Source organism: Castanea sativa, chromosome 5 (assembly GCF_040712315.1).
Source record: "Castanea sativa cultivar Marrone di Chiusa Pesio chromosome 5, ASM4071231v1".
In the NCBI taxonomy this organism is placed as follows: domain Eukaryota; kingdom Viridiplantae; phylum Streptophyta; class Magnoliopsida; order Fagales; family Fagaceae; genus Castanea; species Castanea sativa.
The window spans coordinates 53,489,706-53,552,397 of record NC_134017.1 but is presented as its reverse complement, the minus strand read 5'-3'; the positions used below and the strand labels follow the sequence as shown (position 1 = coordinate 53,552,397).

Sequence of the window (62,692 nt, the reverse complement as noted above, 5' to 3'; positions counted from 1 at the left end):
AGCCATTCTTTTAAGTTGGAAGCAAAAAACCACCATGATGACCACCACACTAAGAATGTCAAGCAACATGAGTAGTTCCAAGATGCGTTCAAGAGACGCATATTCAATGCATTCTTCTATGTCATACCGAGATTTAAAAAAATTATTTTTACTTTCAATCTTGGTTTTCCTAAATTGAAATTTTAACTCATAAATTGAAATCTTGAGTCTGACATTACAGAGTACAACAACTTAATACTCTCTTCTCCAAAATAATAATGGATTTTAATAATTAAATTAATGATATAATCGATGATGTTACTACTTTGATAGTAGTGAACGATAAAAATAATACCCTAAGAGCATTCGTTAGCATTTTCCTAAATAAATAACTCTTAAAGACCCTATCAACTATATTAAGGTCTTATAAGCTGAACAGGCATGTTATGAACGACATTACACACAATGCATTGGCTTCTAAGATTACAAAATAAGGATCATTTGAAGAAAGAGAAATAAAAATTAAAAGCTAACTGCAACAAGCTAAACTGCATTGGTCGTGTGACGTCTGTGAACTGTGATCCTGATCTAGCAGGAGTAAAAAAAACACATGACAAGTATATATATAGAACAATATAAAGCAAATTAATGTAGCGATGCATTTTTTTTTTTTTTTTTTGATAGGATGTAGCGATGCATTGGACAAGCGAAACCCGCCAAAATTAACCACACCTATACATTGCCTGAACATGTGTGCTACAAAGTCTACAATTAACAACAAAACTTAAAAAAATAAATAAATAAACAGAAAGTATAAATTAAGCAGTACATATGATACGGATCATTGGCCCCCATATCTGCCATTATTTTTTTCTATGCCACAAAGGAAAAAGACACCTAAATTGACCAATCACTGCATGAAAACTCAAAAAGAAAATACAAGACCATGACTGACTGACACATGTCCAATATGCAAACTAGCTAGCTCTCCCCCTCTAAGAAATACTAGAGACACGTGAGGACACATTCTAACCAATCACAACTCACCATATGATAAGTTGTAATCAAAGTTATACAAAAGTGTACATGTGTTCCTAACATTTCTCCTCCAACTCTACACATATTCCACCATGCACCTTATTCTTCTCCACCTCCTCTTCTTCTTTTTCTTCTTCCTCCGCCGCTTCTTTTACACTAAAAGACAAAGACTCCCTCCTTATCAAGAACCTCCCTGTCGGTGGGACCCACAAGTTGAGCAACCCATGGGGCCTACCGGAGGGTCTCCATACCTGCACTGTGATGCACTGTATCGGATTATCCAACGGCTCAGAAGCATCCCCACGTTTCAAAACGTCGCACAACAAAACTCTAGCGCTTCCGGCCCACAGGCTTTTCTCACACGTGGCCATGCGCATATACATCCACGTTCAGCGCCGCCATGATGTCCCTTTCCGGCAAGTCCTCCTTGAACCTCACCTTCACCACCTCGTTCCATGCGGGGTTGGTGCCACCGTGCTCGTCCACATGGGTCTTCGCCACGTGGACGCCCTTCTGGACGTAGACTACAGCATAGGCTCTCATCTTGGTCACGTGCTTCAGGTTCTTGAGGTCCTGGGCTAAGAGTATAGGTACCTCTATCTCTCTCAGTCTCTGATGTGGTGGGTTTCTTTGTTTCAAGTCGGTATTGTAGTCCATTAGAGACATGGAGCTTCAAAGGTTTAGTTTAGTATCCCTCTTTTATTCATAAAGAGAATAAAGTTTCTAAATATTTGTAACTTATATGGCTTTGGTATTTGTTTTGTTTTGTTTTTTTTAAACATAATTCGAGAGGAAAAAAAAGAAAGAAAAATAGTCTGGGGTTAATTGTTGAAGTCCTAATTAACCAGTAAAAGGGTTTTTGTTTTAATATTACTCAAAATTCAATATTGCTTAAGGACAAATATCTTTCCTTAAGCAATAATTAAATTTTAATTATGTGCTATATTGGACCATTCAACCATATGCCAACAAAAAAGTGTTAATTTTTATTGAGATTTTTTTAAGGTCCAATTGAAATTGCTAGCAAATGTATATGGTATAATTTTTTTAACCACTTTTCAGCATGAAATAATATAGTTATATAAAAATGATGAACAAAGGATGTCAATGTCGATATCATATTTTGTCTAATCTTGATTAGCATGCTAAAATAGTGATTTGAAAATGTGAAAATCATGTTTTTGAAAATCAAAAGTTGGGAAATACGTGAAAAATCTCATTTACCCTAATTAGACGACTAAAAAAACCATCCAAGATTTTACAAAATTCAAACTTACAATTTCTGGCAAAGTTTGACCAACGTTAACTAAACCGTAACCTAAATTGGTCAAAACTTGACTTTTTTATCCGACTGTCTGATCGAGGTAAATTTTTAACCATCTTAAAGAACGTGAAATTCTCTTCGAAATGAAAGCTTATGGCTAAAATTAGAGTTAAAACGCATGAAATATCAAGAAAAAAAATTGATTTAATGTATTATTTTTAAGGTAAAATGGCTATTTTTGGGGCCTTTCTGCCAATAAACTGTACCAATCTAATCACAACTGGTGCAATCCACTAGGACTAGATTGAAATATGATAAGTCAACTATTTTCCATAAAAAGGGCTTTGGGAGAAATGACTTTTTCAAGAATTGTGCTATTAAATTTTTCTACACTGCATCACCTCCCTTCTAGACATAATATCTCGACAACCATAGCTCCAAATCATGTGAGATCAAAGCCTATGAAAACTATCTAGAAATTTCTAGGGACAACAAATTTGAAAAAATCAAAGCTTTCAAATACCTCCATAAAGCAGCTCTACAACAAGGTCGAAAAGAGGAAAAAGACAAAAGCCAAATTTGAGTGGGCAAGAAGACAAAATTGGTGAGATGTTTTGGAAACATCTCACCCCAGCAGCCCCTTGAAATGGGAGGCTGGAGGGAGACATTCCCAAAACATTCCCATATATATATATACACACACGTCATCAAGAGTAATCAACTCCATGGGATGGTTGTTTCCTATTCAGTCTGACACTCATGACAATATGAGATATCATAACTTAATGTTAGATTTGTTGGCCAAGTGGCTAAAAGAAAGATATGATTCATTCTACCATTTATACATAGTCTACATTGCACATTTAAATAAAAATATGAATCATTCATATCTTTGAATGATTACAATTACTGTGGATGTTTTTATTGTAAACAAGACCAAATTTATCAGCAAAACACAATGTAACCCTCTAGTGTAGCCCTCAAATAGAACATCGAGAAACACAAGAGCATGAAATCCAAAATACAAAGAAAAAAAAATCCCATGAACATTTCACCACAATCTTGGTTTGTTGCCCAGTTGCTCTATCTTTTCCATAAAGCTGAACCAATTTGTCATAGTTTGGAAATGGTTTGTTCTTTAACTCTTTTGCTTTAAGTTTAGCCTGTTAAAAAAGGACAACAAAATAATTAAGAATTGTCAAAAGTATGAATCCACAACCAAAGTTCTGGTGTACTAATATTATTAGTAAGTTTAAGTGTATAATTTCTATTGTCATTAACAAACTATGAGTCAATAAGGCAGCAAATTTGTGCATTACAAATTTACAAAAAATTTTGAATTCAGAAAATATCACAAAGTCATACATCATGGCTCCCTATTTTTTGTTAAGCAGATGCAAGAATATCATTGCAACCATTCAGACATTCAAAACATCCCAGAAGTTCAGTCATCAAAACCACAAAGAAATTAGAAGTTAGAAATGACAGCACTTCACAATTCTTAAGGGAGTATCAATTGAAATTATTTAGAAGGACCATAGGTTAAAAAAAAAAAAAAAGGTGCCTGCAAAGAACAAAAACATTTCACTCTCAATTTCTTCACTTAAGACTTTAATTTAGAATCAAGTAAACCCTCTTGTTAAGTTCTTAATTGAATATAAGAACAAACACAAAGCACACAGCAAAGCTAAAACTTAAAACTTGGCTTTGTCCTCATACCATTGGAGCTTCCAAAAAATAACAACTCTATCTCTATCTAATAATTATCTGCCCAAACTACCCAGTGTTAGAACTCTTTCCCTCTATCTCAAGCACCCTCCTATAATGTAATCAAGCAAAACAATGTAACATTCAAAGGACTTCTAAGTTGCATGCTTTTAAATGTAATGCAAGGCAATAAAAGAACTATTAACTTAAAATAGAATACAATGCGGCCAAATGATAATTCATACTAGCAGTTAACATATTCTGATATTCTACGCAACTAGGTGCTATTCTTATAAACCACAGGCCATTTACTGAAAGCCAAACATGTCAAGGCTGGCACACCATCTTTTTTAATGAGACAAATCAGTTAATTATGCACAGGTATTATTGAATAGCATGGTTGATAAAATTAATAAATAAGCAGCCATAACTTATATCATTTATGTTAAGAAATTTAAAAATATTCAAACCGTGATATGAAAATGGTCTCTCAGAAGCTGTAGATCGAGAGTAACAACCTATCAACAGGACAAAAATGAAACAAAATTATATATGCTAAGTATATGTTCTTGTCCATGTAGTTTTCCAAAATATTAATTTCAAAATTATAGAAGTATTGTAAAATATATAAATTTTAATTTCAAAATATTAATTTTTAGGCCACTCATACCCCTTGTTCATTCATTTTTAACACACTCATTAATTTCTAACTTTTCAGAAGTGTTATGGTCAAATTAGTTAAAATATTGGGGGTTACAATAAGAAATTAGAACAACATTTAAAAGAAAAATCTCACTCCATTTTTAGTCATGGGCACACCGAAAGAAGTTTAAGTTACATATTATTACTTTATCAATCCTGTTCCGAATTACCGTATGGTCAAATGATTGATAAAGTAACAATTTCTAACTTCGTGGGGTTATGTTTTTTATTTTTGAGAAAGGCCTGAAATGGTGGATTTGTGTTTTAACTTTGGGTTGAAACAGTGCGTTTTAAAATGCCAACTCCTCTCTTAGTTATAACTTAAACGGCTTAGATGGGCTGATTTGGCAAAACAAAAATACACGTTAGCACGTGAGTTGTCACTTAACAGTAGAAACTAACTAGGAGTGTGAATTGCTAACAGAACCAAACTTCAGGGTGTAAAATTAAATTTCTAAAAATTTTTGGTGTAAAATTCAAACAACCTCAAACGTCAAGTGTATAATTTGCAATTTACCTTTTTCTGAAATTAAAAATATAACAAAAAACACTATGAACCTTATTTGCTTAAATATTGTAAATTTTTTTTATGAGAAATAATATATATATATATATATATATATATATATATATATATATATATATATATATATATATGTAACGTAAATTTACTAAGCTAAAGTGCTTTCTCTATGTGCACATGGAAATAACTTATGTTTTAGAGTCCTTTTATGGTAGCTCCATTTTCGGGTCTTGTTTATTGTCTATTGAAAATGATAAAAAGTTTCCAACTAAAAAATAATAATAATAATAAGTAAAAAGTAAAAAGATGAAAAGAATAAGATGATAAAAAATACGACATAAGAAAACCTAAATTAGATTTGATGAAGACATAACCTTATTTAATCCTATCACAGTTTTCTATGAAAAATAAAAGACTTACTCGTTAGTGTGATGTAAGTTACCCACAGATGTGACAAAAATATTGTCGTGTGTAACCCCCGTTACTAGTAGAAAATGATTGGATTTGTACAATTTCTCCCCGTTTTATGGCTATATAGATAAAATATATGTTTATAAAAAAAGATAAAATATATGCAAATTGTTATTATTACTATTATTATTATTATTATTATTATCTATACTATTATTTAAAGGACTTCCTCTGTTTAGATCAGATTTTTTTTGTTCTAAAATACCCCTACATCTCTATGTTTAAGTAAAGACAAAACTAAAGGACAATCCGGTAAAAATACAACCCTGACTTCCACTAAAACACTGCCTAAAAAATAGGGTCATTCTCCTATTGATTTTTAAATTTATTTATCCACTTATAAATTAAATTCTCAAAATAAAAATTATATATATAATACATAGATTTTTTTTTTTTTACTACTGCCATTAAAAAAAAAAAAAAAGTTTGTGTGAATACATACATATGCGCTTGAACTTCTCTTTCAGTTCTGTCTTGTGTTGGCTCTTAGTGATGCTGAAGTAATAATCAGGAAAATCATCTTGGTACGCACAGTTTGGCGGATTGGCCGTACCAATGGCTAGAATTGTGGCTGGACCACAAGCTCCTTGGGCATTTCGTATTTTTTGAACATCTGCCATTGACGCTAGGCTGAAGCAAACAACAAAAGAGTTAAGAGAAGTCACAATTTGACACTTTCTGTCTTGACCCCCAGGTTCAATTTGTTTCTTATAGAGGAATTTGTTCTATAAATAAATAGTATGTTTTCCCTTTAAAACCCCTTCAACCACTACTCCATATTCTAAATTCTGTATGATTGAAGGAGTGATTGAAGAGATCAGTTAAGTTTGATTTGGCCAGTTTCTTTAAGCATACTGAGTTTGGCTTTACCTAGTTGTTAGGGAATTTGAAAAGAAAAAAAAAAAATTCCATCACATGGATCAATTCTCAATACTATACTTTGCTTCTAGAGAGTTGTTCATCCTGATAATTGTTCCGCACTGAGTTCTACTTCTGTTATTGTTGTTTATTATTCAGATTAAACTTCTTTTCTTGAATAAGATTTGTGCATTCATTGAATATATTTCCAAACAATTTTAAAGATTGAGTTTCGTGTATTTTGAGATGGATGAACAAACTCTTCTCTTAAAACTATAACTATTTTGACATCGCAAAGATAGAACATTTTCATGGAAATAATTTTAAAAGGTAGAACAAAAGACTCAAGTTGTTTTGGATCCGTTGACAGTTTAAACCTAATCTCATAGTTATTTTTGAAGCTGAAAGGGTTGAGCCTTTTGCTCTTACTTAATTCTAACTGATTGAAATTTGGAACAGTTAATTCTATTTGTGTTGTAGTAAAGATGTGAGGAAGCTTATATCAAGATGTTAGTAGCAACCAAGACAATTGCAAACCACTTCTCTCTTCTTTTATACCTCTACCAACTTTCCTCGAGGAATGAAATTTTGTCTAATAATATTGCACTAACGTCTACGCGGCAAACCAAGTAAAGGGAGCAACCGCATTAGTGGGTGCATAATAGAAAAAGTTGTGAAATTTACGCAATATTGCTCAAAACTCATCCACATCAGTACTAGCATACCTTTGCATATATCCATACTTGCTACAGCAACGATTACTGTAACTTTGCAAATCATTATTTCATTATACTCTCTCACACCGTCAGACTCTATCCCTTCTTCTTCTCTCTTCTTTTTCTTCTTCATCTCACACGCTATCTCTTCATCTACACAACCGATCAACCATTTGCCCACCACCACTCAACCAACGCAACCCACCACCACCACTTTACAACACATAAAAATCCAACCACAAATTCAATAGGAAATGAAAGCCAAAATCAATGGAAAATCCAAACCCACCCAACAGAAAAGCCAAAATCAACAAAAATCAATAGAAATCAAACTTGAAATCAACCCAAACAATCAAACGAAAAAACCCAAACCCACCTGAAGCCCTCTCCGATGTCACCCTTGTCGAAGCCCTCTCCGAACCCAAGTCGCTCGTCGCTTGCCACTGCCACCTCTGGTGGTTTCACTTCTTCTATTTTTTCTTTGTTTGATCAATGGGTTTTGGGATTTTGATTTGGCTTGCCTGTTAAGATCTGATGTTGCTTGCATGTGTTTGGGATTTTGCTTGATTTCATATGTAGCGTTTCGGGATTTTGCTTTCGATGTTAAGAACATTGGGTTTTGGGATTTTGCTTGATTTTGGGTAGCAATGGGTCTGTGAGAGAGAGAGGGGTAGCGAGCGAGGAAATAATAAAAAATATAAAAGAATGAATATTTTATTGAATAAATGAGTAGAATAAATAAATTGATGTGGGTGTTTTGTAAATATAGGTGTGTAAAATAGAAAAAGTAGATAGAAATTTGGCATTGAGTGATACAAGAAGCCACAACTCTACATCTTTCATATTTTCCATCTTAAGTATGAACACACAAAACACAACACAGATTGATTTTTATCATTTTTACAGCTAGTATATAAGGGTAAGGAAATCAAGGTCCTCTAGTGTTCTTCTACCACATAAAGTTTCTTTATTCTTGACCGTTATTTTATAGTTAGCCTCTGAGCACGCGCTTGCGCGCGTCCTCAGAGATTCTTCTATTTTTTTGGGTACATTTTAATGATTTGTATCAATTATAATTTGAAATTATTACATTTTCTAAACACAAAAAAACTTAGGAGTGTGATAAAAAAAAATTTTGATGTTTTGGCTGAAATATAAAAAAAAATCATCATGAATAAATTGAATCTAATATTAAAGCTCCAAATAATTTAATGAATTTGTTCACTTTTTATAACACTCAAAAGATCATAGTAGGGGGAAAAAAAACCCATGTATTAAATTAAAATTAATATTTAAAACAATTTTTTTTTTAATATACAGATGAGGGTAGTTTTAACAAAAGCAATTGTTAAGGAAGTTTGAAATTTTTTTTTTTTTTTTTTTTAAGGAAACGTGGTAAGCAACTTTTATAGTATTATTTTTTACGGAATATTTATAAACTTTGAAAAACTAATAGATATTTTTTATAAAAAAAAATTAACAGTTATGTTTATCCAAAACTATTTGAACGTATTTGAAAGACCATAGTGGGATTTGTAATTGTAATTGTACGTTGGATTTGATTTTTTTGAGATTGTTTCAGGTTTTTTTTTATCTATTTCTATTTCTTAATGAATGTAATTTAGAAATTACTTGCCTATCAACTCTACCTACCATTTGTTATTAGTATAGGAATGACGATAATATTATCATTCTCACCCTTTAAAAAAGACTCATCATTTAGAAAAAATATTAAACACTCATCAAACTGACCAAATAAAAGAAAAGAAAGAAAAAATAATGATATGAAAAGGATAATGATAACAAAGTAAGGAAACTAAATATAAACTAAATACAAGAAAATAAAATACTTACATTTTTGCCATTGACTACACTTCAAGTCTAAAGTTCAGACTGTCAATTGGAGTTGGAGGAAAGAGCACAGAATTGAAAAAATTGGAGATTTGAAGAAGAGCAATTTGAGTTCGAAAACCAATGTGAGTGTACTAGGAGTGTGATCCTATTTTATAGAAAGTGTTTTACATGGAAGTTAAAAAAATCATTTTTACCAAGCTTTGCCCCCATTTAGTTTTTTTATTTTTTGATATTTAATTTTGTTATTGAATATACGTTGCTAGGTTGTTTAACTTATTTTTATATTAAAAAACAACTATACACGTATAGTTGCTTTGAAAAAGTGGATTAGTAGAAGAGTATTCCTATTTTGTAAACAATGTTTTAGTGCAAGTTAAACATGTATTTTTACCAAACTGTCCTTTAATTTTGTCTCTACTTAAACCTATGAATGTAGGAGTATTTTAGAACCAAAAAAAAAAAATCTGGTCCAAACCGAGAAAGCCTCTTAAATAGTAGTATAGATAAAATGTCCAGATTATGTCGTGAAATCAATCCACTAATAACATTCATAAAGTCATTATTTTTCAAAAGAATAAAGTTTGACTACAAACTTTGATGGGAAGCTTAGGGTAAAACTCACAGTAGCAAGATGACATGTCACCATTTGGTAGTCATATGCATTGCACATGGCTTAGTTAACCACTTCTCTCTTCTTTTCCTTTACATTTTTATTTTATTTTATTTTTTATGACATCTTTCTATGACAGGCCCAGGAAATTTCATCCTGGACAATATAGTAAACTCACTCCTCTGCTCAAAAAAGAACGACATGAACATGCTTTCGATCGAATTTGAGAAGATCATTTAACCTGTGATAGGAAATGCTCCAAAATATATCCCACAGGGACGTTATTCCATCCAAATTGTACACCTGCTATCCTAGGAATCCCTTATGTATCTGCCACCCTAAAGACTCCTACTAAGATATACATAAGAGCTTGTATGCATATACAAAAAGAGTCATAATCGAATTTGTAATATGGGGCCTTGAATTGCTTGACAAACTAGTCATATGGATTTTGCCTAGGTGTAGTAAATTCTAATTCGGGGTTGATTTTGTAAGTCAGGCTTGGAAATGGACACATGTATGTCAAGCGGTGAAACGTGAAACAAATCAGTTCCAGAGATTAGTACAGTTGTGAGTCCAACAATAAGATGTCAATAAAACAGTACAATGTTTAGGATAACAAAGACTACGGATCCAACAGTTGAGAAACAGTAAACGAGAATAATTTCTACCATGACAATTTCAAATCAAACAACCAAAGACCACGGCAAAGAGAGTATAAATCTCCCCTTGAGTCACCCTCCAAGCCATCCTTGACACCTAAGTCATCGCCGAGATTGTTCCACGTCCCCAATTTTGTTAATATTGAACTACAATAAAAGGATTTAACATGAGTTAGAAGGAAAATTTACTAGAAAGACAGCACAATACAACTCTTTAGCTTCTTTTTTTTTGTTGCTTTTTTTTTACTTTTATGGGTAAGTAGGCACAATAGCATAATTCAATAAACAATGTATAACTCTCATACACAGATTGACAAACAACTACCTAAGGTAATACATTTAACAAAATCATAAACCAATCTCATCTCCATTCAACTCAATTTCCTGACATGGTTATCATTGCTAATGAGTATCAAAATATCTATTAACAAAATGACTGACCAATAAAGAACAAACAACCATCATAATATTTATTAAGATTTTATTTCCTGAATCAGAAAGTTTACAGAGTGCCACTTTAGATGACATGGAATAACATGATATTGGGAACGTCAACCACAATATGGAACCATTATAATGCTGCTACTACTGCTATCAAGAGAAACCCACAAACATAACATGACATTTAAAATATTAAAAAATCAGGTTAGGTTTTAAATAGTTCTAGTAAATATATGATAATCAAGACTATGTAACCATTCATATAAATATATACATGTTAAATATCTTAAATGTAATCATTCATATAAATATATACTATAACAAATATCTTAAACTTGGGGAAAATCAACATTTTATATAACTGATTCAAATATCATATTCTCCGACAAGATATTAATAAAACCATGATGTAACCATCGACAATACAACTAAAAAACGCAAGTGAAGTCATATGATACTAGTACCATATCAAAAAATACCCCTAAAGCACTAGTGAACTCATAGCTATACCAGTAATGTAGTAGCAAAGAATGTTCTCATAAGTTTGTATCATGGAAGGTGGCTATGTAACAGATGCTTCAAAAAAAACCATATGAGCAATATAAACAACGCCAACAAAAAGCTAGGAACAAAAGTTACTGATATTAGATAAGCATACATATAACTCCTTAGCCTTGCTATGCCCAACTTTCACCATCCTTATCTAGAATGAACTGGACTAGGCATACTTCCAGTCTTTTTAGAGTGCAAGCATAAATTTTTATTTTAAAAATTAAACAATGCAAACTCTTGTTAAAATTAAAAACTTCATTCATAAACTGTTCAATATACCAACTTAGGGATGTATAAAGGAGAGTCCTGATACAGATCTTCCCACATACTAATAGAAAAAGGAGTTCTGATGCAGCCATGGAAGATTAAGTTGCTACTATCACTCCGTTTGTTTCGCTGTAAAATGTTTTACGGACTGTAAAATGTTTTACAGAAAATCTTTTCAACATTTTACCATGTTTGTTTTGTTGTAAAATCTTAGCCAAACTGAAAACATTTTCAGTCAACAGTAAACCCAGTACGCATATGTAAAACGTTTTACACTTAAAAGATGCCATAAAACATTTTAAATCTCTCTCACGCACAGAACACCCCCCCCCCCAACCCCACCCCACCCCACCCCACTTTCTTCCCTCTTCACCCCACTTTCTTCCCTCTTCCTCACACAAACCCCCCTCTTCTCTCCTCTTCTCTTTGGCAGAGTCTCTTGGAACTCCAACTGGCAAGCGGTGGTAAGGGCGGTCAGCGCTGATGTCTCTGGCATAGATGTCACGGTGCAATCTTTGATGTTGCGGCAGTAAGGGTGGTGCCGATCAACGATCACCACCCTTTCTCAGTGCAGATTGGCGGTAAAGGGCAGTTTTCAGCATGGTTTTTTCATATTGTGGGTTGTGATCTCAGATTGATTTTTGGGATTGTGGGTTGTGGCTTCAGATCTGGTTTTTTCACAATGGTTGAGTAGGTTTGTGGGTTACAATGGTGGCTGTTTTTTTTCCTCTTCCTGATCTGATTTTTGGGAGGTTGGTGGTTGGTGCTGGTTTGTGCTTGCATTTGGTGCTGGCTGGTTTTTGCATGCATTTTCAAGTGTTTAGGTCACACCAAACACTTGAAAATGACTTCACTGAAAATATTTTAATATTTTCAATGTAAAATGTAAAATGTTTTACAACAAAACAAACAGAGCGTACATTACAAATTCATCTATTCAAGATTTTTATTTTGTGGGCTCCACGTGTGGTGGGTTAAGGTTTAGTTATATGGTTGTAAAGGTCTAATTATATTTGTCCTAGGGTTAAAACATTTGGGTTTTTATTTAACAAGTTATGGTTAATTTTGTGTTTAGGGGCAAAATTGTAATTTCTGCTATCCCTGAGAAAGCAAAACTGTAATTTCTGTTATCCCGGCTACTTAAGGGTATTTTGGTAATTTACTTGAGTCTATAATTTTCTAGAAGATATTAACTATCTAAGGTTTTACTATCATTGAATCCAAGTTAGTATTTAATTAGTTATTACGTTTTTAGTTTACTAATCAAACTAGGAGTCCTAATATTACTACTAGTACAAGAAGAGTCTTTTTATATTTATGCTCAATGTAGTGGATGGAGTTATTCAATAAAATATTGAAAGTGTTTTTAGTATAGATGCATGTTGTCCTAATATTTCCTTCTATTTGATATTCTATCACTCTTTACCTGAATTGGTCATAGATTGTGGAGAAAGGCGATTTACATTTCTTGTTACCTCTTTTCAACTAGATCAGGTCTTTTCTCTTCCCTTCAAAACTCAATTCATTCTTATACTCAGAACCTTCTTTTAAAAGTTCTAAACCCTTAATCCACACGTCATCCTAAACCTTAACCCACCACAAGCACACATTGACAAGTTCTCTAATTTGTCCTACATCAGATTTCTAATAAGAATTCAAACAAATAACCTGTAATTCAAACCATCACAAAACTGATATGTAATTCAAACTGTCACCTAACCCCACATCAAAGAGGTTCCCATCATAACTTACATCAAACAACTTATATGCACTGTTTTGATGAACACACATTCAAAAAGTTTATACATTGCCTCATTCAAGGATATCAATCAATTATAAAAAAAGGGTCAGCAAGGTTCATTCTCTTCTTCCAGTTGCTAAAAATAGAATCATGTCATAGTATAATAAAGCACATACCAACCACACAATACTCATGAAATCCAACTCAATCTAATTAACTGAGGTTGAGAATAAAATCCTAAATATATACAATTCCAGTATTTTTAGACCATTTCTAAATTAATTCCCTACAGAGTACCGATCAATGCGAGTACAAAATTTATTTGAGGCTAATTGCCATGACTATTTCAGCACCAATTCATTTTTTCTCATTTATTAAAATTCCCCCACAAGGCAGAAAACTCAATCATGTTCCTGAGTCCCTGACAGATTTAGGGTCCCAAAGGGACAATTACCATTCTATCTAAGTAATCCATTTACTATGAAAATAAGCTATAGATGTTGGCTTTCATTCTAACCATCTTGGCCTTTTAAAATCAATCTACATTATCTATGGGTCCATGGCTCAGTGGCAGAGTATTTGCTGCAATCTATGCAATCTATTATAACTTCTTAACTATAACCAGACCAAAATTACCTGGAGGAGCTCTCTGCATGCCAATTTTATAAATTATTAAAAGAGGGTCCAAAAATATCACCTAGACACAAAATTCAGCATACACATGCTAGACAAGGAGATATATCATATCACAATGATAGAAAAATACTTTTCATATTCATTTATAGATCAATACCAAAAATTTCCACAAACATAGACGTGTACTAGTTAAACGAACAGTCCAGGCAGGTTAGGACCATATAAACGTGCATAATTTATCAATAAGCAAAATTTGTCAATACAATACATAGCACGTCATAGTTACCAGTCAATAATCAAATAACATATAGCATGTCATAGGTACCAGTCAATAATCAAATAACACCCAAGCACAAGCAATTTCAGTTTTTTGCTAAGGCATATACATGCATGATATAGCATGTAACATTATCAAAACAAAAATTAATCAAGTGATCCAACAAGGCTTAAATAGAATAAACCCAATAAAAAGAACAAATCCATCTTACAAACACTAAACATAGAACATATTAGAGTAGGTGAATTCCTCTAACTGAAACCCCAAAACAAGCAAGCTACCTATTACTCAAACTTTTGCATATTTGGAGTCATTTCATTCCTCTACTCCAGTCTCAACCAATGGCTCATGCCCATCCCTGATGCTAAAATTTAAAATGACAAATGCAAAAAGTTACTCATCATTCAAACCATAAATGGATCATGGGCTCCAAAGGGTTCAATCACATTTAAATATTAACATCCATTAACTTTCGAGCATATTGGGGAGGGCAATAACAGTATGTCATTTTTGCCTGTGAATGAGCATAATATTTCAAATCCACTGCTCTAAACTAAACTTCAATTGTTAGACACACTCACACACACACATCACCATTCAATATTTCTTAGCCCACTATCAGCCAAACCACATGAGCACCAGGTCCTATGTGAGTAGGAATCACTTAACAATGCTTCATAATTGGGGGAAAAAAAAAGCACTGTATATATATATATATATATATATATATATCAAATTACTAACCTCTGCCTCATGATTTGCTGCGCTTAAGTGCCTTGATATTCTTCACTATATAACTGATCACCTCCTTTAATGTAGCTTTCCTATCTTCTTTGAAGTTCCAAAGCTCAGGAATGATGTATCGGCCGCTTGGATTATACTCATTCATCTCTTTCAATGCTGTAACAACAGCCGCATATATCTGAACACCCCACTCCTGTTTAAGATTTCGTAATTTCTCATCGTCTTCATCCAATATTTCCTATATAAAATGAATGATTAATCTGGCAACCAATCCTTAACAGTCAAGTAAGCTGGAAAAAGAAAATTTTTTATTCTGGAACTAATGAAAGAGGAGAAACTTCCACCAAAAAAAAGAAAGATGACAACCCAATATGGAGGGCTTTTATTTGTAATTTTGATGCTTAAATGAACACACTCAATATGAGAGAAAGATTGTGTAAGAAATTGGAGACAGTTGAACCCATCATGAATAACTTGTAAGCAGAAAATTAGTATATTGAAAGCTTATTCTGATTCATGCCTCTTACAATAACATATGCAAATAAAATCAAAGACTATGCAAATTTGCACTAGCTCATAAAATAAATACATACATGAATACAACAAATAAATAAGGTTTAGAATATACCTGAGGATTCCCATTGACTTCAACAACTTTTAAAGGATGCCATTTTGGATTTTTTAGGTGCTACTGCCACAAAGAGCACAGCTTTGTGGCTTGCAAATTCGCTTCCTCAATATGAAATCGCTTCTTGCATGTATCTTGAAATGCCTTGTGATCGATTTCTCCCATTCTCTTTATTCCAATATTCGTTGGAGTAGTAATCATGTCTGTCAAGCCCTAAAGTAAGGGGAAAAAAAGAAAGAAGCCTAAGGTCATTTGTTCTCCTGAATATATAAGGACTTGCTTATTAATATGGAGTTGTAATAAGTGAACCCATGACTATTTCTCAATTAAAGAGCAGGCTAGGATATGCAATTTAAAAAAGAGATGCAGCATGTGTATTTAGAAGATCTCAAATATGATTCATTAATGTCTATCCAATTTGAGTTCTTTGTAAAATTTAAGAATAAATCTACGATTTTCAAGCCTAAATATAATGCTAAATTGTCAAGACAGGTTATACAATACCCCGCCTAACCGTGGTGATCAGTACTGACCCATACAGGTTTGCATGGGAAGATGGTGCAACCCTGTCAGAATTGACCCTATTATTGAAGGGTAAGTCTGGCATGTAGGTTGTATGTATTTAGCCTGCCATAATCCAACCAAACCTGCCTATGTCTCATGTGGACGTTATAGAAGGAAAGAAATAGGAGGACATTTGAGGATTAAAATCAGAAGCTTTTGTTGGAAAGAAAGCTCCTAAAGTACTTGATAAAGCAAAGATTAAACAAAGACAAATATATATGGGCAAAAGAAACCATACTGTAATTAATTGTTTGCGAGCATCTTGTAGCTCATCATTGCTCTGTCGCTCTTTAGCAATAAGAACATGATTCATAGATTCCACATCATTCAGATCCTCAACTTTTTCTTGCAGTTCATTACTCATGTCCTCCATCTTCTTTTGAACTGCTGCATCATCTTCATCTCCAAGATGCTTCATAACCTGTAGTTTCCCTTTTATCTCTTCTATTTCCATCTCCAGTTTTTGCTTAGCATCCAACTGCTTTTCCAACTGAAGAATCTTATTCAGGGCCTCCTCCTTCTCCCTCTGAAATTAAAATTACTAATCAATGAAAGCTACAGAAAGAGTAAATTCAAGAAGGAATGTTAAAAGGTATATTCTATGCTAGTCTCTAGTAAAAACCTAATACTAAGTCACACACCTTTTGCTCCTCAACCAGCCTTAAGACATTCTCGTCAGCCCTTTTCTGCTCCAAGGAAGCCAATTGAAGTGAATTGTTCCTCAGATCATGCTACAAGGACACAGAAACAACATCAGTACACAGCATGAAGCATCATTTTATAAAATCAAAGAAAATGTTTTCACCTGATCAAGTCAAACAGTGTCTGCTAAATTGGTCATAAATTGTTCAAAATACACCAATACTAGTAGTTTTGGTTTATTTAACCCAAAAGCTACGTGCGGCAGTTAGCTAAGCTAAGCTATACATATATAGAGATACAGGTATGAAAAATAACTGTGAATGTAGTACCGTACTTTGTAAACGAATGTCAATGAAAATATTGTGTAAATATACTAAGACTACAGTTAAGTAGCCTTAAAAATTAAATTTCTTACGAATGAAAGTATTTAATGGATGGGAATTTCAATTTCACATATATCACCTTTTTCTTCTCCTCATCAAGCTTCTGTCTCTCAAGCTCAGTTAGTGTTTCACGTTTGTTCAATTCTTTGCTCCATGAATCAAGTCTCCTCTTCTTGGTCTCCAATTCGTAATTCAGTTTTTCTTGTTCTTCAAATATCCTATGAACATTATCACGAGCAAGCCGCTGCAACTTCCTTGTTTCTGATAAACAAGTCAAATGGTTAAAAATATGACTAATTTATCATATCATATTTGTGCATATTATAAAATTGATAAACTATCATTTTTCCCAAAAGCTTAAACTTCTAGGAAATGGTGAATTTTACAGTCGAACCTAGGAACACCAACTCTAATACCATGCTAAACGACCACTATTTCCAAATCTTTAAGTTTTTATGGCATGGTGAATTTAATCATTTAATTATTATTCTAAAAATAATCACTAGTTATGTTTAAATTGCTGGCATTATTTTGTGATCATCTCATTCCTTGGGTTCAATGCTATGAGCTTATTTCAAGATACAACAACGAACAGTTTCTATTCTTTTATGTCACATACAACCATAGGTCTTATCATCTTTTCAAGAGCGTGACCTGCCAACCCAGAAACAAGGAACAAAGTACAATCTTTTAATTTTTTTTTTTTTTTTTTTTGAAAGGAGATTAATTGAACAATCGTCAGACTGTTTGAATATACAGTGCAACATACAATCTGTTTATAGCATATAAGTTTGGCTAAGCATAAAATGATTGAATGAAGCAAACTTTACCAGATACATGCAGACACTGCAAATGAGCATAATTCAAAATACAAAGCATGTATGAAGATTGCATCAACAAAGAAACACAAAGAAAGAGAATGAAGGTAACAAACCTTCTTCAAAAGCATAGTGTAGCCTGTCTTTCTCTTCAAGCATCCTACTTAAGGACATGGTCTTTTCATTGTATTTATACTGTAGCTCATTCAGATTTTCATTTGTAATATCAATTTCATTGGCTAGGTCTGCCACAACATTGTTTCTGCTTTGTGCTGCTTCCCTGTCAATGTCAGAAACTGTTCTTAACTGCCCTTTATTGCGAAGGAAATCACCTATCGGCCCTTCAGCATCATAGTCATCAGCGCGTGCACACCACCCATAGAAATTAGAGCCAAGATTTGTTTTCTGTGCATTCCACTCCTTTTTGCCATGATGCTCAATTTCAAACAATTTCTCAAATTCAGCACAATTCATGAAACCTCTCCAATCATTACTAAATTTTACAATGGCCTGTCCCAAGAGGTCCTTCTCATCCGGGAATACTACAATTTCCACCGGTTGAAATCTCCTGAACCTTGTCAACCAGTGTTCAGAACCAAGTAAAATGTCTTTATTCTCATTGGTACATACAATGTTAACAATGATGCCCATCCAAGGCCATACATACAGATCATCAAGCTTTGGAAGTGGAGCAACAGGTTGTGGCAAAACTGGACGTTGTGTTTGGTCCACTTCACCTGCTAGATCAGTCTCCAAATACTTTGCCAGGGCAAGGTGGTTTGCCTTTTGTTTTGCAGATCTGTTGGCAGAACCCTTACCCACTCCTGAAGCATGTTGAAGCAAGTCCTTGTACTTGTAATCTTGCTTCTTCTTCCCAGCACAGAATGGACATCTAAGGTTCCCATTCAAACCTTTGACTTTAAACTTTCCAGCTGTCAGCTCCTCATATGGTTTATCGATGTAATCATTGATCTCAGATTCACTGATATCTGACTCTTCAGAACTGTAGTCCATCTGAATTTTATAAATAAATCCAAAATCAATGTTAGAAGAACAAAAAGTTTCGGAGTGATAATAAAAACGCTAGAAATTATCAAAGTAGGAGCATGTAGATAAACAATCTAATGAACATTGAGCAGAAGTTTCACCCCAATAAAAGCAGAAATAAAGACATTAAACAGCTCTATAAAACAAGTTCGAAAGAGATGTTGGGTTATATTGATATTAAAGCATACATAAGGCCAAGGCCCACTGAAAAATATGTCATTGCAAAGAGAATTGAAAATTTCGCAACAGTGCAATACACAATGAAGAAATCATATAAATGTTTAGAAGAATATATACTACAATTTTCGTATTTGAGTGCACAAAATCAAATTCAACTACTAAAAAACACAGTTTCTTGAAAGATATCCAAAACTTAGAAAGGCACTTTTGAGATTAGAAGAGTGAAATAATTTTAAAACCTGAAAGCAAATATGATACACAAACTAAAAGTTAAAGAACAGAATGAATCAATAAGGATTCTTCCATTTAAATTTGGGTATCACTTTGTTGTAATAATACAAAATATTTTTGATAATACAAAATACAAAATAATAATACGAATATAAGATGCGTAAAATTCAAAGCAAATAAATATGACAATGGTGAACTAACAAATATAGTTGTAAATAAATAAATAAAGCTTATTAAATATCAGTTTATATAACAGTGAAACAGAACTCACTTAATCATGTGCTATGCTTTGCAAAAGAGTGTATGCTTTTGTGCTTAAGCAATACTTGATAAAATAGAGATGAAGGACTAATAATCTAAATAAAGGATGGTGCTTAAAAATAAAGATCAATGAGTTTGATAGATCCTATGTGAGAGGATAATTTGAATGGCAAGTAGATCTTAAATTCAGAACCTTACCCTCCAGCGTAATTTTTATATGGACCAGCGAGAAACTGTGATTTAAGCTAGAGCTCATTGGCTATGGCTTAACTCTTCCCTGAACTTAACTACCTTACTGAGGTTGATCCCACTGTGGTATACATTTTAAGAATGTCTAGCAAACTATATCAGCTCAATCGTAATAGTGTAACAGTTTAAATTTTCTTTAGTTTGGTGAACGTCTTAGAATATGGAACTAGTTTTTATTTTGATCAAATTATTTTTAAGTACAAAAATATCAAGTTAGATAGTGAATCTAGTCTAGATAAGCTGCATATAAATACTTTAAAATTAAATTGATTTTCCTTTTAGGATTAGGTTCTTGATTGGTAGGCAGCGGGCTAAGCCCCCTACTTAAGACTCCATTCATAAGTGTAATTTTCTGTTGTCATGACACTTTTGGAAACAAACTAAGAGAATATTTTTTGCCAAAAAAACCCATGAAGTTAGAGTAATATTCATTACATTTAACAAAGACTTAAAAGTCATGTACAAAGATTAAGAGATACAGAATCATTGTTGCAACACAAGGGCATAGAGTGACAACCCTTGAAGTGCTAGGTGCTGGCAAAGCACAATTAAAACACAGGTTTGTTTCCATTTTTGCATATAATCTGATTAAATAATGAGGCATAGTTAGGATTGAAGAGAAGAAAAGGTTTTCACATGACAAATAGAAGTAATGAATTTCAAAGAGGAACCCCAAATGTGAAAAAAAAAAGAACGAGAATCTGGCAATTAAGGTTGTAACATACCATTACTTATCCAATATATATATACACACACATTAAGGTTGTAAGCTGTAACCTAAAGTGCCAACATAACATAGCAATTCAAGGTTCTTGAACACATGATGGAGAAAGACTATTATTTTCAAACATGCTGGAGCAAATTCATTACTGAAATTTACTTTTGGGTAATTGGGTCAAAAGTTAAGTTCAATCAACCTAGGGAGTACTTTTACCACAAATTTCTTAGTCATCTGGCTTACATATGAGGTCATATTTACAAAACATGATCATTTCAAAACAATTAGGAAATGGACAAGCTCTTAACATCTAAATTACCTGTAAAGTTGCTAAATGACCCCGCCAATTATGTAAGTTTGCTTCCAAACTAAGAATGTTTCTTACACTCCCAGGAAATGGGTGTCCTCTATATTTCATAACTAAAACAGGTGTCATCAAATTTTATTCCCAAACGAAACCATTTCCCAGAAATATCAGAAAATGGGTTTTCCCCAAACTACTTAAATACCCACTAAATTCCACAACCACGCTAATTATTACACAATTAAAATAAAATAAAATATTCAACTGCTATGCAAAGTTAGGAAATGGATTTCCTTTAAACTTCTTAAGTGGAACAACCACCAAAATCCTTCTTCTCTTCTAAAACACATTGAACACACACATTCATGGATATTCCTCAGAATATCAAGGATCTCCTACGTTGTGAACAACAATATGACAAGTCATCATAAACAATAAATATAATAAATCAAATAAGAGATATTCTACAGAGAAAGAGATTGTGAGATTTACATACATCAGACTCTCTTTATATTCTTCTTCTTATTTGAAGGGAGAGAAAAGATGACGAGCCTTCCCGGGAGCAATTTTAGTATTTGCAGGGGTAATTCTAACACAATGTCGTTGAGCTCAACAATATTCACAGGCAGATGTAACAAACTGAGGCCTTTATTGATCAGCCCAAAGTGAAACCTGCAGCTATGACTTGTCGTTCTATCAACTCCACCCACCGTTCAAGTTGTCAAGCACCATGAAGTTTTGCGCTCCCCAATACCCTGCAAATCTTCAGCCAGTATTCTTTATATCATTTAATTTTTTTTTTTTTTAAAGACGATAAAATGTCTTTATTTCTATGTTTTTGTAAAATATTTTTAAAATGAAATTTGAATATCAGATGACATGAACAGAGAGCCTAGACTTCAAGGTAATATAATCCACGGTAAATTTGTTAAAATAATTATGTTTCCATTTTTGCAGATTATCTGATTAAATAATGAGGCATAGTTAGAATTAATGAGAATAAAAGGTTTTAACATAACAAATAGAAGTAATAAATATCAAACAGAAACCCCAAATGAGAAAATAATGAATAAGAATCTGGCAATTAAGGTTGTAACATAACATGTCATCATAACATAGCAAGTCAAGGTTCTTCAACACAGTCTGAGTTCCCTCTAAATTCTATATCACACTAACCCACTTTTGTGTCAAAAGTCAAGGTCAATCAACTTAGTGAGTACTTTCACCACAAATTTCTTAGTTACCTAGCTGACATCTGATGTCATATTTACAAAACATTCAGGAATTGGACAGGCTTTTAACTTAACATCTAAGTTACCTGTAAAGTTGCTTAATGACCCTGCCAATTATGTAAACTCGTTTCCAAACTAAGAATGTTTTCTAACCCTTCCAGGAACCAGGTTTTGCTCTATATTCTGTAATAGCACAACCAGATAACTTAATTTTTCCTAAGCACAAATATGAAGCCATTATAGGAAATGGGTTTTCCTCTACATTTCATAACTAAACAATTTAATTCCCAAACAAAACAATTTTCCAGAAATGTCAGGAAATGGGTTTTCCCCAAACTTCATAAATACCCACTTAAATTCCACAGCCACACTAATTAAGTAATTATTACACAACTTAAATCCAAAAATAAAAATAAAAATAAAAATCAACAACTAAACAAATTTATGAAATGGGGTTTCCTTTAAACTTCTTAAACACCCACTAAATTCCACAAACACACACTATTATAATTACAACACAACTTAAATCCTTAAAAAATAAATTAACTACTAAGGGCAAATTTAGGAAATGGGTTTTGCTTTAAACTTCTTTCTTAAGCGAAAATACCCACCAAAACCCTTCTTCAAGCCCACATTGAACACATGCATGCATTCATAGACATTGATCGCTCAAAAATTCCAGAGATTTCCAACATTGTGAACAACAATACGACAAATCATCATGAAAAATATATACAAAAAAAAAAAAAAATCAAATAAGAGAAATTTTGTAGAGAAAGAGACTGAGAGATTTTACATGCATTATTAGACTCTCTTTGTCTTCTTCTTCAACTGGAGAGAGAGAGTGAGAGAAAGAGAGAGAGAGACGATGACGAGCTTGGTCCTAGAGCAATTATAGTAGTATTTGTGGGGGCAACATTGTCAATATGCAGAGGCAGATGAGATGAGATGGCTTTATATTATTGGTCAGACCCCAGAGTGAAATCCGCCGCTACGACTTGTCGTTCTGTTAGCTCCACATTAGGATCGAATTTTTCAGTTATGTAAACAACATTTTTAAAATAGTTTTACAAAAGCAAATGGTAAGTTGTTATTTGAACTTAATATTTGAAATTACTTTGTTTTTTTACTAGTTTTTTTATCTACCAGTGATAACTTGGGCCCTACTTAAATTTTGTTGTAAAGATGTGTTAGCAAAGATATGGGTCGGCAGACATACCTTGAATCTATCAACTATATTTTTACAATAAATTTTGTATTGTAATTTGCTATTAATTTTATCTGGAGCCATCATTAGCATCACTTTTTTTAGCTACTGCTAACTATTTGCCACTAAAAATTTTGTTATAAAATTATTGTGTACATGAAATTTGAGAGTTAGCAGAATTCTAGTTTTTAGAAATAGAGAAATGATATGTCCACAACATTTTCACAATATTTTTACAACAAATTCTAAGTGGCAGGTTGTTACTGGTTGTTATTGTTGGGACAAAAAAGTAATTTTAGTATTAAGTTCAAATTTAAACAAATAACAATTAACCATCTGTGATTTGTTGTAAAAATGTTGTAAAAATATTGTGAACGTAGCATCTCTCTCTTAGGAATATGGTTATTGTGGCATAAGTGTAGGAGCAGTGGGCCTATCTTTTACATTAGAATATCAAATCTCTTATTTAAAGATAAGAAATTTTACCATTAAAGCTAATTGGATCACACAATTTTTAGTATAATTTACTTTAGCTAAAACTCTATTACATAGGTTTCAATAAAATTAAAATTCTGCACCAACAAGAATTCGTGCATCACAAGCATACAAAGTCGCACTAGTGTTAGCGACTATGGTTCCTTCAGGAAAGGATGGAATGCAGATTGCTCAGTTGATTGAAGTGAGCACGTCACAAGAGGCGTTATTGAGCGCACTTGGTGAAGGATATATTGAGATACATGAAAGATGTTACAGCCCGCGGAACTGGTGTTCTGCGCTTAGAAAGGGAAATTATTAGGTCTATTGGAGGACTGCTGAGCAGAAATAGGAAGAAGCCAATATGATTTTTTTTTTTTTTAATGTACAATGAGATATCCAGCCTACCAGAGAGACCAAACTTTTGGCATTGTTCCTAAAAAAATAATGTAAAAGAGTGATACCTATGTCCTCCTTTGACTTCATGCCTTGGCTTACAATTTTGAACCTATCTAAAACCAGGATCAAAGCCTTACCAGAGTCTATTTGTAAGCTTACAAGCCTTGAAGTGCTTATTATACAAGATTGTGTATTACTAGCTCTGCTACCTGTGAGTGACATGTGACGAAGTCTAATTGATGACATGTGTCACAGTCTAATTGGAGGAGCTTTAAGATTTTTTCTCCAAGACACATGACATCTTTTGATTGGCCGAAATGTCTTGATTTTCAAGGTGACATGTGCTGGACTGCTTATGTCATTGCTTACACGCGCTGATATGTAATTGGTTTTTGTATGCTTTTTATGTCTTTATTTCAACGACATTTGACAAATTTATGTTGGTTTCTGAACAGTGATAGCAAAACCTAGTAACAATACGTGGTCGTTTGTAATTAGCCGTACTTTGTAGACTTGGTAATATGATGTGTCAACTTGCGATAGGTCGGGAATTTTTCCACTCTACACTTCCGTCTAAGGAAGTATCTTTGAGATGACTTCAGGTTCTTGATCTTCAAGGAACTGAGCTTAATAAATTAGCGAATAAGATTTCTGAACTGGGTTCTCTGAGGCAGTGGCACTTGAAGGTATCGTTCTACGGTACTGACAACAGAAGAGAATATGTTAAGCTGCCTAGTGAATTGCTTTCACATGAAATAGCAAGTCTCCTTGAATTGGAAACACCGAGTATTATGATGTGTACCCGGGAGATAAGAGGTGGATTAAGATTGTGAAATCTGGCATAGAAGAAGCGTGCAACTTGATGACTATTTTTGTAGAGTTTATTGAACTCTTTCTTTGAACAAGCCTAAAATGGAAAACTTGGGTTTAACTGAATTCAAATTTATAGTTGGCCATGATGTGAAGCGCTTAGTGTCTCTGCATGTGGACAATCTGGCATTTAATTATCTAACTTATGTTAAATTGGGTCAATCCTTGAGGTTCATAAATGCTGAGACAATACCAAATGCGGTGGTGGAAGTATTAACTCATACTATTGCATTCTGTTTAGATCATCATAACAATGTTTGCAGCCTATCAGAGTTTGGAGTCAGTTACTTCATTGGACTGAGATTATGTGCAGTGAGGGAATGTGCCAAGATTCAAACAATTATTGCTAGCATGGAACTTTCTGATGCAATGTTTCCAATTCTGAAGCACCTAAGCATTAGTTATCTGTCAAAATTGACGATGATTTGTGAAGAAATGATACCACTGGGACGCTTTGCTAAGCTAAGAGCATTGACAGTATATATGCCACAATTGCATTTTGTTTTTGCAAGCTGCATACTCCAGTTTTTCTCTAATTTAGAGGAGTTGCTCGTTGAAGATTGTTCAGCTAGTAAGGAGATCATATTTCAGGATCAGGTAGTTGAAAAGATTAAGACTTCACTATCTACCCAACTTAGTTAACACTATGCAATACAATTGGAAAACATTAGCTTCTATGATTGCCTTATGTTGAAGAAGCTTGGCATTGACTCCAATACAAGTCAAACCATAAAAGAGATTAATAAAGCAAAGAAAGATTGGTTGGAAGAATTAGAATGGCAAGATAGTTCATTATGTTCATGTCTTCAAGCTCACTTCACCCCGATTAGTGACGAGGAAGTGTAAGGCGGACAACCCAGCAAACCACAAATTCCGGTGACAGTTCATAAATATTCTGTGGAAGAACATGTATTTATTTTGTTAATGCCTTGGGGTCACTTGGTCACAGTTGCTCTGGATCATAAACCATTGCATAATTTTTTGTGTCCTAGTTTTAGTAATAATTTTTGGATTTTAGAAGTCGTGCCTACACTAAGTGACTATCTCCTCTCTATGACAAGTAGCACGCTCATTAATTGTTAAGATATACATTTCCCCAAATCAAATTATCATTTTTTTTTTCTAGATAATCAATTACTACAATTTTAAAATAGTTTAATTTAGGTAGAATTCTATTATTTAAGTTTCAAAGAAATTTAAAATTTGGGATTAGATCCAATGGTAGGGATCTAATCCCAAAATCCTAATGCTTTGTATTGTAGCCTTTGCTTTCTGAGCTTCTTAAAATTTATCATTGATTTTTCTGGTTTTTTTTTTTTTCGCAGGATCAAAGTTCGGAATTATTTTTTACTTTAGTCAGATCAATGGTCCTAATTGAGTTAACATTAAATTGATTACTACATGAAGACAGTATTTTATGACTAAAATTAGTTCTTTTCTTATCATATGAAAAACTGATAATAGCAGAATAACAAACAGTTCATATAACATTATATACGTCATATGATAGAAGCAAAACACCATTTTGTTAATAAATGAAGAGAACAGAGTAAATATAAACAGGGAAATAGGCAGACATATTTCTGCCACCAGAAAGCAAGAATTCAGATATATTCCTCTGCCAATAAAAAAAAGCTCTGGATTTGAACTCAAAATTCACAGTTGCTTTATTGAACCAAAAAGATCTTCATATGATCGCTTCGGAGCATCGTCACGTGAAACTATTTCTACAACTTTGTAAGATGCTTCAGGATAGACTAATGCCTCAACAGCAACTTCTGCAACCTTATCTCTGGATATGGTACCTTCATAAAGAGTATCCTAAAAAGGAGAGAGAGTACAAGAAGCGACTGAATTTTTAGTATATGACCAAGATGAAGAAATGGTTTGAAGTTCTAACGAAGTATGGCATTACCTCTGGCTCCATTACAAGATTTCCCGTAGGAGGTTCATTTCTCAACCCACCAGGCCTTATTATTGTGTAGTTTATACCAGATTTCCTGATATGTTGCTCGGCCTGAAGCTTTGCTATTAAGGTGAGTCCAAAAACATTGAGAAAGATGTAAGCTGGATTAAGTATCTGTCCCATGGCAGCTCCATTGACTAAAATGGAGCTGACAAGTATGAATCTATTCACACCTAGTTTACGGCATGCTTCAACAAGGTTTACCGTGCCAAAATTATCAACCTGCAAAAACATTGTATTTTTCAGACAGCAACACTTAAATTACCAAACAGCATCATAAAGAAACATGTGCATCTGCAACTTTAGGGCCATCAAATATCAAAGGCACCATACATAAGGACTTCCCCAATTGCCATTCCTAAATTCCTATTCCACATTAGAATAATCAACACTGTAGACATTATCACTGTATTTAACACCCAGAACGATTCTTTTTATTAGACTGTAACCTGTATACATGTCACGCACAGATGCCCTTATTTGAGAAAAGATTACAACTATTAATTGAAGACATTTCTGCTTGCGTTAACTTTCTCAGGAAGAAGATCATGGAAACCTATTGCTTCTTAAAGCGTCCAAAGATTATGTTCAAATCAGGGACGGTAATACTTAAGGGCAGTGGGGGGCCATGCCCCCCCCCCCCCCCCCCAAACCTTTGAAAAAAAAATACTAGTATGTGTATTAACAAAAAGAATTTTAATTCTGGCTCTTAAATTTATATACTTAGCCCCCCTACCCAAAAAATTTACAAATTGACCCAAGAAATCCAACAAATAGATAACAAGCAAAATCTATACAAAAAAAAAATGCACATATCCAAATAATAAGGAAAAATAAAAATCTATGGAAAAAACATAAATCCGATCTAAGCAAAATCAATAACAACAAATTAATTTCAAATCCTAGCAAAAAAAATCACAAAAACCCAATAACTTTTACCCAATTTCTCCCTCTCACTTAAGAGCTCTATTTCCCTCTCAAATGACTCCACCCTCATAACCATAAAGACAATTCTTATGCCACATATTGATCGCTTCATCCACACATCAGTTAGACTTTGAAAATATTAAGATGTGCCAATTGACTTGCAAAACTGTTGATTATAAAATCTTATTATTAATTTTTTTTTAAAGAAAAAATACAATTAATAATTAATAAATAAATGCTAATAATGCAACTTTGTTAACCTCTAATATTGATATTCCAATTTTTTAAAATCTAAGAACAAAGAACTTTGGCCCCCCTAAGTTTGAATCCTAGTTTCGTCCCTGGTTCAAATACTGGAAGACTACTGCATTACTCAACTAAAGGACTATAGTCATCAGTTATCGCAAATAGTGTGCTACTCTGCTAGAAAGTTAGAAATCCTTAATCCTGAGAATGGAAAAAAGTTAAAGACAGTAACAAAGGAGCAATGCTAACCTCATGCTTCTTCAAGATCAAGATAAATACACAGCAATTGCGAGAAAAGCAATATTCCCATCAGAGAGACCCTAACCGCTTGGAGGTAGGAAGCATGTCTAGTACAGGAAAATTAATGTTTGCCTTCGTATGTTTTTCATTGGTATCAATGCCCTCTTAGTGTTTTTCATCCAAAACAGACTTTATCATTCTCAAAACAGATAAAGGCTATCAATTTACTTTGATTTTGTTTAACAACCTATAGTGTGGTGAGTCAATAGTTCTTTCTATATTGTACTTTAGGCCTGCTGCCCCTTTCTACCAACATCCTTCCATGATAAATTTTAATTATGATTGATTAACAGCTGAATCCAAACAGAGCTGAAAGAAAGTACATGACAAGAAGTTGTAAATACCAGAAAATTTTCACACAAACCAATATGAGTGTGAAATCGTAAACACAAAATGCAGAACAGTCAATAGAAGATCATCCTTAAAATAATAAAATAAAATAAAAGGGTATTTACAACCCTTCTCTGATTGAACAAATATGATACTCTCCTACTCAAAATAAAAACATCAAACTCTAAGTTACCTATGTATTGAGGCAATTAGTTTGACAATGAGATAAGATTGCCTTCATCAACATGCTTGTGGATGACATTACAAACGCGCGCGCGGGCGCGCACACACACCCCGTTAGCCAATATTTAGTGACAACTACATTACAGTGTCACAGGACTTAAAAGTATAAATCTCATTATTTTCTTAAGGCGTTGCGAATGACAATTAACAAAGACAACAGCATATAAATGACTACAGATAGGGCATGAATATGAACAATTTGCAAATACAAATATGAAACAGGCTACAAAAGGCCAAATGAGCATAGATATCAATCACACAGGCACAAAATTTACTGACCTTCCATGGAGCAAACAAATCCCATCCAGGCTTAAACCCCGTAGCACATATCACAGCTTCAGAATCATCACCTATAGCTTCTGCTAGCCTCTCAGAACCCTCTGTTACATCAGCTTTCACCTACAAAACATTACCAAACCTCAAAAAATTTAAGCTAAACTCAATACAACACCAAGAATTAAGAAAAACCCAATTGAAAAAGTTTCACTTTGCACTTAAATACTAACAATTTGAAGGGCTGGGTTGTCATGGGAAAGTGAAGTTTTGGCTTTTTCCAAGTCACGAACCCCAGCTTTGACATGAAAACCTTTTGCCAGAAGCTGGTCCACAATTCTCTTGCCAGTACTTCCAGTTGCACCAGCAACAAAGATTTTCTTCTTCACATTCCCATTGGGTCCTGAAATCTCTGCCACTTCCTCAGTAATTTCAGTTCCTTCCATCTAAACATCAATAAATTCAGTTTCATTGAACAAAACCCATCAAGAAAACGAAATCCCAGTAACAAAATTTGTTTCTTTTTTTGTTATTATGAGACATTGATTGATTGGTTTATTACCTTGGTGGAATTGAGCTGAGAAAGAGACTTGGAGTTGTGAGTAGAGAAGAGAATAGGAGATACGGGTTTGGGGAAGTGTAGAGTTGTGGAGAGAGTAGTGAATGGAGAGATCCTGAAGATGAGAGAAGAAGCCATTGCTTATGGCTTAAGCCTGTTTCTTATAACTACAGGAAACTCAACGCCTGCCACTGATTTCTTCTCCTTCCACTACCGACCTCTAACTCTGCCACGTACCTACATATTTCACCATCTACGTATGCTCTATTGGCTTCACTATATTTTTTTTCCTTTTCTCCACTTAAATGAAATGGACAAATACAACTATTTTGAAAATATTTTTAAAAGCAAGGGAAATGTAATATTTCTTTTCTTCTTTCTTTTTTTTTTCTCTTTTTAAAGTAATTACTCTTACCTTCAAAAGTAGTTTTAGTGCCCTTCAAAAATAGTTTAGCACATGCTTTGGTTAGAACTTAGAAGTTAGAAGAGCTAAAATTGCTAATCCTATGTTAGCCCTGATGGAATCAATACCATCTCTTGATATTGTTGATGCATTCACTAGCGATTTAAGCCATATTATCAAATATTATATAATAAAAGTTAGGCTTAAAAGTCGTGGTTGTACCAAGTAGCCGTAACAAATTCAAGAAAAAAATCAAAAAAAAAATTTAATTAAAATTAAAATTAAATATTATTTATATCACTATATCTTATTATAATTAGGATTTCTAATTAACGTGTTTGTTGTTATCCCATGAAAAAAATAGAATAAAAAAGGTCATTTTTATGGATAGAATGAAAACAAAAATGTCAATATCAACATAAGGTAAAAAAAAAATTAAATAAAAATTAAAACACGTGAATGAGGCAATAAGGAGATAAGATAGAGTTCTTTTTTTTAAGAATATATATTGTTATGGTCCCATTTGATGTAAAATTTAAATCCTATTGAAAATAGAATTGTTAATCAATGTGTTATATTACCAAACTAAAAAAATAAATAAATAAATAAAGAAAGAAAGGTCATATGAAATTATGAATAGAATAAGAGGCAAAAACCCCAAAAAAAAAAAAAAAAAAACGTGACTGTTCTGTAAGGAAATAGGATATGATTTTTTTTATTAAAACCTAATTATCAAATGTAGAAATTTAAAAACAAAATAATATAATTACACAAAGAACAAAACTAATTTATCCTAGGAAGTGATAAAACAATAGAAGAAAGGTTTATAAGAACAAATAATATGTTATATTTATCTAAAAAATCATTGTTATTAAAATAAAATAAAAACCCACAAAGAAGAGGAAGAAGAAGTTGTTATCAACATAACTTTATCCAAAGAACTTATAAAGCATCTAAAGAAAAGTACATGCAACTAATTTGGAATAATCTTTTCCAAAAAAATTGTACGGTTTCTCTATCTTAAAATTCTATATCAATTAGGTTATGTTCCATCTACTTTGCATGGGCAAAAATTGTTTATTGTATTCAGTGAATCTAAGATAACAGATGTTATGCCATCACAAAAGGTAGGTACAATCTAGATGCGATTTGTAACATTAAGATGGAAAGGTAAGGAAATTTGTGTTATTAATATGTTCGATCTATCACCCTATCACAATCTCAGTCCAACAACAAACAACAAAGGTTAGTGATTCTCATACTTATTTTTTCTAATAGGAATTGAAAGCTAATTCTTAGTACTTTTGAAATAGTGTTGTTTTTCATTATGGAGTCAAATTTTTTTTTTTTATATATATTAGGGAATCGAATCTCTTAAAGGATCAATGAAATTCATGTTCCATTCACTTTCTTTTATATAGTTTTAGATCTACTATTTTATTTTTATTTCAGTTTAATTTGTCATAGGAAACTCTTAAATTGACATTAAATTCAAAGGTTGTGTAAGTGCACAATTGCACCTGGACCCAAGAACAGTTATGGGCTCAGGCCCAATGAGCCTTAAACAATACGAATTTGTAGAGTGTGGGCTTTAAACCTAGGTTAGAAGTGTATGGGGATTAAATGACAAACTAAAGATTGTCAGTACCTGGAAACAACAAGGAATAATGTAAGTAGGCCTCCTCGGATGTAAGCCGAGAGCTGTTCTTATATTATATCTCTCTCTTTGTCTTTTTTCTTTTTAGGTTACAAAAAGTTTCGTCCACTTTCTGTTCTCTGTCTCTCCTTAAATACTCCTCTTTTTAATACTTTATACACGTGTTGCCCCAACTCCTCCCTTAGCCTAGATATTTCTTTTCTTAGTGCCTTTGAACAGTAACTAGAAGTTTCCCTTCCACTGTTCAAGTGTCACTTCCCCATTAATGCGGCCAGGATGGTAGGTGCAGGGTCTTTAATGTGGAGGTAGCAGCCTTTACCTTTGACATTTTTCCCACATCAGTGCTTCTAGGACATTCAAGGGTTCACCTCCTTTAACCATTGGTCTTGACCGTGTCATTCCCTAACCTTTACCATGAAGTCTCGGGTTCTCTGGTGTCAGAACGAGGGGAAAAGCATCCTCGGCTGGATCTTTGGATCCTCGGCTTATGGGCCGACCCGTAATACTAACAGGCCCTAAACCCAAGAGCAGGTCGGCCTTCCTTAGCATGACCCATCGGCCCATACTCTCATCAAGGTATCCTTACTCCCCACAATAGCCCCTCAAAACTCTAATTTTCGACGTCCGAGGAGAAAAATAGGGTTTTGATCTAACGAGGATCCACTCTCACCACTTTATATGTGATGGCACGTGTGGAAATCGTTTCGCGTCCCAGAAGATGCCACTTGGCGGTTTTATTTTCAAAAACGCGCGCATTTATTACTGCAAGTTACTCTTTGTCTCCCATGTTCAACGGTGAGATGGGCATCCAACGGTCCTCGTTACTCCACGAAATTTTAGGCGGGACAAATATAATTTCGAGGCCGCCCTTTCGCACGTCGTGACGCTTCGGGAACCTGCGCCTTCATTTAATTCATCAGGGATCAATCCCATCAAAACACCTACAATCATTCTTTACCAGCAGAAAACCGTGGAAACCCGTACCTTCAACTTTGTAAGTTCTTGCTCTCTCTGTTCTTAACCTTTTCTCCTCGGATACAGTCCTCGGCTGTCTTCGTAAACATTTTTTCCTTTAAAGTTTAGCCTTTCGTTCTCTTCTAATGGGTAGGTTTAAGTGTCTAGTTGATTCCGTCGCTGGGATGGAGGGTTTTAGGGCTAAATACCGTATCCCCAGCGATGTAGGACTAAAATATTGCCCGGCAGAAGCCGTGGCCGGTTCTAGGAAAGAGGAAGAGGTTATCATCCCTATGATAGCCTTTATAGAGGGTGGGATGACCCTTCCAATGAAACCCGTAATGAGGGAATACCTTCGCAACCACCGGTTGTGTCCCGATCAATGCCTCCCAAACGTTTTTAGAGTTCTAGGTAGTGTAGATGCTCTCAACGAGCAGATGGGTTTAAACCTCACATGGCACGATGTCGTGTTCCTATATGAGTCCCATAAACTTTCTAAGGTAGGTTATTATATTAAATCTCGGTCCAGCACCGTTAGGCTAATCTCCTGTCTGCCCAAATCAAACAAAGGCATGAAGGACGACTACTTGATCGTGTCTGGGAACTGGCACGACGGCCTCCACTGCCCAGTTGAGTGGGGGGATCCGGTGCGACGCCGTAGGATTAATCTCCCCACAACACAACTTCTCCTAACACACAGAAATGCGTATTCGTATTTACTTAAATTTGTTAAATATTTGTGTGAATCTGACCAGATTTGTTTGTTTTGACGTCTTTTTTGCAGATAAGCAGCACGTGCGTCCTCGTCTGAGTCACTGTAACATTGCCGATCTAAACCGAGTACTTCGCTCCGAAGTGTTCGTTAGTGAAGACTTACAACTCCGGGCTGCTCACCTCATTCTAGGGTACAATCCCCTTTCCTCGGACTTCCAGGAGATAGAGAACGCCATAATTGCGGGCGACCGAAGACGAAGGAGGATAAACGTAGCTCGGCCCCACTTTCTGGACGACCGCGAACTCCCGGACGCTCCTAACACCGTTTTGTACAACCGGCCTATAGCAGCAATCCCCCTTGCTGTGCATTCACGAACAACTATCACTCCAGAAGAGCAGGTGTCTTCTTCACACACACTTGACGACGAGATAGATCAATTCCATCTCGAAGACACCGAGAGACCTCGCGGGAACCAGTTTGTGGTACTTTCCGACGAGGAGGAAGAAGCCACCGAGGCCTCTGGAATTGCAGGGTTCGTAGTTGCCCTTCCCGAGGACGAATTTAAAGAAGACATGGGAAGAATGGAGGGTCTCCTCACCAATAGGGCCGCTAAGGTTGCAGAGAAAAAGAAAACGGGGACGTCCTAAGTTCCCCCAGCTTTACCTCCTCCTCCTCCTCCAGCTGAGCCAAAACTGCCAGCCGAGGATCCCAAGAAGAAGAGGAAGGGGGATAATGAGGGGACGATTAATAAAGACCCCAAGAAACCACGCCAACAACTCCCATCGGCCCAGCAGCAGAAGCTGGACAAGGGCAAGGGTAGAGCCCGTTCGGTTGAAATCGGGGAATTCAGGGACGAGGCTGAAGTGCGCCGAGCACCGACCACCTGGTCCCCTGATCTAAAGCTGGACGGCGCACCCATCTCCTGCCAGTCCAGTATAAGGGCGGTTCAACAAGGCCACGCCCACAACCTGGCCGAGGTCTTGGAACGCCCTCTTTTGCTGCCCAAGGACATGGAGACCTTGGAAAAGATGGGCCAGCCACAACTATTCCTCTCACTAAAAAGAGACTTAGCGCTGGTAAGTTTTTCTCCTTTTTTAGGAAGATTCCACTTTTAATAATATTTATAGGTAAGTTCGTTTTTTATTATTCCTAACTCCATCATACTTTGTTACAGGCTATTCAGGAGGTCTTTGTAGCTGAAAAGTTTATTGAAGACACTCGGAAAGTAGCCAGAACTGAGCTCGAAATTAGGTTGGAGACTGAGAAGTCCTTGGCTACAGCCCTTGCTGAGAACGAGAAGGCGGCCTCGGAGGTGTCAGATCTGAGGAGAGAGAAAAATGGGGTCGAGTCAAACTTGAAGACTATGAAGACCCAGATAGAAGGACAGCGCAAGCTCCTTCATGAAAGAGATGAAGAGCTCTCCCAAGCTCAAAGGGAGTGCTCGGATCTGAAGAAGCAACTGCGGCGATGAAGGAAGAAGCCGGCTCCTTTCAACTCTCTCTTCAAGCCGCCAAGCGAGGCAAGTTTTGATGAAGGGGTAGCAACCACCGAGGAGCGGTGACGGAGGAGTTCGCGGCTTTATGCCGCGAATACGTCAAAAAGTATGGGGGAAGCTTTAAACGCAGCGGGAGATCCCCAATCTTGGGATTTGAGGAAGTCCGAGAACGTTTGGCTTCCCCTAGAAATACGAGGAGATTGAAGAGGCTCCTGCCGCTACTCCTACCCCCGAGACAATTCTTCTGCCCTACCTCCGGTGGTCCCACGGCAAATTCCTGATCCTACGAGAACCTTCGGTTCCAACAAAGAGAAGGAAGGAGGAGGGGATGCGAGAGAAGGACTTAAGCCAAACGGTTGAACCCAACGTCCCGCCAACGAAGACGGCGAGATAAGGGAAAGCAGATCTTGACTCCCTTTGAGCTGGAGTTGAGAAAGACCGAGGGCACTAGTACCTCTCAGCAAGAGCCTCCTCCAAAAGCTTAGGACTTAGCTTAGGGCTTCTCTTTTTCCATTTTTGAATTATCTATGTAATGCATATTTAACTGATTAATGAAGAACAATTTCATTTGCTTTTCACTTGGGTTGTATACGTTATACTTTACTTTACTTTTTTTGTATTTGTTATAAATATTGCCATTAGCACATAACCAAAATTTCTCGGAAGTAAACAAATCTAACTCCAAGGATTGCACAATCATAACTTTCACATAATCTTATGCACATCATTAAAGATTTAATAAAAAGTGACATGGTTAATATATTTAAACAATGCCTTGATTAAAAAGAAAAGAGGACTTCATATAATGATTAAACCCTTATAATGCACAACACTGTTTCTAGTAGGATGTAAGATCCGAGGACCATTCCTTACACAAAATTGCTTAACACTTAAAGATATGAAACTTAAGGTCCGAGTTTAATAAACAGTAACGCATTAACATCCAGACATAATAAGGAGATAACCTTGATCAAAACTGTGGTCCGACGATAAGACTTCACCAATTTTACGTTTGATTCTTAAAAATTATAACTTCAAATGTTAATTTTCCCAAAGTAGGAGGTCCGAAGACCCGGCATAACTAAGGTTCTGTTTAACAAATAACAAGACATCAATTTCCACGAGGTTTATGGTCCGAGGACTGTACTTAACCAAGTTTCTGTTTGATTCTTAAAAATTATAACTTCAAATGTTAATTTTCCCAAAGTAGGAGGTCCGAAGACCCGGCATAACTAAGGTTCTGTTTAACAAATGACAAGACATCAATTTCCACAAGGTTTATGGTCCGAGGACTGTACTTAACCAAGTTTCTGTTTGATTCTTAAAAATTATAACTTCAAATGTTAATTTTCCCAAAGTAGGAGGTCCGAAGACCCGGCATAACTAAGGTTCTGTTTAACAAATGACAAGACATCAATTTCCACAAGGTTTATGGTCCGGAAATTTGTACTTAACCAAGTTTTGTTTGATTCTTAAAAATTATAACTTCAAATGTTAATTTTCCCAAAGTAGGAGGTCCGAAGACCCGGCATAACTAAGGTTCTGTTTAACAAATGACAAGACATCAATTTCCACAAGGTTTATGGTCCGAGGACTGCACTTAACCAAGTTTCTGTTTGATTCTTAAAAATGATAACTTCAAAAATCAGAGCTAATCATAACTTTGAAATATGAATTGAAAAAAGCTCATTTTCATTAATAATAATACCTTCTAAGATTATTTACATTCCATGGACGTGGTACAATTCGCTCGTTTAGGTCAACTAGCCTATACGACCCTATGCCTGCTATTGAAACAATGCGATAGGGGCCTTCCCAGTTAGGTCCTAGCTTACCCCAAGCTGGGTTCTTAGAAGTGCCTACAACTTTCCTTAATACAAGATCACCAGGCGCAAGTGGCCTTAGCTTCACGTGGGCATCATATCCTTGTTTTAGCTTCTGCTGATAATAAGCCATTTGGACCATAGCTGCCTCAAGCCGTTCCTCAAGTAAATCAAGATCTCTTTCTAGAAGTTCCTTGTTATTCTCTGGGCTAAAAGAACTTGTCTTTAGAGTAGGAAAACCAGATTCCAATGGTATTACCGCCTCGGCTCCATAAGTCATAGAGAATGGCGTTTCTCCAGTGGACCTGCGCGGAGTGGTCCGATACGTCCACAGGACATGAGGGAGCTCTTCTACCCATCTGCCTTTCGCATCATCCAACCTCTTCTTGAGCCCGTTGACTATAACCTTGTTAATGGCCTCGGCCTGCCCATTCCCTCGAGGATAAGCTGGGGTAGAATATCTATTTGTGATACCCATGTCACCACAATATTGCCGAAAGGCGTTCTTTGTCAAATTGAACGCCATTGTACGAGACAAGTGTATGCTGTATAACAAATCTAGTAACAATATTTTTCTATATAAACTTCTTAGAATCAACATCTCGGATATTGGCTAAGGGCTCTGCTTCAACCCATTTAGTGAAGTAGTCTGTTCCCACGAGCAGCCATCTTTTGTTTCCCGCTGCTCTCGGAACTGGCCCTACAATGTCCGAGCCCCATTGTGCAAAAGGCCAAGGGCTGGAGAGAGGGTTAAGAACCCCTCCAAGTTGGTGGATATTAGGGGCGAATCTCGACATTGATCACATTTTACGGCATAGTCACGAGCCTCCTCTGCATATTGGGCCACCAATAACCACGAGTTAGGGCTCTATGGGCTAAGGTCCTTCCCCCAGTATGACTCCCACAAATTCCCTCATGCAATTCCTCCTGTGATGAGTCTGTTGCTTCAGGGTGTACACACAACAAATACGTCCTGAAAAGGATTGTTTGTATAGCTTCTGGTCCTCGGACAACCAGAAACGCGGCGCCTTTCGACGTACCTTTTACGCTTCAACCTTGTCTTCGGGAAGGATGTCATTTTTAATAAAAGAAATGATCGAATCCATCCAACAAGGACCGAGGCCTTATTAGATGGATGCGAGGTGCGTTAGCGATTACAAGAGAAGGTTCTATCGGATCCTCGACGAGAATAACCCTTGGTAGACCTTGAGCCGAGGATGTTGCCAACATAGCCAAAGAATCTGCATGAGTGTTTCCACTCCTAGAGACATGAGCTAAGGCAAAGGAGTCGAATTCAGCCTGCTGACGCTTGACCTGGGCCAAATACTCCTGCATTCTGGGGTCTCTAGCCTCCATGGTCCCCATGACTTGGCCGACCACTAACTAAGAGTCCGAGAACACATGGATTTCCTTGCCACCCATCTTATGTACCATTTGCATGCCTACCAAGACTGCCTCATACTCGGCCTCATTATTAGTAGCCGAGAAGGCCAATCTCAAAGATTTTTCAAAGACAATTCCTTCATGGGACATTAGAACAAGTCCAACACCAGACCCTTTTTGATTAGCAGCCCCATCTACATAAACTCTCCAAGCCGAGGGCGATATGGGTACATTATCACACCAAGCGATTTTTCACCCATGTGTGCTTCTTTTGAAGTTTCTTCTAACAATGGTTCGATAAACTCTGCCACCAAATCGGCGAGGACTGTCCCTTTGCGAAGTGCGAGGCTTGTATTTAACATCAAAGGCTCCCAAAATAGTTCCCCATTTTGCCACCACCGCGAGAATAATCAACACTACGCAACACGGCCACGAGGCAAGCTGGGTCAAAACAACCACAGTATGAGATTGGAAATAATGAGGAAGTTTGCGCGTGGCGTGGACTACAGCCAGAAGCTCTTTTTCCAAGGGGCAGATAGCGCACCTCGGCCTCATTCAAGGATTTACTAACGTAGTAGATCGGTCTCTGCACTCCATTTTCATTCCTTATAAGGACTAGGCTCACCGCGTGAATAGCCACGGCCAGATAAGCGAATAAAACCTCGTCCACCTCAGGGCGAGATAAAATGGGTGGGCGAGAAAGATATTGCTTAAGCTGTTGGAAGGCTAATTCGCAGTCCTCGGTCCATTGAAACCCTTTCCACTTGTTCAACAACTGAAAGAAAGGACGGCACCGGTCAGCTGACCGAGAAATAAATCTATTTAACGCGGCAATCATTCCGGTCAATTTCTGAATCTCTTTTGGGTTCCGAGGCGGCTGCAAATTCTGAATAGCCTTAACCTGTACTGGGTTTACCTCTATGCCCCTATGAGTGATCATATATCCCAAGAACTTTCCAGATCCCACGCCAAAAGAACACTTGGAAGCGTTAAGGCGCAACTTATACTTCCTAAGCATCTGGAAGGTGTCGGCCAAATCTGTCATGTGCGAAGGTATTGTCTTACTCTTCACCACCATATCATCCACGTATACTTCTATGGTTTTCCCCAATTGCTGTTCAAACATTCGGGTCATCATTCTTTGGTAAGTAGCCCCAGCATTTTTTAACCCAAATGGCATGACCTTATAATGATAGTTCCAAGTTGGAGTAATGAAAGCAGTCTTCTCCTGATCTTCTAACGCCAAGGGAATTTGGTGGTAACCCTGGAAGGCGTCCAAAAAACTCATCCGAGGATGTCCAACAGTAGCATCTACCAACTGATCAATTCGTGGCATTGGGAACGAATCTTTAGGACAGGCCTTGTTCGGATACGTAAAGTCCACACATACTCGCCACTTGCCGTTCTTTTTCTTAACAACAACGGTATGAGCCAACCATTCGGGGTAGAAAACTTCTTTGATAGCCCCCGCCCTTTTTAATTTAAGAACCTCTTCCTTCACGGCCTCGAATGTTCTCGGGAAGATCGCCGAGGGGGTGGCCTCCTCGGAACACTGGCACGATGGCCGTTCACACGATGACCAATGAAGTTCGGATCTACGCACGGAGCCTCATAGGGGTCCCACGCAAAGACATCTAAATTATCCTTCGAAATTTCAACAACTCCATCTTCTCTTGGTGTGGCAAGCGTATGCCAACTTGGAAGAACCTCTACGGATCATCCGTTATTACAAATTTCTCTAACTCCTCACAAACGGCCTCGTCTTCGGTCATCGCTCCGGGTGCCTCCGGAGGCTGATAATTGCTATGACTCTGGATGGGCAAGGTTGATGACTCAATTTCGGCGACGAAGCACCGCGGCCGATATGCATTGCCTAGCCACTAACCGAGCCGAGGATTTCCTCAACATGCTCCCCCGAGGGGAATTTCACCTTAACATGTAAGGTAGAAGAGACAGCTCCCAAAGCGTGCAGCCATGGCCTGGCGAGGATGGCTGTATATGGAGAGTACGCGTCAACCACAATGAAATCTACCTCAACCGTTTCTGTGCTGGATTGAACGGGTAAACGGATCTGTCCCTTCGGCACAACGGCCCTTCCTTCGAAGCTTATAAGTGGGGAATCGTAAGGAGTTAGATCTTCCAACTCCAACCTCAGCCCTTTAAATAGATCAGGGTACATGATATCTGCACCGCTGCCCTGATCTATCATCACCCTTCTCACATCATAATTCCCTATCCTGAGGGTAACTACAAGAGCATCGTCATGGGGCTGGATAGTCCCTACTTTATCCTCCTCGGAAAAACCCAAGATAGGTAAAGTGATCCTTAATCTCTTCGGCCTGCTACCCACATCCTCGGCCTGCGGATGGGAAACCGCCATAACCCTAGTGGGACCTGAGCCGGTCCTACCAGGTGCAGCGAAGATAACATTAATTGTTCCCAATGCTGGCCGAGATGAACTGTTCCTCTGGTTGTTTGAACCAACTTGACTGACCTGCCCAGTGGGCTGACACAAGTGCTGCTTTAACTTTCCCTCACCGACGAGCTGCTCTAGATGGTTCCACAGGGTCCGACAATTCTCAGTAGTGTGGCCCACATCCTGATGGTAATGACAGAAAAGGTTTTGATTTCTTCTCGCAGGGTCCCCTGCCATCTTGCCGGGCCATCTGAAGAAGGGCTCTTTACGAACTTTTTCTAATAAGCGATGCCGGTTCTCGGAACACGGTATTTACGGCTGAGGTCTTTGCCGAGCCGGATTGTCCGAAGTAATCCCTCCTCGACTTATTGTTATGATATCTGTCCGACCTGAAATCCCTTCTCTCCTGCGGGATAACCTTCTCCTTTCCTTTCCCCTGCTGCTGGTCTTCCTCTACCCTTTTATATTCATCAATACAATCCATAAGACGGCGTACGCTGCGGACGGGCTTTTTCGTCAAAGACTTTCTTAGGTCATGATCTGTAGGAAGACCCACCTTAAAGGTATTAAGCGCCACCTCATCAAAGTCGCCGTCTATTTCATTAAACATCTCCCAGTATCGGTCAGAGTATGCTTTCAGTGTCTCCCCTTCCTTCATGACCATGGATAGCAACGAGTCCAATGGTCGAGGGACTCTGCTACACGTAATGAACCGCGAAGCAAATGCCCTAGTTAGCTCCCCAAAGGAGCCTACAGATCCTGATTTGAGGCCGTTAAACCATCTCATAGCCACAGGTCCCAAGCTGGAGGGGAAAACTTTACACATCAGAGTCTCGTTGTGAGAGTGCACTGCCATCCTTTGGTTGAAGTGACTCACGTGCTCCACCGGATCAGTCCGGCCATTATAGATGGTAAAGGTGGGGCTGGGTGAACCTCTGGGAAGCCTCCCCCTCTCAATCCTCCGCGAAAACGGAGATTTAGAGAGTTGGTGCAACGCCCTACTCATGGTATCGTTGCCCAAGCCCCTAGGACGAAGCTTCTTACGCCTGCGGGTTGGCTGGTCGTCCTCCTCACCAGAGGATGTTGCGCTGGTGGGGGAACATGACCTTGAACTGTACCCAAGTCCCCTATCCTTCTCTGAGGAAGAACTAGACGAGGACGGGGAAACCTTACGTTTAGCACGGCGTAACTTCCTCTTCAAACGATTGATTTCCTTCTGCATGGATTTAGAACCCTCATCGTGGGCAGTGCTACCCCCTCCATGAGTATGGCTAGCCCCTGGGTATTCTGTATGGACGCTTCCCTCACGATCCTTACGATGTTCAAGGCGTTCGAAATGATCTTCCGGTTGTGATACTTGTGACTCTGCATGGTGAGAGCCTAAGCCTGCCATAATATCCCTACCTCTTCTAGACTAGATTCCCACAGACGGCGCCAATTGTAAGTGCACAATTGCACCTGGACCCAAGAACAGTTATGGGCTCAGGCCCAATGAGCCTTAAACAATACGAATTTGTAGAGTGTGGGCTTTAAACCTAGGTTAGAAGTGTATGGGGATTAAATGACAAACTAAAGATTGTCAGTACCTGGAAACAACAAGGAATAATGTAAGTAGGCCTCCTCGGATGTAAGCCGAGAGCTGTTCTTATATTATATCTCTCTCTTTGTCTTTTTTCTTTTTAGGTTACAAAAAGTTTCGTCCACTTTCTGTTCTCTGTCTCTCCTTAAATACTCCTCTTTTTAATACTTTATACACGTGTTGCCCCAACTCCTCCCTTAGCCTAGATATTTCTTTTCTTAGTGCCTTTGAACAGTAACTAGAAGTTTCCCTTCCACTGTTCAAGTGTCACTTCCCCATTAATGCGGCCAGGATGGTAGGTGCAGGGTCTTTAATGTGGAGGTAGCAGCCTTTACCTTTGACATTTTTCCCACATCAGTGCTTCTAGGACATTCAAGGGTTCACCTCCTTTAACCATTGGTCTTGACCGTGTCATTCCCTAACCTTTACCATGAAGTCTCGGGTTCTCTGGTGTCAGAACGAGGGGAAAAGCATCCTCGGCTGGATCTTTGGATCCTCGGCTTATGGGCCGACCCGTAATACTAACAGGCCCTAAACCCAAGAGCAGGTCGGCCTTCCTTAGCATGACCCATCGGCCCATACTCTCATCAAGGTATCCTTACTCCCCACAACACCATGGTTGGCCAAGTGGCTCACCATATTGCATAAGGTTTTTAGATTTTTAGATATTAAAAATATATATAATTTTTCTTCTCCTATAATTCTAAGTTGATAGAATATATCTTAAATTTCGTTATTATTAACTTTTTTTTTCTTGATAAAGTAGCAGTTGTGTTTTCATATCAACTACTTTTATAATTCATGTTATTTTTACTTTTTTTTTTAACGTGGAGTTGTGAGAGAATTTAGAATTGGAAAAGATATAATTAAATACGTTGAAGATAAAGTTGTTTCACGTGATACAAATCTTAATTCAATTACAGTTGAATTACATTTGTTGTGCTTAATATGTCTCCATGCAATTTCCTTTAAGGATTATGTATTTGAATTGAAATAAAATTAGATTAACTTTAGACTTTTTGTTTAAGGTTGCGACATAGTGTCATCCAAACACTTGCGTCTATGGATTGGGCTTTGAGATGTTTGTTTCCCAGACAAACAGTGTATAAGGTTTCAACTTGCAATTAAAGAGGTCTAATACATCTTAAATTGCAGTAACATTTATAGATTTCTTTTTTTTTATCTTCTAATAAAATAAAATAAAATAAAGCAACATGATATATGATTGAGTTAAAGTGATTATTTTTCACACCTCCACAAATTAAGTTTGAATCCAAGAAAAATTAAGTTGGACTAAAACTATTTAAGAATGTTAAAATCAATCAAAAGAATAATACCTAATTACTACACGTAAAAAAAAAATAGATATAATTTTTTTTCTTATCTTCTTCTCCTATAATTTATAAGTTGATAAAAATCTTAATTTAATTACTGTGGGAGGCAAAAAGATCCTGATGAGAATGTGGGCCTTTTGGGCCGTGTTAAGAAAGGCTGACCTGCTCCTGGGTTTAGAATTTGTTAGTACTATGGGTCGCCCCATACGCCGAGGATCCAGCCGAGGGTGAACTTACCCTCGGATGGACACCTAAGAACTTGGGATTTCGTAGTAAAGATTAGGGGATGACACGGTTAAGGCCAATGGTTAAAAGGGGTAAACCCTAGAATACCCCAGAAGCACCGGTGTTGAAGAAATGTCAAAGATAAAGGCTGCCACCTCCACATTAAAGACCCTGCACCTACCACCCTGGCCGCATTTATGGGGAAGTGACACCTGAACAGTGGAAGAGAAACTTCTGGTTACTATTCAAAGGCACTGAGAAAAGAAATATCTAGGCTAAGGGAGAGGTGAGGCAACACGTGTACAAAGTATTCAAAAGAGTAGTATTTAAAGAGCAATCCAAGACAGAAAAGGAGATCCCCCCCTCTTTGTAACCTAAAGGAAAGAGAAAAAGAGAGAGAGAAATAATATAAGAACAGTTCTCGGCTTATGCCCGAGCAGATTGACTTATAGTATTCTTTGTTGTTTTTAAGTGTTTATAATCTTTGGCTTGTCATTTAATCCTCAAACACTTCTAACCTGGGTTTCAAGCCCACACTCTACAAATTACATTGTTTAAGGCTCATTGGGCCTGAGCCCGTAACTGTTCTTGGGGCAGGTGCAATTGTGCACTTACAATTACAATTCAAATTTTTTTCTTCATCTATTTCTTCTTAATTTGATTACAATTAATCCAAAAACTTCATCTTCATCTTTTTTTTTTTTCATTTAGGTTATATTACTACACCTATTAGCTACAATTTGTTTTGGATAAAAAAAAAAAAAAAAAAAAAAAAAAAAAAAAAAAACAAGAACGTGGCGCTACAAAAAATGAGGGCTATAGCCGCATTTTAAAAACGCAGCTTCAGGGGAGGTCTATAGCCGCGTTTTTAAAACGCAGCTATATGTCCAAGGTGGAGCTGCATTTTCTAGAAACGGAGCTCTAAGCTGACCCTATAGCTAAAAAACGCGGCTTAAAAGCGCGTTTTTGTAGTGTGAGTTGACCTAAAACTCTCTAAGTCTACTCTACTCTACTATTTAAGAATGCTAAAATCAATCAATAAAACCCAAAATTAAGTGAAGAACTTCCGAAGGGAGGATTTGGCTTTTTTTCGTGAGAATAGCTATCTTCTTTTTATTTTTTATTTTTTTGCATTTCTATTTTCCTATTAACGTAGTTCAATTATTACTTAAATTCTATGATTTTTTAAATATATTTTACATAACGCAATTCATCTCAATTATTGATGTATTTTTTGATTTGATGTTCTTAATTAATTGTGCAAATTATTTCCTCACTTATGGCAATATCAAAATGGCTAGACAAATAATTTAATGAACGTCTAGCCATTTTGAAAAACAAAAAAAGTAGTACTCTACCAATTGAAACATTAAATGAACGTCAAATTCAAACTAAAGAGAAGCTATTGAACATAGAGAGAAACTAAGAGAGATACCACTGTGGAGATAGATCTGCTAGTCAGTTCTTTAACTTTGTGAACAAGATTGCTGATTACAGTTGTGCTTGCAAGTATGTATATTTTTTTTTTCAAAAATAACTAAAAAGGCTAATGAATTACCGTATATTTGCTTTTACCTTCACAACAGGGTTGACAAAATGGGTAAATATGCTTATGTAATACAGTAAATGTCTTTATCCATGTAACAAAGTCAATGGAAGCTGTTGTTGAGTTGATTCCTAAGATCGTTGTTGAAAATATAATTAGAAATCCCTTAAAAGATTACATCAAATATGCTTCACTTCAATGCATCTTGAAAGTACTTTAATTGTCCAATTATCAAAATGATAGTTATGAGGGTTCTCTTTTTTCTTTTAGGTAAAGAGTGCGGTTAAATAGTGTCTGAAGAGGATGAAAAACATGAGACGGATCTTTCCTCCGTCCTATGTGGACGGAGTGGAAGTAGACGGGCTAATGCCGTTGTAGTGTATATAGGACGGTGTCGATCATTGAGAACCCGTCCGATATTTGATTGGTTATAACTCCTTAGCTGTTTGTCACACGATATGTTTGACTTGGCTTTGCTTTATCTCCACGCAAGCGTGTACTCCTGGAGTTCTTGCGTCACACGTTTGACCATAATAAGAAGACTCCTGTATGGAAAAGAGCTTGAGAAGGAAGTAGAATCCTAAAAGGAAAGGAAACCCTACGCCAATATAAATATCCCAGAAACCCTAGCAACAAGGTACACACAATTATCTCAACTCTAGCACTCTAGGGTTGAAAAAGAAGACTGACTTGACCTTCGGAGGGTTTTTGGCCGGCACCACACCGGTGCTCTCTTTTAGGTCCTCTATTTTCTTTTTGCAGGCGTTGCTTTGATTTGAGGAGTGCTCGCAGCTTACTGGTGATTTATTCGTCTTCATCAGTGTCTTTAGAGCATTTGTTAATGACTTATTTTAGAGAAGTTTTAAAATTACTTTTGTGGAAAATATAAAAAAGCTTCAACAAAATTATTTGCTTTTTTCCTTTTCCATGAAATTTTTTAAAAGTATTTTCTAAAAGAATGCTCTTAGGACATCTGTAGGGATGAAGGGCCTAGATATAGATATTGGGCCATGGGTCGCGCTCGAGGATGTCAAATAGCCCGAGGATAGATAAGTACTAGCGAAGGTATACAGATTAATGGGCCATGGAAGAAGTCTGGTCACAATGTGCAGGAGACGACGTCAGAGGATAAATACCTCCTCAGCTAAGCAAAGTGGAGGTCAAAAGTCCGACCATCCATCAAGAATAGGGCAGCAGGCAATCTTGCTTGGAAGGATAAACATTAGAGAGAGATGAGACAAAAGAGAGTTGGGAAATATCTGAGAAGAAAGCTCTTACCACCACATTGAATGCCTTGCATCTAACCCCCTGGCTGCATTGATGTGAAAGTGATACCTGAACAGTAACTTTCAGCCTTACAGCTATCCCAAAAAATTTCAGGAAGGTGCTGATGAGACAAATATCAAGAAAATTAGTAATCTAACCTACACGTGGAGGGCTAAGATAAAAGAAGGGGAGGAAATATAAAAGAGAAGAACCCCATTACAAAGGGGGTCATCAGAAAAATTAGAGAAAAATCACTGTGTACCCAAAAACTGTAATTTTTGTATAAGTCTAAGTGAAATATATAAGAACAGACATTTCTCGGACTTGACCGAGAAGAACTTTTCTTGTTCAAAACTGTTTGTTTCATTCTTTCCAACAATAACTAACCTATTGTGATCATTATCTACCTAACTCATTGAAAGTTTAGTTTCAAGCCCACTTTCTAACAAATTCATTGTTTTGTGCTCATTGGGCCATTGTCCATCCATTTGGGATGTGGACCAAATCGTGTCCTTACAATATCTATTAATAAAATCCTTAGTTAAAAAATAAAAAATGCACAAACATAATCATAAACATTAACATATGTTTATACATAAACAAAATATATTATAACTATATGATAACTAAAAAATATATATTATTTCGTACAAAAAACTGGTTGAAAAAATTATAAAGAAAACATTTTATGGTTACTTACATGGTGCAATTATAATATTTCTAGGTTGACTGTAGTAATGCAATTCTTTTCGTTTTTATCCTATTGCATTCTTAGGAGAAAAACAATTGAAACCCCCAAAAATGTTATGGCATTTTTGTTACAATGGTTTAAAGTTTTACACTTATTATGTGTGTGTAAATTTGAGTAATGACCCTCTTATTTTTATACTACAATTGTGTAAATGATACTACATTATTATTTTCCTCATATTACTTTTATACCATATATAATTCATTAAACCCAAATGAATTTCATATAAATAAATAAATATATATATATATATATATATATTTCTAAAAACTTATAAATTTATATAAATAACTAGTAGAATTTTTTTGGAGTGGATAGGGTTCTAAATGAGTTAGTCAGATTATATTAAGATTAAGATTTGATTGATTGACTCAATGTGATGAGATAGAATTGGATGTTGTTAGTCTCCAACATTATTATTGATGTGTTGTAATATATTTTTGTTTTACTGCATGATTTCTGCATGATCCGTGGGATGCTTATATTTGAATGAGTCAAAAATCTGTATTGATCTGTATTATTGATTATTATGACATTCGTGTGTTTATAAGCAAGCTTTTTTCTTAAATTATCTATTCTTTGTGGGTCTCACAGTACTTTTTGTACAAGTTTTATTTCAAATAATTTAATTTTCAGATTTTTAGTAAAAATTTAGTTTAAAAAAAATATAGCTTTTAGCTTTTTTATCTCACATTAATCAAATAAAGAACCAGAAATAAGTAATTCCTAACGATTCCCATATTAATCAATATATTAAATAAATCACTATACCATTTGCTTTATTAATGATGATAACCTTGCTTATAGTTTTCTTTATGCAGTTTAGCTAATTTAACATAATTTTAAATTGCACACACATAAACATAAACATAGATATAAAATTAACATATGTATATACACAAGCTAATAAAATTTATAAAAGTTAGTAACAATGTTTATATACAAAAATTTATGAAGACGTGCTATTTCAACTTTAAGGCAATAGGATCTTGTGAGATAGTTCTATAAAATCTCTTTATCACACTATTTGCAAATTTCACATATTCTACAACAACAACAAAAACAACTTTAGTCCCAAAATTTTAAGGTTAGCTATGAACTGATAACCTTAGTTTATCATTTCCATATAACTATAGTATTTCATATTAAAAATTGGTTAAAGAATTATAATTATATACATTTTATGTAGTTACTTACCTAGTGCAATTATAATACTTCTAGGTTGACCATAGTATTGCAACTTGTTCCGGTTTTTATCCAATCACTTTCTTAGGAGAAAAACAATTGAAACCCACAAGAAAGTTGTGGCATATTTTGTTACGGGTTTGAAGTTTTGCACTTATTTTATATGTGTATATGTAAAGTAATGAGACTCTAATTTTTGTACTACAATTATGTAAATGATATTACATTATTATTTTCCTCTTATTAATCTTATACCATATAGAGTTTATTAAATTTAGGCGTAAATGCACTTTTAGTCCCTACATTTTGACCTGATTTCTATTTTAGTCCCTACATTTTATTTTTACCACTTTTAGTCCCTAAACCAATTAACGCGTAACGTTTAAGTCATTACCGTCACTCAACTAATAGAAAATGCTGACGTGGCAAACGGAGGGTACTGTTTACACAGTAAATGCTGACGTGGCGAATAAAATAATAATATAAAATTATATTTATTATTTAATAAATTCCCAATCAACATAAATAATAATTAAAAAAGACATTTCTTGTTTTTTCTAAATTCTTTTAAAATAAAATAAGATAATTAAATTTAAAAAATTTAGAGAGAGAAAGAGTGTTCTTCACTTCACTCATATGGGTTTAGAGAGAGAAAGAGTGATCTGGATATGGTGAACGCCGTGTTCTTCACGTTGTTCTTCTCGGTGGCGTACTACTTGCTCCACCGGTGGCGCGACAAGATCCGAAACTCCATGCCCCTCCACCTGGTCTCGCTCCCGGAGATCGCCGCCATTATTTCCCTCATGGCTTCCTTCATCTACCTCCTTAGTTTCTTCGGCATCGACTTCGTGCAGTCCTTCATCTCATGCGCCTCTCACGACGCGTGGGACCTCGACAACCACCACAACTTCCTCATCGACGACGTACAAGATCCCCGCCGTACGCCACCGCAGCAACCACAACCGACTCCTGAACCGTTGATTTCAACTCTCTCCACCGAAGAAGACGAGGAGATCATCAAATCGGTCCTTGTCGGCAAAATCGCTTCGCACTCGCTAGAATCACAGCTCGTTGACTGTAAACGAGCCGCCTCGATTCGACGTGAAGCATTGCAGAGAACCACAGGTGCCTCTTTCTTTGTTTCGTGATGGTGTAGGAGGTTTGGGTTGTTCAATGGTTCAAAATATGTTTGAGTTGTAGTTGAAATTTGATTGTAGGATTTGGTGGTGATGGATCTGGTAGTGGTGGTGCTGGAGATTCGGGTTTGGTGTTGGTGGATATGGGTTAATGTGGCGGATTGTGGTGGTGGTCATTGGGTTTGATAGTTTAGGTTTTGATTTTTGTGGAAGAACACAGCACCCATTTTTAATTTAATTTACAATTTATTTTTGGTGGAAGAATGTATACAAATTTTGGAATAGAAATTCTTTGAGTACTATTCTTGTTATATGGGTTTGTGTTCTTGTGTTCTTATGATCTGGGGAAGTTTTTATTCTTATTGTGTGAATTTTTTCTGGGTTTGTAATAAAGTTTAACTCTTATTGATCTAAGAATATGATTCATGTTTTGGGGATGAACCTAGGAACATGAACATCCTAGAACATGAATCATATTCTTCAGAAAAAATAATGAAAGAATTTTTTTTTTTAATTTTTTTATCTTATTTTATTTTAAAAGAATTTAGAAAAAAAAATGAAAATGTCTTTTTTAATTATTATTTTTGCTGACTGGGCATTTATTAAATAATAAATATAAATTTTTATTATTATTTTATTCGCCACGTCAGCATTTACTGTGTAAACAGTACCCTCCATTTGCCACGTCAGCATTTTCTCTTAGTTGGGTGACGGTAAGGACTTAAACGTTACGCGTTAATTGGTTTAGGAACTAAAAGTGGTAAAAATAAAATGTAGGGACTAAAATATAAATCAGGTCAAAATGTAGGGACTAAAAGTGCATTTTCGCCTTAATTTAAATGAATTTATTACATATATTTCTAAAAATATATAAGTTTGTAAAGATGACTAGTGGATTTTTTTTCTCTTATTACTCTTATAATATTAGTATGTCGTGACAACATATTCAAGAAATATATTCCCAGAAATATAAATAAATTTCTTTAATGAAAATTTTTATTTTTCAAAAAAAAAAATTTATTATAATTTTGTGTTTGAAGAATTAGAGATGTGAACAATATGTTAAAATTTTTTTTTTTTTTAGAAGAAAGGACAATTGTGGATTTGAGATGTGAACAATAAGTTAATATTATTATTATTTTTAGAAGGACAATTGTGGATTTTGTGATTAGAATTTACAGATCCTGATTGCATTTGTCATGTATGGATTTTCATTAGTTTAATATATTATTATATTTTTCTTAGATTGACTTATATATGTTACAAAGTGAAGTTTATAATTTGAATTATTTAAAATTAGTTCATTTTCTTATATATTTCACGATTTTTAAAACTATTAATATACTCTAATTTATTTAACAAAAATTATTGAACTAATCTATTTAAATGATAATTCATATTTTACAAATGACTGAATAAAAAAAATTCAAATATAAATTAAAGACCAATTTAATGTAAATATTATGCTTATATATAAGAAAATAGCATAAGTTAAATTATGTTATTTTTTATGTATGAGTTTTATGTTATATACTTTGGATTTAAACTTTTCTTGATATATTTAAATTGAGCCCCCTAACAAAAGTTTTTGGCTCCATGACTAACCATCAGAAGCTTTCTACAATCTTTATGCTCACTTAGCAACAACAACTAAATAATGATATTCATAAATCCAACATATCGGACTTACATAACACCTTCCTAAGGGAGGGGAGTGTAATGTTTTGAAAAATGTTACTATTACTAAAAAATATTTACAAACTAATATGATAATAAATGTGATTAGTAAATTTCAATAACATTTTTCTTTATGAGAAGAGGATTTCAACAACTTAATGAATGAATATTTGAATTAAATTATTGTGATTGATGGTACATTAGTTTGTACATTAGTTCGTAAAACTTATTTAGTAAAATTTTGTGTTATCAAAAATATCACTCATGTTAATCCTAAATAAGGGTGGCAATGTTTGGCACAACCCATAAACATGACATGAATAAGACACATTTTTTTGCGAATTAGTGTCCAGTGTAAATGGGTTCGTGTCAAAGTAGGTTGACATGCTTTATCCCAATTAATAATATTGATTCTATATTGACTTACTTAACCCACAATCAATTCAAAAGGACCTGATTCATATAAATAAAATTTATTTAATTAGAAGAATTAATGATCCAGTATTGATATTACGTTTCATAGGGAAGCCCCACAGTCAACTATTTATTTAGTTAAAAGGTTATATTGATAAATTATTCATTGAAACTATAAAGTTCTTAATCTTTTTATCCAAAAACAAAGGGAAACTCTCTCTTTTCTCTTTATCTTTTTTGAATTGTCTATTAAATGGATTGTGTCATGTCAATCTGCTCTATAAACAAGTTGGGTTAAAGTTGAAGGGTTTCGACTCTATTATTGGGGTCAGTTAAGGTTTAGCTATGAATTCAAGTACTCTTATTTTGAGATGATATGAAGTTTACTTGCTAACAAGAATTGTCTTCAAGGACTTTAGGTCAGTTGATAATCTACGAAATATTTGAGTAATATCTTATTTAACTACTTTGGATGGAATCTGAGTATCATTGTAGAATAGGCTATATTTATTTGATCATTTGAAGCAACTGGAAAAATTTTATGCCATCATCCTTAGCGGTTCAGTTATGGTTTGGGAGTTTAACCAACGATTTCAATTTATGAATACACACACTGTGTTACAAACTTACAATGTAACACACTGTAATATATTACTTAATTTTCTTGTCCTAGCTATTTCCTCCTCTCTCTCTCTCTTTTTGATTTTCTTTTGGAAGCACTTCATACCAACGTCTCTATTACGACTTACGAGGAATTTTTATATGATAACAAAACATAATGGAATTTGTAGTAGAAGTCATATATATATTGGTTAAAGAAAATTGGAGTTAACTAGGTTATGCCAGCCTCGGGCAGGGCACTCGGGTTAAAGCCCATCTTTTTTGGATGCAGCCAAATTCTTTTTTCTTTTTTCTTTTTTTTGTTAAAGAAATTAAGGGTTAGCTAGATTACATCAATCCCCGAGAAGTCATATATATGTTAGATTAAATTCAACAAAGAAGAATAGAATTTAGCTTTATATTAGCAAAACATATACCACCCCACACATCTCTATCGTTATTCTATTGTTTTTTTTTTTTTATATACAAGATAGAATTTCTACTCTAATCTAATCTAAATATATATGTGCGTGTGAAGCTCCCTCCTAAAAACTTGAACCCCTACACCCCACAAGCACTTATACTTGTGGAGTGACCACTGCACCAAGAGTGCGCGGTGGTGTTATTCTATTATTATTATTATTATTGTAAATGTTAGGTCCAAAAGTATTATTATTACAATAATAATGATACAAAATTATTGTTATTGTAAATGTTAAGTCCAAACGCTTAGTATTATCTGCATTTGGCATAAGCAATTATTATAATCAAATTGTTGAATAATCTCTCTTTATTTAGAGAGGAGGAAGAGAAAGCTATTGCAGTTATACTAGTCTGCTTCTCTATTTTTTTTTTAAATGGTAATACTATTTATTTATTCTAATTCGAAGTTGATGCATTTTCCAATTATTGAAATATTTAGAAGTGTGATGAGATTTATGTGTTTGTGAGGATGCTAATTTTTTGTATGTTACGTCTCATCACATTGATTTTCGTGACCCCACCTCAGGTTCTCTTGTTTGGTTTCATTTTTGTTTTCAATTCTCATACCCCATTACTCAAAAATTGAGTTATAGTGATAAAAACTGAAAACAAGTTTTGTTTAGTTTTCAAGTTTTATTTTATTTTATTTTATTTTTTATATACAAAATAGAATTTCTACTTTAGTTTAATCTAAGTGTATATGTGTGTGAAACTCTTTCCTAAAAACTTGAACCCCAAGCCTTGCCCTCACTCTTAAATGCTTGTAGAGTGATCACCGCACCAGGAAACAGCGAAAGTAATTTTCAAGTTAGAAGAAATGAGTCAATTGGCAATCTAATAAAAAAATTCAAGTTGCTGGGACCCACACAACTGACCAACAGTTGTTTCGTTGATCACAGCTCAGGTGAACGCGAATCTCTCTCTCATTTCACTTTCTCCATCTCTCTCGTCCTTTCATCTCACTCAATCAATCAAACCTTCCCTCCAACTCAGCTTAGGTGATTCTTCTATGTTTTGGACTTCTTTATGTCTACTGACTTGGATTCCTAAAAAATTGGCAGCGGTGAGATTTTTCTCTTCAACAAGAAAAATCTCACCTTAACTGTTCCTTCACAAGGGCAGCAAGTTAAGGCTTTATGTCTAGTGACTTGGATTCCTAGAAATTGCGAGGACCTTATAAGTTGGGACACAAACACCTTGAAAGGAAGAAGCCTGAAGAGCCATTCTTTGCAAACTGAATACGACCTGTGGATTCAAAGGAATAATCGAACCTATGTTGTTGAGGTTAAGACAGAGGAGCATCTCTAATAGCTTTAAGTAAAAGCAAAATAATCTCTATAATAGAGAATGAGACTAAAAAAATGGTCTCCAATGGATTCTCTAAATCATGATATTTTTGGGGCTCATGAACAATAGCTCATCAAGTCTAATGAACTACTATACATTAGCAAAAGAATAAAACTAAATAAAAAATTAGCAAATGAGATGGGAGTATGGGAATGTGTTAAAATATGAATAAATAATATTTAAATGAGATAAAAAAAAGATGTATTAAAAAAGTAAATAGGTAAAAAGTAAATGTCATTGTTCACTGTCCAAACAGTACAAAAATATAGAAAAATTGCCGGAGATCCTCAGGGTATCAAAAGATCTATAAGAAGGATGGAGGGAAGCAGTAAAGTGGAAAACTCCTACATTGGCAAAATTCTTTGTGCAAACTGTGGTGGTACCTAGATAAATTTGTATATTTCGTAACTTGATGTAAGGGCTAGGCTTGGCTCTGGTGGATGTTTAGTGCAGTATTTGACTTGTGCCTGTAGTTGAGTTTGTTTAGACTGTTCACTTGTGTTTTGCTGGTTTGAATTTCCTGGCTCCCAGTCTTAGGGCCAGCTTAGTTTTGGGCTGCATAAACTATGTTCTTAGTTCTGAATTATCAAAATAATATCTAATTGCTTTTCGGCCAAACCAAAGGAAATTACATCAGAGTATACATTCACACAGTAAGCAACTAGGCCAGATAAAAAGTCCGGCATTGATTCTATGGAAATATTCAGACTGACAAAAACAGAGGGATTTGTCAATTTTCATCTAATCAAAACTATCTTAGCATGTGGCAGCGGCAATTACATTAATATAAAACACCTAGCAAGCATAGAGATCTACCAACTTTTCACATTAATTTGCCATAGACATTATAACTCAAAAAAGGAAAAAATAATGATACACAGAAAGAAACCACTGCCAAGAGAAATCTATGGAGAACCTATTAAATTAATGCAGTTCCAACTTCCAATTTCATTTTCAGCTTAAGACAGTCCTCAACAAGCAGATACACAAGCTCTGCAAACCAAACTCTTCAATGCCATGTTTCTCCTCCCAAGGTGCCTACCGTGCTGCTCAATTTTACTGTCTCTGAAATTCATTACCACTCATTATTTAACAGAGTATACCATATGTTAAAAAGATAGAATCTGATATTTAAGGTGTAAAACAAGAAAATTCACTCAAATTGACACTTTATTTGGCATGGTGGACTAATCTACCAAAATGCCACATCAGTGCCAAATATTCCCCCCATTTCAGACAAAGGTAGACTAGATAGAATAGAGGGAACTATAAGAATTTCAAAACTCTGTATAAGAAAAATTGAAACAAATCCACCCAGCAATCAAGAATTGATTTAGCAAAATTTGACTACATACCTGCCTGAATTTTGCAATTGGGGTTGGTCATGTTACAACTTAAGAAATCATATGCACCACTCCGTCAGCTATCATCACTCGGTTATCATCTTGAAGTTTCTGAACAGTTTTGAAGAACTTATTATTAGCATCCCATTTAGTATTTAAATTAAGAAAACTCACCTCAGGCACCACCCATCAACAGATGTTAGCCCAAAAAAATTAAAGGAATTGTTATTAAAAATTAACAGAAAAAGGAAGAATACTACTATCTGGAATCAATAGACCAGCAGGGTTACCAAATGCATGTATTACTTTCCATTCTAATAATTATATTAAATACTGTACCTCTAACAGGAACATGATCTCTGTCCTCACATAATGAAAATCTGCTCCGGAGTTGACGACATTCTCTATATCTGCAACGGATATGAGATCCAAGTGGTTTGCCCTCATATGCTGACCAAATAAAGAATTAAATGCTTCTATTCTGCAAGTGGCAGGGGGGGGGGGGGGGGAAGGAACCAATGTTAGGAAAAAGTAAACCCAAGCTAAAATTGACAATTAGAAAACAAAGTATGTGATATTGGAGATGCTTGCTGGACACCAACCTTTCCTGAGAAACATTAACTGCAGATTGGGCTGCAGGAGGATCATCCACTTCCATAGCATCCGTCATCGGACTAAGCAAAGAAACCATAGGAGCAAAAAGAAGGGTGAAAATAGAATAATAAAAAAGGTCAACTACTGATTACGTAAATTGGTCAAACTACCATTGCCGCAATAAAGGAAACTGAAGAAAGCATTAAAATATTCATCCAAAAATAAAGATAGGCTTCTTTTGAAAACCTTGTTGGCTCATAAAAGTTTAAAATCATTAAAAACTCAATTTAGTGTGACTAGCTTGTTGAACATACTACATTACACCCAAATCAATGTGAGATCAAAATGATGGTCACTATGTAACCAGCCTATAGGAAAACCTATTTAACTCAACTAGGCGATGCAAGGAATGGCTGAAATTCATCAACACAGGAAAGGATTCACATCCAAATACCATGGTTGCCTGAAGTTTCAGATACACACATAGGGAATAAAGAACTTGCCCATAGTTAAAAAGGCAAAAGAATAATTGAAAAGACAAAATAAAACAAATTAGTTCAGAGCTTGCATATTCAAATGAAAGTCTACACCAAAAACTACACAAAGTGTGATTATTTATATATAGAAGTATATATATAAAAGCACACACAGCTCAGCAGAAGCCAAATGACAGATTTTCCTTGAATAGATACCAATGCTTCTAAGCAACAAGTACATTCAAAATTCATGTAGAAAATACAGCTATGGCTCACCCTTCTACATCTGAAGTTCCACTTTCGCGTCTATCTTTTTTTCCAGGACGATGGTCTCTATCATTTCCACCAGGATGGTCAGCTCTACGTTTTCTCTCCAATTCTTTCTCCCTTTCATGCTCACGCTCCTCCATTTCAGTCAATTCCTTATGATATATTGCAAAATATAAAACCTTCAGGGCAGCATCAACATCAGACTTTGAAACCTGCCAAGAGAGATCAATTTGTGATGAGCAAGCAGAAAAACAATGGAATTCCTCAGTTAAAGGTCAATACAAATAAGACCTCTGAACATGAATATTGAACTTAGATTCATTCCAAAATCTTAAGGGGTATAACGAACACAAATCTCATTATATTCTCATTTAATTACAAAAGACATCAAAAGAGAGATGGATCCAGGTACCTTTCTGCTCAACTTCAATTTGGCATGAGCAGTAGAGAGACGTATTATGGTTTCTAAGGTTCTAGCAGTGATTGGAAGTGTTCCCCCAGTCTACACACGAATTGGTAAAGAGAAAAACTATCATTAATTGTATAATATGTTTTTCAGTGGATTAGAAAACCCATATAGTTAATTTCTGGATGTTTGTCAATGGATTACAATGCACTAACCTTTGCATTTGAACTGGTATTTCTAAGCTCTGCATATGCTGTTGCAATCTGTTCAGATGCCTGCAGACAAAAAAGTACTAGTATTAGTCTGGCTATAGCCTCATTACATTAAGGCAGGAATAAAAAACTAATAATTATAATGACCTCATCAGTCAGATCAGGCTGAATCCTATGCTTTGCATAATGAATAAATTTCTTAAGAAACTTGATGGTAAGGGTATCACGCTTCCGTCCCCTTTCTACTTTCTTTCCATGTAGCATTCGGTTATACTTGACAAAGACAGAGTCAGCATCAGATTCGTCTTCTCTTCCATATCTTGAGCTCCCATCAAGTGTCGCCTCACCTACAATTTAACTCTTTAATCAAGCTCATCATAGAGACCACTAGTATTCTGAGCATGAGATTAGTGTTAACACACCTCCAACTGCAGAACGGTACCGGTGCATGCGCAAAACATGCTCAGAGATTTGACGATCAATATCAGGATCCATTTGATCCAATACTATAAATAGTAAATCAAAACGAGAAAGCAGAGAATCTGGGAGTCCAATATTCTTCGTCGGAGTCAATGAACGATCATACTGCACAACCAGTAAACAGCATGAAATCAAGCTAAGCAATTAAAGCACCAATCGCCTAGCATTTGCAGTAAGGTGCACTTGAATTACTACCAAATGTACCACTTACAGTTCCATATATGGGATTTGCAGCAGCCACCACACTGCATCGAGCATTGAGTGACGCGTGAATACCAGCTTTGGCAATAGTTACAGTCTGCTGCTCCATAACTTCATGTATGGCAACACGATCTTGATCATTCATCTTGTCAAATTCGTCAATACAGACAACACCTCGATCAGCAAGAACCATCGCACCAGCTTCTAGCCTTCTTTCTCCTGATCAACAGCCATTGGTCAATTACCATTTCCTTGAAGAAGAAAAAATGCCACATAATGCAAAATGCTAGAGCACATGGAGATGCTTTACCTGTTTCTTGATCTGAAGTAACTGCAGCAGTCAAACCAACACCAGAAGAACCCCGACCTGTAGTTGATATGGCCAAGGGAGCAATATTCATAATGGCTCTTAGAAGTTGAGACTTGGCAACAGAAGGATCACCAACCATCATCATATTAATGTCGCTGAAAGAAACAAGTAATCAGTTTATTAACACTCAACGTTCAATTCTTATGCTAGGGCCTCAAGGAATGGTCCTAGATACAGGAAAAAAGAGAATTGCATAAGAGAAAGGGTACAAAAAAAAAGATGCATATAATGCCGATAGAATATTAGAGAAGAAGGTACAACTCACCCTCGCAAGTGGGTTCCATTCTTTAAGTTCTTTTCCACTCCACTAAGCATCAATAAAATTACAGCTTTCTTTATCCATGAATGCCCATATATAGAAGGTGCCAGTGAATTCCCGAGTAGGTCAAATGTATCATCTCTCTCAGCTATTTTTTTAATATTTTTTAAGTCTTCAGGACTATAGATAGGTGCATTTGCCTCTTTGTTGAGCAGAGAAACATTGTTTGCTACAAGAACAGTCCTACACAACAAGATCAGTAAATCAAGCTCTTTATCTCGGAAACATCATGCTATAAAAGGAACAAGGAAATAACATTAGTACACAATATTTACCTGAATACTCCATTAACACTTCCCTTGCTTTTACCAGGAAGAGCTTTATATATCCCTACAATAGCCACACGGTCTCCAGGCTTGCATGAATCAACCAGGTCATCCTCAGCTATGATATCCACTGTTCGTGGAAGCTGACCAGGAGCAGAATTTTCTGGCACTTCTTGCATTGACAAGGTTTGATGATCTTTGTATCTGCACAGTCCATACTCAGTCACCAACAAGTTTCCACTTTCATCCTGCAGCAGAACATTTCATTAGAAAAACTCCCTCGTCTGTTAATATAGCACAGAAAACCACCAAAACAAAGGACTTGGGATTACCCTTGTAGGATACACAGACCCCGTGGGCAAACCCATATTGGATGCAATGTCTCGATATTCGCGAGTAGTAAAGGCCCCAGTTGTAGGGCAGAAGTGAACACTTTTTACAACCTTTGGCCTTACAAGAGAACCTAAAAATGCACAATATTAGATTTATGCAAATCTACAATTACTGTCACAGAAATATTGAGGAACTGTCTAAATTTCTAGTTCCAGCATCATAAAATTATTAAGAGCAAGTAATAATAATACAATGAAAAATGCATGAAATTGTAGCAAAAAGTTTAAGGAATATAGTATGGTACATTTGGTGACAATGCCCTCGACGCAGACCATGGAGCCAATGAATTCAGAAAGAAGTTCTCTTGGCGTGACTCGGCGAGAAACAAAAGGGCCTTCAAACCCAACAAGAACATGCTCTCCTTCCTTCAAGTACTTGGGATCAATAGATTTAGCAGCGTCCGTGACTGCATCACAGAAAGGTTGCATGTACTCACTTGGATTCTTGAGAATCCTAAAACATCAGAAACAAGGACAACAAATTAAAACACAGTCAAAAAAAAAAAAGGGGGAGGAAGATAGAATAATGAGCACTTGAGTTTGTACAACTTTAAAAACCCAATAAACAAGGTCCAAAAACAGCTCCACTCAGCTACTGTAAAACTTAAAATTCTGGTTTAATGATTGAATTCGACATTTTTAAACAGCTTAAGCGTCTGTTTGGTTAGGCCATCTGGGTTGGCTAAATGCACGTTTTTAAAAACCAAAACGCCTTTTCACAACAACTCCTCATAGCTTTTTTTTTTTTTTTTTTTACAAACGCTTATTTTAAAGCCAAAATGCTGTTTCGCAACAATTTATACAAACACACCCTAAGCTCCACTTTACCATCCATTTAAAAAGTTTTAAAAAAAAAAAAAAATCCAACTTGCTAGGCCTCAATTCCTTAATCTTTTGGGACATTAAGTAATTTATCAATTTTGACAATTTAGAATAAAACCCAAATTTTTTTTTAGAAAAATACGATTTTTACAAAATGGTGGTAATAAAAGGTGATTTAATAGCGGGAATAGTGGGATCCAATTAGATAGAAATGAATAGATTTGTGTGGAATACAAAAGCAAAAGCAAAAGCAAATTGACGTAAAAAGAGAATGGGAATGGGAATGGTGGTAGGTACCTGGTGCCCAAGTCGCGGAAGGAGTGTAGATCGGAGATGTTGACGATGAGGCGGTGGCGCTTGTGGTTTATCATCGCCTTTATTTCGTCCATGTACACGCCCCTCCCCACCTTCATTATTTACAAAATTCACCATCAAATCATAATTTATTACACACAAATTACTAGAGAGAGAGAGAGAGAAATAGGGGGTACGTACATCTTGATCCAAGAACTCTAAGAACTCTCGCTTGTGAGCTGCCCTTTGTTCTTCGCTTATGTCCATTTCTCTTTTGCCCTTCTCTCTGCTTCTGCTTCTGCTTCTGCTTCCCAGAGATAGAGAGAGAGAGAGAGTGTGTGAGAAAATGAGTTTTGCCCCTTTTTTTTTGAGCCCTAGGCCAGGGGGTGTAATCTTAGTTTTGGCGGGAAACGGGGTCTGGTTGCCTTTACTTTGGCGGGAATAATTGTGTATTGTTATTGTGTTTGGGCCTGCCCTGCCTGCCACCTGTCTTACTCTTTTTTTAAAAAAATAAATAAATTTACAAAAATTTACAATAGAGATTACAAAAATAAATAAATAAACCACACTTTTTTTTAAGTGTATTTCAATAGAGATTTTTGTTTTTAGAGATTAGGATTAAAAAACAACTCAAGAAAAATATATAATCATTCTTGGTCTGTTCCTAATAAAATATATATATATATACATTAGTGAGTCCTGGAGTGCATTGATTAAGGATGATTTTTTTCTTTTTTTTTTAATTGTAGTCGATCAGTATTTTATAAAAGTCACATAACAAGCAATTAAAAGGGTATTTATTTATTTATTTGTGTCATATTTCATATAAAAATACATAAAAGATTTTAGGTCTTAAAATCTTTGGTATATTTAGCCCAAATTTAAATATTTGTCCATTTTAAATATGATATTTAGATTTAGGCCCTTCTACCCAAAATTGGTAGAACGAAATCCTTCTATTGTATACAAGCGGACCTTTGTTGTGATCTCCTTTGAGCTTGAGTCGGTAGTTTTGTTTGTCCATATGAGTTTAAAAGTTCTTTTACTTCCTCCTACGATATATTAACAGTTCGCCAATAAAAGAAATGAAGCACAAACTAGAATGAAAAATCGTTTATGGTACTACAAATCAAGACCCCATCAAGATGGAGTGATAAATAATCACTCTCAGCAACAGTAATGCATTAGAAAACATTTCCGTAATACATGAAGTCAAATGATAAACTTCATTTAGCCACACACACATATATATTGACAATTCATCAAACATTATGGATTCTCTCCTCTTTCTTCAACATGTTTTCATTTTTTTGAAAAATTCTAAAAAAACATAAAATGGCACTTGTGCCACAATTGTCCACGTGAAAAACTCTGAGTAGTAGAGAAAAAGTAATGAGTCTATATGAAAGCGACTTGTAGTTAATCAGTCTGATACGTAAGATAATTGTAGCAAAAGTTGTAGTTTGTATGGTAATCGAACTTCATTTTACACCGTGTTGGGAGTAGTAACTAGTTTTGCCAATGATTTCATACTAGAGAGTAGAGACAATAAAATATGGGATTTACGAGACAATTAAAACTTGATGACAATTATGAGGTTAATTAAGATACCCAACAATTTATTCTGATGGCAAAGGATCACAGAGCACAATTTATACGCGTCCCAAGAATGCATAAATTCTAGTACGCGCGGGCTAGAATATAATTATTTTTTAAAGACAAAATTAAAAATAATTATAGCAAAATACTTGTCCACATTAAGGCA

At 35.5% G+C, this 62,692-nt stretch overlaps 3 protein-coding genes across 5 annotated transcripts; all 3 read right to left on the bottom strand.

The window, feature by feature from the left end:
• Positions 1 to 10,244: 10,244 nt before the first annotated feature.
• LOC142634005 (factor of DNA methylation 1-like) lies at positions 10,245 to 23,213 on the bottom strand. 2 transcript variants are annotated; one of them, XM_075808268.1, is made up of 9 exons: positions 23,096 to 23,213; positions 21,564 to 21,822; positions 18,194 to 19,091; positions 17,339 to 17,520; positions 16,876 to 16,965; positions 16,473 to 16,760; positions 15,671 to 15,883; positions 15,043 to 15,280; positions 10,245 to 10,531 (listed from the first exon to the last, which is right to left on the bottom strand). In XM_075808268.1, exons 3-7 carry the CDS (start codon positions 19,089 to 19,091, stop codon positions 15,731 to 15,733), a joined length of 1,611 nt encoding a protein of 536 aa, XP_075664383.1. In that variant the 5' UTR covers positions 21,564 to 21,822; positions 23,096 to 23,213; the 3' UTR covers positions 10,245 to 10,531; positions 15,043 to 15,280; positions 15,671 to 15,730. The 2 variants fall into 2 exon arrangements, with proteins under 2 accessions (XP_075664383.1, XP_075664384.1); XM_075808269.1 differs by having other exon boundaries at positions 21,564 to 21,830; positions 23,096 to 23,206.
• Positions 23,214 to 26,756: 3,543 nt separating this feature from the next.
• LOC142633895 (uncharacterized protein At2g34460, chloroplastic) lies at positions 26,757 to 30,409 on the bottom strand. Its single transcript, XM_075808154.1, has 5 exons — positions 30,097 to 30,409; positions 29,768 to 29,980; positions 29,541 to 29,660; positions 27,165 to 27,437; positions 26,757 to 27,070 (listed from the first exon to the last, which is right to left on the bottom strand). The coding sequence occupies exons 1-5, from the start codon at positions 30,229 to 30,231 to the stop codon at positions 26,906 to 26,908; spliced, it is 906 nt and encodes a 301-aa protein (XP_075664269.1). The 5' UTR covers positions 30,232 to 30,409; the 3' UTR covers positions 26,757 to 26,905.
• Positions 30,410 to 55,135: 24,726 nt separating this feature from the next.
• On the bottom strand, positions 55,136 to 61,311 carry LOC142633317 (DNA replication licensing factor MCM3). 2 transcript variants are annotated; one of them, XM_075807528.1, is made up of 17 exons: positions 61,129 to 61,311; positions 60,931 to 61,040; positions 60,057 to 60,265; positions 59,752 to 59,882; positions 59,429 to 59,667; positions 59,100 to 59,336; positions 58,775 to 58,929; positions 58,475 to 58,683; positions 58,206 to 58,368; positions 57,931 to 58,130; positions 57,787 to 57,846; positions 57,578 to 57,667; positions 57,172 to 57,377; positions 56,428 to 56,499; positions 56,165 to 56,306; positions 55,838 to 55,936; positions 55,136 to 55,547 (listed from the first exon to the last, which is right to left on the bottom strand). In XM_075807528.1, exons 1-16 carry the CDS (start codon positions 61,192 to 61,194, stop codon positions 55,877 to 55,879), a joined length of 2,349 nt encoding a protein of 782 aa, XP_075663643.1. In that variant the 5' UTR covers positions 61,195 to 61,311; the 3' UTR covers positions 55,136 to 55,547; positions 55,838 to 55,876. The 2 variants fall into 2 exon arrangements, with proteins under 2 accessions (XP_075663643.1, XP_075663642.1); XM_075807527.1 differs by having other exon boundaries at positions 55,417 to 55,547; positions 55,842 to 55,936; positions 61,129 to 61,310.
• Positions 61,312 to 62,692: the final 1,381 nt, after the last annotated feature.

Excerpts from the sequence above, each read along its gene's own strand:
- LOC142634005 (XM_075808268.1), bottom strand. The coding sequence starts at position 19,091 with ATGGACTACAGTTCTGAAGAGTCAGATATCAGTGAATCTGAGATCAAT. Across the intron at positions 16,966-17,338 it reads TTGATGAGGAGAAGAAAAAG|CATGATCTGAGGAACAATTC; the intron begins GTGATATATGTG and ends GTGTCCTTGTAG. Across the intron at positions 16,761-16,875 it reads GGCTGGTTGAGGAGCAAAAG|AGGGAGAAGGAGGAGGCCCT; the intron begins GTGTGTGACTTA and ends TTTTAATTTCAG.
- LOC142633895 (XM_075808154.1), bottom strand. The coding sequence starts at position 30,231 with ATGGCTTCTTCTCTCATCTTCAGGATCTCTCCATTCACTACTCTCTCC. Across the intron at positions 29,981-30,096 it reads CTCAGCTCAATTCCACCAAG|ATGGAAGGAACTGAAATTAC; the intron begins GTAATAAACCAA and ends ATTGATGTTTAG. Across the intron at positions 27,071-27,164 it reads ATCTTGTAATGGAGCCAGAG|GATACTCTTTATGAAGGTAC; the intron begins GTAATGCCATAC and ends TCTCCTTTTTAG.
- LOC142633317 (XM_075807528.1), bottom strand. The coding sequence starts at position 61,194 with ATGGACATAAGCGAAGAACAAAGGGCAGCTCACAAGCGAGAGTTCTTA. Across the intron at positions 61,041-61,128 it reads TAGAGTTCTTGGATCAAGAT|GTGGGGAGGGGCGTGTACAT; the intron begins GTACGTACCCCC and ends TAAATAATGAAG. Across the intron at positions 57,668-57,786 it reads ATACCAGTTCAAATGCAAAG|ACTGGGGGAACACTTCCAAT; the intron begins GTTAGTGCATTG and ends ATTCGTGTGTAG.